The sequence below is a fragment of the Phacochoerus africanus genome, chromosome 7 (genome assembly GCF_016906955.1).
Source record: "Phacochoerus africanus isolate WHEZ1 chromosome 7, ROS_Pafr_v1, whole genome shotgun sequence".
In the NCBI taxonomy this organism is placed as follows: domain Eukaryota; kingdom Metazoa; phylum Chordata; class Mammalia; order Artiodactyla; family Suidae; genus Phacochoerus; species Phacochoerus africanus.
The window spans coordinates 20,467,069-20,534,005 of NC_062550.1; the positions used below are offsets into that span (position 1 = coordinate 20,467,069).

Consider the following 66,937-nt stretch of genomic DNA (forward strand, 5'->3'; position numbering starts at 1 on the left):
GCCCCATAATTAACCTGGAGCCATTCCCACAGGGCCAGCCCTCTGAGCCGGGACAGGCTTTGAGTCTCTGCATCTACCTGTCCTTCCCCTACCCCCCCACCCCCGCCTGGTACCAACCAGAAAAGGTAACTTCCTGCCCCCAAAGCCCCAAAGGAAACAACAACTTCTAAATTCCACCCCATTCACAGAGCCCTCCTGGGGGATTCAAGGAGAACTGACCACTGCCTGACTTCCCTGAGCCTGGGTATGCGCTCTCCATATGAATTCTTCAAGCTCCAGTAGCCGTATTTTTCTTTATTAACTGTCATTTCCCTTCTCCGAAAGAAATTCAGCTTTGGCCCAAGAAAGAAATATTACCTCCCTGGCCTGGCCTGACGAACTATTCCACTCCATCATCCGTGTGTTCTCTGGGTACCCAGGCAGCCACGGGTGGCTGGAGGGGAGCAGCTGCAGCCTCAGAGGCAGTGTGGGGACATGGAGGAGCTCCAGATGGGGGAACTCCAAGGGTGTGCTCCCCGCTCAGCCCCTCAGATGTTCTGTGGCCCTAAGCAGGCCACTCCACCTCTCTGAGTTCATTGTTCTCCTTTGCAAATGAAGTTCTTGGACTCCTTGCCCCTGAGTCCCTTCCAGCCATAACCTTCCATACGGCACTCCCAAGGCCAACGAACCCTTTTGTCAGGGCTTCATGGCGCAGGGCAGATGCTAGGAGCTCCTGCTGCCACAAATGCTCGAGGGCTCAGAGTCCAAGGAGACAGGGCTCAGGAGCAGGACATTTTCTGAGAGGTGGTAATAGTTGTTTACCAGGAAGGGGAGGCCTCTGTGGAAAATTCCAGGTTATAGATAACTAACAGGTATTTTCTCCTGCGAGGCTTCTCCGAACCTCCAATATGTGCTTCAAAGATGGAAGATTTTTTAAAAAGTAAAGAGGGAAGACTTAATGGACATGGAACCCTCTGGGGGGGCAGGGGCAGGGAAGGGGCTTGTGGGCCAGGCTTTGAGACAGATGGCTCTCCGGAAATCCCTGCAGCCCTGGGCTTCTAGCTGCTCCAGAAGCTGCTGGTGCCCCCTGATGCAGGACAAGCTTCCAGGATGTCAGCTGGAGTGGGGGCCAGCTCCAAGGAAAAGATGCTCTGGCCCCAAGCCCTGGAGAACCTCAAGCCTTCTTAGGTTCCCCCAAACGAGAGAAGGCAAGGAGAGGGATGTCTATGTGGTCCTACCTTCCCCCAAGAACTTCCCCCCCACACTCCTGGAGTGTACCCCCACCCTCCCCCAGGGCTCAGAGAATAAATCAACCACCAGATCCTGCCCATTTAGATCCCATATATAATGGACAGCAGGGAGTAACTGCCTGGGTGTCAGAGGACTGGTACCCAACTCTCCTGTGGACCACACAGCCCCAGTGGGACAGGATGAAAGAAGTCAGTCCAGCTGGGAGAAAGGCGCCCAGAGAGACTCAGAGGCCTGATGTGAAACACAATGCATTTTATTGGCGACAGAATGGATGGGCAGAGGGGCCTGGTTGTTATATACATTAAAATCGTGTTGACCATTCCGCCCAGGGAAGGAGCCCCAAGGGCAGCAGAAGGTGGTAGCTGAGGCCACACGTGGACAATCACAGGCACAGGCTGGAGCCACAGCACGAGATTCTCATGGCTGTGCTTGGTCGGGGATTTGGATGGAGGAACAAGAGGTCCTGGTCTTCGGGCCCCAAAGAGCGGGTCCCCGGGGCGGGGGTGGGGAAGGGCGCCAAGGGTGCTGCTGATGTCGGAGTGGAGGAGCAGATGGGGACGGGAGGCGCTGGGCTGGCTGCGGTGGCCCTGCGCGGTATTTATCTGGACGAGCGCTGGGAGGACTGGGAGGAGAACTTGACGCTGCCGCCGCGACTGCTGCTGCCGGAGCTGAAGCCTCCGCCGCTGACCCCGCAGCGCCCAGCGGAGCCAGAGCCGAAGCCGCCGCTGCCACCGAATCCGCTGCCGCCGCCGAAGCCACTACCACCTCCGAAGCCGCTGCCGCCGCCAAGGCCACTGCCGCCGCCGAAACCGCTGCCGCCCCCGAGTCCGCTGCCGCCCGCCCCGCCAAAGCCGCCGCCTGCGCCGCCTCCTACGCCGACGCCACCGCCGAATCCGCCTCCATAACCACCTGCCGAGGCCGACGTCGTGCTGCTGCTGCTGACCACGGCTGCAGGGGAGAGGACAGTACAGCGATCAGCTCCGGGCACCCACCTCCCTCCATGATCGCTAATGATCCCTTGGGGCGCAGGATGATCAGGAGGCCATCAAGGCGGCTTTGGACCTAATGATCTTTGTGATACACTGATGTGTTCACCTCCCACAGTGTTAAGCCACGAATTTTCCAATGGTTCTTTCTACATACGGTCAACTCCTGATGACCCCTTGGAGATTATTCAGGACTTCTCCCATTAACGGGCTCCTATTAGATAGTCCGGATTGGCCATAGAGACCTACTAATAGAGCCCTGAGCCCAGAACGATTACAAAAACATATCTGCTACCCCTTCTAACCCCAGAAGACCCCTCTGACCACTATAGAATTTTTTTTTTTTGTCTTTTTAGGGCCGCACCTGAGACATATGGAGGTTCCCAGGCTAGGGGTCCAGCCATAGCCTCTGGCCTACCCTAAAGCAATGCCAGATCCAAGCCAAGTCTGCAAACTACACCACAGCTCACAGCAATGCCAGATCCTTAACCCACTGAGCGAGGCCAGGGATCAAGCCTGTATCCTCATGGATACTAGTCAGATTCCTTTCCAATGAGCCACAACGGGAACTCCCCAGAAGTATTTTTAAATTGTCTTTTACCACCCTTTATTAGTACAGATATTTCAGAATCAATTCTCACGGTCATGATTTCTTTGGCTACTTACAGATGCTGACAGCACTCTGGCACTCTCCAGACATCCTGTGTGAGAAAGCAAGAGAAAGCTCCATCGCAAAGCAAATTTCCCACAAGTCCTCGGATGAAAGTGACAAATAGCAACTGGAACGGAACTCAGAAGCCTGGCGGGTCAGTACCCTTTCTCCACCCTTCCAGGGGCCATAACACAGCCCCTGCACACCTTGGTTACACATGCACTTGGCCATCTGTGGAGGAAGTGAACTGGCAAAGTCAAGGGCTTCCCTGCAAGGCCTTTGCTAGGTGGGGGCCTCTCTCATACAGCAGAGTCTTCACCCCATTGACTTGGTCACTTATCTGGCCCTCAGCAGGTGACTTGGGTTGGGGGAGGTGAGGGGATGGAAGTGGAGGCCCACCTGCACTCCTCGCCCTCCAGGAGCTTGCGGTAGGTGGCGATCTCCACATCCAGGGCCAGCTTGACGTTCATCAGCTCCTGGTAGTCACGCAGCAGCCGGGCTAGGTCATCCTTGGCCTGCTGTAGGGCAGCCCGCAGCTCTTGGAGCTTGGCATTGGCATCCTTGAGGGCCATCTCCCCACGCTGCTCAGCATCAGCGATGGCAGTCTGCAGTTTAGCGTTCTGGAGCAGGGGGAGGTAGGAGAAGGGATGAGCCCAGGAGGGAGGTCCCAGGCTCTCTGAGTCTTCGAATGGATTACCCCATAGCAAGCCAGGCAACCTCACCCACTCCCTGGCACCTCTGTCTGTCTTTATATGTCCCCTGGGCATCACCAGCCGTCTAGACTGGCTTGGTCTTTGAACTTCCTGGAGCCTAGTGCTCCCTGAGAGGACCCCCAAGAGTCCTCTCCAGACCAGGAGTCCTGAGATCCTAGCCCCCACCCCTCACCCATCAGCCTAGGCACCAGCATCCATGGCCAGCCCACCTGCTTCTTGACATTCTCGATCTCGGCCCGCAGCCTCTGGATCAGCCGGTTGAGCTCCGAGATCTCACTCTTGGTGCTCTTCAGGTCATCCCCGTGCCTGCCGGCCGTGGTCTGCAGCTCACCCAACTGGAGAACAGAAGGGAAGGGAAGGAATTCATGCAGCTTTGCTTGATCTGTTTCTCCATCCTTAACATCACCCACCCAACTCCGAGGTGCTGAGAAAGCACTCGTTTAAATGACATTGAATTCTGCATCTGCAGGCACACCTCAGAGGCAGCATGGAAAAGAACATGTGGGCTGTCATAGAAGATTTTCACCCTGCAGTCCCTGAGCAAGCTGGAGTCAGTTCCATGTGGCTTGGCAGGGGACTGTGGAACCCCCTCCCCCCAGGGGGCACCCCTTTCTGCAGCTGGACAACCATGAGAAGGATGTCTTCAAAGAGGAGAGCCAAGAGGGGCCACCCAGTGACCACCACCCAGCCAACCCATAGGCCACAGCCTCCCCAAGACCCTCGGTGGGTCCTCAGAGAGGTGGCTGACCCCCACCTTGGTCTGGTACAGGGCTTCTGCCTCAGCCTTGCTCCTCTGGGCAATCTCCTCGTACTGGGCCTTGACCTCGGCAATGATGCTGTCCAGGTCCAGGAAGCGATTGTTGTCCATGGAGAGAACCACGGATGTGTCACTGACATGGCTCTGCATCTGGGACAGCTCCTGCCAACACAGAGGGGCCTTTTCAGTCTCGGGGCCTTTGCAACAAGCACACAGAGGCCCGGAGAGACTCCTGATCAAGAGACCCATCCAGTGACTCAGGCTGAATATGCATCTGCCCCGCCTGCCCCCCAGCCCCTCAGAGAACCCCCTTGTTGTAGCCCCTCCCCCAGACCCCAACAAGAGACTTTCTCTCTAGGCTCAGACTTTCTGGGCCCTCCCTATCAAATCCGAAAACATCTCCCCCTCCCTCCTTCCCCCTCTTAATAGGAAACATCCTCACCATTTCGTAGAGAGTGGTCAAGAAATTAATCTCATCCCTTAAGGCATCCACCTTGGCCTGAAGCTCCACCTTGTTCATATAGGCAGCGTCGACGTCCTAAGAAAGAAACATAAAGGCCTTATTCCTCCAAAGAAGGGACAGCAAACTGCAGCTGCAGCAGAGTCAGGAGGACCAGGGCTGTGGCTGATCGGTCCTTCTTCCAAGGTGGGTCTCCACATAAAGGGGAGATTCACCTCCCTGGGATGATGGAAGTTCAGTCCTACTCAAAAACTAAAAATGAATGGACTTCTTTGGGGATCTCTCCAGACTAAGATGCCCCTGGCTTCTGGCATTTTGTTCCAACTGCTTGTACTTGGCAGCTCTGTGGCAGCGAAGGAAGGCGATTTCTTCAACCCAGCTGGAAGCCTGTGCCTCCAAGCCCCAGGAATCTCAGGCACAGCCCTTACCTTCTTCAGGGTCACAAATTCATTCTCAGCAGCCGTGCGCTTATTGATTTCATCCTCATATCTGGAAAAGTGAAAAAGGAACGCTGGGTTTGGGGTATGAGGTAGTCATAAACACCACTGTTCTCTGAAACTCTGAAGGTGCCTCTCTTTCCTCCTCTGTCCTCCTCCCCCGTCTTAGATGAACACCCTCTCACTAGCTCCCTGTTAATTAGGAGGACCAACCATTCCCATTCGTTCAGGCAGACTTCCGGTTTTAGCACCAGACGTCCCAAGTCCTGGGCAGACCGAGATCCCTGGTCACCGTCCCATGAGGTGGTCCAGCATCCTTCAGCTCCTGCAGCCAGATCATCCCCCAACCTGACTTATGAGGAAGGTGCATCCCTAACTCTAACCTCTTAATTCTATCCACAAAGGACTATCCTTCAGGAAGGAGGGGGAAGGGGAACCCAATGAACCAAGCTGTCCTCCATGAAGATAAAGAGAACAGGCTAAGTGGTAGTACTGCCCGGAGGGCTGGGACTCTGAGACAGGATAGCCCGCAGCATCTCCCCCCTTCCCTGTGCCTCTGTCACTCACTTCTTCTTGAAGTCCTCCACCAGGTCTTGCATGTTCCTCAGCTCTGAGTCCAGGCGGCCTTTCTCCCCCAGGATGCTGTCCAGGTAGCTCCTCTGGGAGTTGATGTAGTTCTCAAAAAGGGGCTCGAGGTTGTTGGTGCCTGTGATGGAATTTGTGCCCTGCTGCTGGAGCAGGTTCCACTTGGTCTCTAGGACCTTGTTCTGCTGCTCCAGGAACCGCACCTGCAATGTGTTGTAGGAAGCAACATCAGGCAACGCCTGGATCGGAGGAGCAGAGGGGCCTTGGCTCAGGCAGGACTGGGCTTCTGTGTTGCCCCATCCCCCAGCACAAAGACCGAGGACGCTTCTACTGTAGCTGGAGAAGATACTGTCAGACAGTCACATTAATCAGGCCACTGAAGATGCAGCATGGCTTGGAAAGTTACAGGAGGAGAGACAGGCAGGGAAACTGGAAGTAGCCCCTGCCTAAAAGCAGAAGAATTGTACAAAATGACCCCATGGTATTCCTGGGGACTCCAAGGCTCTACTCCAACTTCCAAAAATACAGTACATGCTGCAAAAAGGTGCTTAAACCTCAACAGCATCGTTTCCATCTAAGGCACCACTGACACTCCAGCCCTTCAAAGGCTGCGAATCCCTGAGAACTGATACTGTTGAAATGCTGTCATCATCGGGACGGGAAAGAGACAGCTTGTCTGGAGGCCACCAAGTGCCCTCCTCTTTCTGAGGAGGTTGATTGGGGTGCAGACTGAGTGGCCGGTGTCTCCGCCGCCCCCTAGGACTCAGGTTCCACGTGAGCCTCTTTAATCCCTTCTCCAGGGCACCCACCTCCTTTGCCTGGCACAATGACAGGGAGGGAACCCACCTCCTGGAAAGTCCCAAAGGACAGCTCATGTTTGAAAAGCCCCCAGTCCTGGGTCAGAACCTTTCCTGCCAGAGATCCTGGCTTTCGCCCCACTCTGCCGGCACGCCCTGCCCAGACTCATAAGGCAGCAGGTGGGAGACTGAAGCCGAGAGTCCCACAAGCAGGACCTGGGGGTGTCCAGGTCCAAATAGGGGAGTGTTGTCTTTCTTGCTCACATGACCACGTGGACAAGCTCCATCTTCACAGACCCCAGAATGCTGCCTTAGCCCTCTCCCTCCAACCTGGCCCACTCGGGGTTGATTCTAGCCACTATATAAACCTCAAACTCAAAGTTCCCAGCCTAGAAACGGAGGCCGGGTCAAAGCTTCCTCACCTTATCAATGAAGGAGGCGAACTTGTTGTTGAGGGTCTTGATCTGCTCCCGCTCCTGGGCCTTCACTTGCCCAATCTGGGGGTCAATCTCCACATTGAGGGGCTGCAGGAGGCTCTGATTGACCGTCACTTCCTGGATTCCCCCAGGGAAGCCACCTGGGCCAAAGCCACCAGGGCCACCAAAGCCACCAGGCCCACCGAAGCCACCAGGCCCGCCAAAGCCACCAGCTCCACCGAAACCACCAGCTCCACCGAAACCACCTACTCCTCCAAAACCACCAGCCCCTCCAAAACCACCTCCCATTCCTCTGCCACCACCAAAGCCACCACCAAAGCCACCTCCATAGCCACCCCCAAAGCCACTGATACAGCTGCTGCGTCCTCCCCCAAAGCCACCAGCCCGGGAGCCTCCAGCCACACTGATGGAGATGCTCTTGTTGCCACCCAGGTTGTAGAGGCTGCGACTGCCGAAGCCACCTGCTCCACTCTGGAACCCGCAGGCCCCTCCACCAGCTCCCCTGGTACGGGCCACACAGCTCATCCTGCTGCTGCCAGAGACCACGGCCGAGTGGCCAGAGAAGCCCTGGCTCCTGCCGCCAGATGTCTTGCAGACTTGTCTGCTCATGGTGAGACGACTCGTTGAAGGGAAAGTGCGAGAGTTAAGCAGGGCCACTGAGAGCCAGAGGAAGAGAGGAGGGAACTGAAGACCGGTGTGGAATAAATCCCTTTATATACATCTAGGAGGCTGCTGGGCTCCAACGAAGGAGTGATAATTAATTTCAAGTAATCATGGGTTGGGTTTGCCTTCAAGGCAATAAGTTTGTTCCAGGCTACTAAACACACCTTAAAAATAATCTGAATTGGTAAAAGTGCTAAGGTGGCAGGCTTACTCGGCAGGGGGTGGTGCCTGGCATGGCCCATGCTTGGGCACGGCCACCTCCTAGCTTTGACTGGCAGGACCCAGGAGGCATGTTCTTCTGTCCACCTGGCTGCTGCCCCCAGACCTGCCAGCGCTGGACTCCGCTCTGGAAAGGATGGAGTGGAGGTGGGTTGGGGAGGTGCTGGTTGCCTGGGTGATGGAGACAGTGAAGGCCACCCCAGGACTCAGGAGAAGTGTCAGTAGGAGGGAACACTCTGTGCCCAGCTCTGTGCCCGGCTCTGTGCTGGGCTTGAGGATGTGATAAGGACCGCTGTCCCTCCCTTCCTGGAAACAACACTCAGAACCATCACAAAGCTGCCTCCTGGGGTCCCCCTCTCTCTCATGCTGTAGTTCTGGAGGCTGCAGCATTTGTGACCATCTTCTGAGAAAAAAGGGGAGTGACCACCAAGGGCTTTGATGAGACGTGGGCGATACTCAACATTCCGGATTGTTTGTTTGTTTTGAAAACTTCCCAGAGAAGCCATGCACTATTCCCTATTATTGAGACATCTCGAAAGCTTCCTTTCTTGCTCCCGACACTTTCGGCCCCTCCCTGCTTTCATCCCAAGTCCCAGGGAACTGGGAATTCAAACACCAATTCTAGCACCAATTCAATAAATATTTACACATCACCTCACTCACGCCAGGCACTGGGAAGCACCGGAGTCGGGCATGAAGCAGACACAGGGGATCCTGTGGGACTGTTCTCCGGTGGGGGCAGGGGCTCCTGGGAGGTCTGTGGCCTCGGTGTCACCCCTCCAGCCTCAGGAGGCCACACCTGGCAGGGCCAGCTGCACCGCCATACGTGTCTGACTCTCAAAGCCTGAGAATCTGCCAGGCTGATGTTTTTCAGAGGCTTAGGGACTGGGCTTGGCTGGTCCAAGAGAAAAGCCTTCCTGCTCAGCTCTGGGGCCTGCCAAGTCAGCCACTTATCTCTTCAGGACAGGGCTTCTCTGTCTGTGGCACTGCAGGCCCTGCCATGGGTATGGCCTGTGTGGCCTGGGCAGGAGCTTCCTCAGAACAGGGGGCAAAGAGGGAAGGGTGGCAGGTTCTTTGGCACACACGGGGCAGGGCTGGGAATGGCCCAAACACAGAGGAAGAGGAGTTTTCTCCAGGGGCCTGGTTCTCCCATTGGGTCCCCTCCTGCCTTTGTGACCCCCCAGGCTCTGCAGCATCATGGCCCCTCCCCAAGAATGAAGCCATAAACTTTCCAAGAGCTTAGAGTGCTGTTGGTATACCGGACCCCTTGGTCTGTAGCACAGTGCTTTGCCAGGAATAGCTGCTCCGAAAAGTGAGTGGGTTTACAAAATGATGAATCAATTGAAAAAAGTAATGAATGAATGAAGCCTTTTTGCTGGATTGCAACCAAATAAAACTAGGCAAATTTCATTGAAATCTCTTTATGTAAGGTAGTCCAAGCTCATTGAGGCTATCTCAGTGTAAGGAATCCAGAGCTCTTATGTTTGCTGTTCAGATTTTTTTTTAATGTACATGCAAAATAAGCACCATCGCCTCTGCAGTGGAAAAAACGTTGCAGAATCACAGCATCAAGAGTCAATCCGAATTCCCATTGTGGTTCAGCGGGTTAAGAACCCAACTAGGATCCATGACGAGGTGGGTTCGATCCCTGGCCTCTCTCAGTGGGTTAAGAATCCAGCAGTGGGGAGCTCCCATCGTGGCGCAGTGGTTAATGAATCTGATTAGGAACCATGAGGTTGCAGGTTCGATCCCTGGCCTTGCTCAGTGGGTTAAGGATCTGGCATTGCCGTGAGCTGTGGTGTGGGCCAGTGGCCACAGCTCCGATTAAACTCCTAGCCTGGGAACCTCCACATGCCTTGGGTGCCGCCCTATAAAAGGCAAAAAGACAAAAAAATAAAATAAAATAGAATCCAGCGGTGCCATGAGCTGGGGTGCGTGGCTCAGACCCCATGTTGCTGTGGCTGTGGTGTAGGCTGGCAGCTACAGCTCCAATTCAACCCCTAGCCTGGGAACCTCCATATGCTGTGGGTGGGGCCCTAAAAAGACAGAAAAAAAAAAATCAATCACAGAGTCAGCTTGAAATGGACTGGGCACTTGAGGTCACATAATCTGCCCAGCTCCACCCCCCAATACAGGGATTCTCCCTCTAGCACGTCTGGCTTAACCCGTGATCTTCCACAACTGCTACCCAAGGATTAATGGCAGGTGGAATTAGCCCAAGGCCAGAGGGTGGCTACATACAGACACCTTCCTCATCTTTGCTCCTGCAGAGTTCAAAAGACAAATTAAATGCAGAGCTGGACCAGCCCCTCCCCATGACTAACCATGACCAAGGCTATTTGATTCCCGGTGTTTCAGCATCATTAACCCTTTAAGGTGGTCCGTCCTCTCTGCCTCTCTGGTTCTCAGAGGAGCATACCTGGAGGAGTGAAATCTCTGTCAAGTGTTTCAAGAAACATACCACAAAAATTAGGCCCTATTTTTTTTCTCTTAGTGTTTAGCTGTATGCACTTGGGAATGAACGAGCTTTTAAATCTCAGCTTTGTCTCTGTGTGGCCAGGAGGAAGTTCTTTAACCTCTCTGTGCCTCTGTTTCCTCATCGGCAATACTAAGTTCCTAAAAGTACCTCTCCTTGGAGTTCCCATCATGGCTCAGTGGTTAATGAATCCTACTAGGGACCATAAGGTTGCGGGTTCGATCCCTGGCCTTGCTCAGTGGGTTAAGGATCTGGCATTGCCATGAGCTGTGGTGTAGGTCGCAGACGCGGCTCGGATCCCGAGTTGCTGTGGCTGTGGTGTAGGCCGGTGACTACAGCTCCAATTAGACCCCTAGCCTGGGAACCTCCATGTGCCACGGGAGTGGCCCTAGGAAAGGCAAAAAGACCAAAAAAAAAAAAAAATACCTCTCCTAGAATCGTTGTCATGCCTCGAACATACACAGCACAGTGTAGCACTCACTACCATTTTTTAACTATTTCTGCTTACAAACCACATAGAGAATTTCAGCTTTCAAACCTGTCAAGAGAAATGAGCCAATCAAGGGATTCCATTAGCAAATTAGCACAGCAAGTGGGGCAAGATAAATGGAAATCATAGCAACTCCATGACTTGGGGTGGGGGGGGAGCAGACCTCGGCTTCAACCCCAACAAAGAGAAATCTATGAGCAAACGAATATGAGAAAACGAATATGAGAAGTGTTTACCGATTGTGGACTCTCTGGGTCGCTGTGCGGTAGAGAATGGTTTTCTTCTTCTCTTTTTACGGCTGCACCTGTGACATATGGACGTTCTCAGGCCAGGGATCGAATCAGAGCTACAGCCACCGGCCTGCACCACAGCCACAGCAGCACTAGATCTGAGCCGTATCTGTGACCTATGCTGTCGCTCACGGCAATGCCAGAGGCTTAACCCACTGAGCGAGGCCAGGGATCAAACCCACCCTCATGGGTACTAGCCGGGTTCTTAACCCACTGAGACACAATGGGAGCTCTGAGAATGGTTTTCAAAGAGCTCACGGTACAGACAAGCCAAACAGTACAAGACTGGGTAAAACTAAGTGCCTTCTTAGAGGTGCTGTGAAAGCTGAGAATCAGAAAGGCAATGAGGAAGGGCAATCATGGAAATTTTCAAGAAGGATAGAATTGATCTAGCCCGCTTGGTGGGCCATGGGCCGAGACTCAGCATGAAAACAGGCCCGGCTGGATCCAGGATGTGGAGACCGGGGTAGGCTGCTGCCATCCATGGCTGCACAACATCTTTGAGCACATTTCCTTCACTCTAGTGGTCTCCCTCATCGTGATCCCCACCTTCCTAGGGTCAAATCCACGTTCCCAGCCTCTTTTACAGTCAGAAGCCAGGACCGTGGCCTAGACTCTTCCAGGGAGCAAGACTCTCGTGAGACCTGATGTCTGAGGGAGACCAAGCAAGGAGACAGCCACCGAGAGACCAATGGCACTTTCTGGAGAGTGCAATGATGGAGACATCTGGGTCTCGACAGGCAGAGGTGGCATTTTGTCATTTTGCCCTCAGCATCACAGGGACAGCAGCAATGGTCACGGTGTGTGCCCCAGAGCAGCCCCTGGGGGTAGCTGGGCATGGTTCCAGGCTGCAGAGCTGCCAGAGATGCCATGAGCAACAGTGCATTTTAATAGTTTATTTTGTTTACATCAGGCAGAATGGACGTTCATATTTGCAAGTATGAGTGCCAATCAATACAGGGGTGGGAAAATCCTGGCTAGAACGGAAGGGGACGGTAGGAGAAGATGCTGGGGACATGAATGAGAACGGGATGGGAGGCCTGCCTTCAGAAGGAGGCTGAAGCATGGCCAGGTGTAGAGCCTGAAGTCCAGGGCCATGGGTCCCTAGGAATTCTTAAACCCACTGTAAAAGTGAGGTACCTTTCTGCCCTGCATTGGAGCAGATTCCAGCCATTGCCAGAGCCCGCAGATCCTGAGCCAAAATGTCATTCCTTTAGAGGGAATTAACTTGGAGAGGAATCTTCGAGAAGCAGAGTTACAACCACTATTATCCTCTGCTAGTCCTAGATCTGGACCTCCCCAGCAGGTGGTGGAAGGAGTGGTGGGAAAAGAACTTAATCTATTCTTAACTCTGCAGCCAGGATTGCAGAGAAGACATTGTCCACTAGGGTACAGGAAGCAAAGTAAGGATTACATTAGCAGAACTAGATGTTGATTCTGATTGGACAGTCCTGAGGTATGCAAATGATGGAAGAGGAGGAAGCAATCAGTGAGCCAAAATTCTTGACGATTGCGCCCAGCCCTCCAGGTTTGGGGACCCAATAAACATTTCGAGGAGTTCCTGTCGTGGCTCAGTCAGTAATGAACCTGACTAATATCCACAAGGATGCGAGTTTGATCCCTGGCCTTGCTCAGTGGGTTAAGGATCCAGCATTGCCATGAGCTGTGGTATAAGTCACAGGCATGTCTCAGATCTGGCATTGCTATGACTGTGGCTTAGGCCACTAAGCTGTAGCTCGGATTTGACCCCTTGCCCGGGAGCCTCCATATGCCATGGGTGTGGCCTTAAATAGACAAAAAAAAAAAAAAAAAAATTTGAGAAAACGGAGTTTGCTTACACTCACTTTCAACACCTGGATTATTTGAAGCTTAACTAGTAACCTTAGAGAAAAGAGTGAGTCACTGTGTTGCAATGTATAAAATCAGAGCCTCATATGGCACTGCAGCCAAGAGGCTAGCCAGTCCACCCCTCTACCTCAAGGCAGTCCTGCACACACAATCACATACATAAACACACGCAGATGAGATATGTGTGGAAGTAACCTAAGGAGATTTACAAACAGCAAATCACAGGCAGGTACTCGGCAAATATTAAAGGAATGACTGTCACGGTGGGGGAGATGATCCTGCCAGGTGACAAAGACAGGAGCACTAAGAACATTTCTTCCCGGTGAAACAAGAACTTCCGGGAAAGGAGGCAGAACCTCGCACAGCTTCGCGTGACAGCCATGTGGAAGCCTTGTGAGGTGCAAGTGTTCCCAGACAGGAATCCAAAGTACATCGTGGGCCTGAGGGCCCCTCCCTGAAGGCAGGTGGCCCAGAGTCCCCTCTCCCTCTCTTTCACACCTGTTGTCTCAGACACACCTCGTTCTGAGCTTGCCTAGTCTTGGAACCCAAAGCCCAAGCCCCACACAGAGCAGATGATGGGCCGACCCCCGGTTCTCCTGCACCTGGCCCGAACTCCCTCGCCAGCCTCCCTCCCACCACTCCCTGTCCTTAACCCAGCATGATGCCAAGCTGTGTGGGTTCCTACACACAGTGCACGGCACCACGCTACCCTGTCTGCTCCGGTATTCTTTTTTTTTCTTTTTATTTTTAAGTATAGTTGATTTACAATGTTCTGCCAGTTGCTGCTGTACAGCAAAGTGACCCAGTCATACATATATACATACATGCCTCTTATATTTTCTTCCCTCTTGGTCTATCCCAAGAGACTGGATTACTCGGGTATTCTTGCTGCCTAGAGCACCCTTCTCCCCTGTGCCCACTGCCCCAACCCCCAGTCCATACCCTTTCACCTGGCTGACTCCTTCTCAGGCTTCAAGCGTTGTCTCAGGGAACACCTCCTTCAGGAAGCCTTCCTTGGATCCTTTGGCAAAAAGGAATGCTTCTCCCCTGTATCTCGGTGTTTACATCTACCATGGCTCTAACCACTCTCCTGAAAGTATGGGAAATCCATATTTAATACGCCTTCCCGACAATCCCCCTAGTCACACACACACACATTCACATGAAACTCTGTCCTCAAAGGAGAGGACCTCGCTGTGACACCTGTCCAGCAGAAGCTCCCAGCCCATGGATGGGCAGGCAGCGGAGCTCCCTGCCCAATGAGGAAAAGGCCACAGCCCCCGGATGGTCGCCATGGAAGAGTGTGATCAGGATGAGGCCCGAGGGGGCCTAGGGGAGACCAGCAGCAGGACGAGCCAGGAGGGTGGAGCCACTCCAGGAGACTTCCTAGAAGAAGAGATTTCCTCTTAGAGGAGATGAGAGCCCTGCCCTCTCTCAGATCCCCAACTTACCCCTCTCCGTCCCCCTCCAGGGGATAAAGAGATGACTATTCAGTCTCCATCTTCCGCACAGCAAAAAGATGGAGCAGGTGCCAAGGCGGCTTCTTCCCTTAGCCTGCCCTTCCCTTTGTCCTGGGCCGGCTGCCCTTATGGTGCTTTGAGAGGTCGCGAAGGGGGGCTCCCTGCTCCCTCAGTTACTTCCCCGAGCAGCTGTCTCACTAAACCTTGACCATCTGCCCAAGACCCAGTAGTGGACGTTCCTGGTTCTGGGGTCCTCTGGCCTTTAAGCCAGAGCCTGGGTCCCAATAGGAAGCGCCACAAACTCCCACAGCAGGACCACCCTAAGTACATCCCTCTTCGCTCTGGCCTTCTGGTTTTCCGAGCAACAAGCGAAGGAGGCTTCAGAAGTGGTAGCAAGAATTTTCTGGAACTGAGAAGGCCAGACCCAGAGCAGAGGGTCTTAAAGGCGGGTGGGGGGGGGGGTGGCTATGCAAATGCGGTCATTGCTCAGGAACCTGGAACCCGACCCAAGGAGGGAGATGTTGCAGCCAGGCTGGACAGTGGGAGCTCCAGGAGTGGGGGCTCAGGGCTGCGGAGCCAAACTGAGCAAAAGCTCTGCCAGCCCACAGCCCGGGCCATTACCATGTGGGAAGTGCTTTCAGTTACCTCAAGGCAAAGCATTTCCGGGAGAAACTGGACCGCCTGGAGCCCTCCAAGGGGCAGGCAATGCAACCTGCATCTCCATAGTCCTCTGAACACAAAGAGCGGCCAGAATCCTATTCTAGGATGTGAGGGAAGGTGGCATCTGTCTCAGAGTGAATTCTCCCCCAGCCACCATGGAGTCCCCTCCGACAGGTCAGCCAGCTCCAGACCCATGGACCACGGCCAGCATCTACTTCCATGGACTGGACTGGAAACAGAAGCCGACATGACAGTTTTTCATCTATGTAAAACAGGAGTCTTCTTACATAAATAAAAAAAACAAGCACCCTGACACAGCCACTTGCCTACAAAGAGGAACAGGTTGATCCTAAGATACACATGCACATATATCATCTACCATCTAACTCTGAGTGTTTGTAAGTCTTTAAATTACTCTGCAGAGGCCCCGAGAGACCTGGCAAGTGACACTCAGGCTGGCCACTCCCGCGCTCCACCTGCTCAGAGGGCACAAGAAAGGCGTTAACCTGCCCAGCCTCTGGGATCCAGCTTCTCAGCATGGTCCATCGTGACCTGCCACCTTCCCGGAGGGTGAACCTGAGAAGCCCCTCCCCTGTTTCCAAACTGGACTTGTCCTCCCCACCCCAGAACCTCAGAAAAGGGCCCGTTCAGCACTCTCCCGGGGGAGGGGTGCAGAGATGAGAAATAGTCAAAACTTCCTGCTTTGCCATGGCTGGGTGAGCCCTGAGCCTGGGGGGACAATGGGGAGATTAGCAGCAGGTTTGTGAAGGACTGCACCTGGCAGGAGGCCCCTGCCCCGGAGTGTAAACCCCTCCCTGCTCTGCCCCCGCTGTCCTGAGCCTGCATGGAGGCTTGTGGGCAGGGACTGGTTTTGGGCAAACCATGTACCCTTCTGTCTGTACACAACACGCTGTAGGGATTGGAGTCTGAGTGCACTTCCTGGCTTCAGGTCAGAGGCACCTGTCGGTGGGGGTGGTGCGGAAGTGAATGTTGCCTACATCCACAGAAGGAGGGAGCCAGGTCCCACGGCACAGGGGGAGCTGTGCAGGCTTCCTTTGAAAAAGGGAAGATTATTTTGCTCCAGGTAGCTTGGAATCAATCCGATATTAAAAAAAAAAAATCAAGATGTCAGAGTTCCTGCTGTGGCTCAGCCGTAAGGAACCCAACTAGTATCCAGGAGGACTGGGGTTCCATCCCTGGCCTCCCTCAGTGGATCAAAGATCTGGCGTTGCTGTGAGCTGTGGTGTAGGTCACAAACTCGGCTTGGATCCCACGTTGCTGTGATTGTGGCATAGGCTGGCAGCTGCAGCTCTGATTCAACCCCTAGCCTGGGAACATGCATATGCTATAGGTGTGGCCCCAAAAAGCAAAAAAAAAAAAAAAAAAATTAGGATGTCCTCCAAGACTTTACCCAGATCCTCACCTCTGCCTGTCCAATCCGAATCCCTAGCGCTGGACCCAATCAGGCAGCTGTACCCTCTACTGCCCCAAAGTTCTGCCTCACTCCCCCTCTCCCACCACTCAGGGGCAGCGACTCAGACGTAACCCCTGGCAGAATCATCTGAGGTCGTGGGCAAATGAGCACAGCCTGGAATCAAGCTCCTCGGGCCAACACACTTTCACTTCTCCATCCAAGGATCCTGACCTTGTTGATTCTACCATCAAGTTCCTGAAAGCCTTGCTGGTCTAGTGAGAAAGCCTGAGCCTGGAGACAAGGAGGCCTTGCTGGACACTGGGTATAAACTCTCCATAAGCTCCATCGCTTCTTCTTCTATACTCAATGCAGACCCCTGACTGTCTCTCCTCATAGCTGCCTTACTCCCCCTCATCTCCAGGCTTGCACCCCTTCCCTCCCTCTAGGTAAGCCGCAGCCTCAGCCCTGAGATGGCCCCGCCCTGATTGCCTGCAACAGCGATCTTGGTAAAATTGTCGGTTGTTTTGAGCCTGTGCTCCTGTGCTCTAAGCTGCCTTCAGGCTCCGCACAAGGCGCTTCTCTCCCAATAATCTGGGCAATTTAGAAGTGGAGACCTGAGAAATTGGTTGATGACCTCCGTCTAGACAGACAGATCCTTCGGAGCCCCAATTCCTTCACTTTCACCTGAATTCTGGAGCCTTCTCCCCAAGGAACAAAGACAATTGCTCAAAGTAAATGACAAAAGCGTTTTATTGAAGAGTCACCCAAAGACGGATAGAGGGAAGGAGAAGAGAGTTGGATGGGGTGCTGAGTGGTTCTTGTCCCAACCTCACAGGGCCACTGTTGCCAAGTGATGGAGAAGGAGTTTGGTCCTGATGCAGAGATATCCGGGATCTGGTAGGCGATGGCATTGGACGAGGAGGGGACATATGTGACCCTGAGAATTCTAGAGAGGAAGCATCTCGTTGTGTTCTCCTCTGTCCATGGGCGGTGAAGAGTCAGCTGATCCCTCTCCCGTTGTTCCAGCTGGGTCACCAAGCCCAAATCAGGAAGATGCGACCAAACTCCAAGAAGGCAGAGTCCATGCCCTGGCACTGAGTTGACACAGGTGAGATGAGGCCCAGGAACGGAGTAGGGAGGGGAGTGAAGGAAGCAGAGACACCAAGGCAGCGCCAGGCTGGCCCCAGGGGGCTGCAGGGACGTCATCTCCTCTATCGCTGGGACCTCTTGGTCAGGGTGGAGGTGGTGGTGGTGGAAATGATCTTGCTGCCAGCACCGCCACAAACCCCGCTACCAAACCCAAAGCCACTTCCGGAACCAGAGCCGAAGCCGGCGCCCAAGCCAAATCCAGAGCAGCTCCCTAACCCTCCGCTGCCGATGCCTCCTGCGCTGGCAGCGCCACCAACCACAGCTGCAGGGGAAAGGCAAAGACAAGGTTATTCCAACCAGGAGTCTCACCCCAAACCTGGGTGAAGGAACAGCCAGAGCGGGGGCAGAGGGTACTTACAGATGCTCACGGCGTTCTGGTACTCTCCAGACATTCTGTGGGGACAGAAAGAGCCATGTGCCTCAGCAAGCTTGGAGCCACGCTGCGTTCAATAAGCAGGGGTCAAGCACCTTCCCCTGCTTAAGCAGCCAAGAGCAAAGTCTGAATGTGAACCTTGTTAGCTACCATGGTCCCCATTCATAACCACCAGCACAGCAAGTGGTCCAGTCGAGCTGCCCTGGACTGGCCATGGCCCCAAACCTCTCTGTTTCTCCTAGTCCCACCCTGCCCTCCCCGCCACCCGCCTCACCGGCACTCCTCGCCCTCCAGCAGCTTGCGGTAGGTGGCGATCTCGATGTCCAAGGCCAGCTTCACGCTCATCAGCTCCTGGTATTCACGCAGCATCCGGGCCAGCTCCTCCTTGGCCTTCTTCAGGGCAGCCTCCAGCTCTGCACGCTTGCTGTAGGCATCCTTTAGGGCCGCCTCCCCACGCTGCTCTGCATCAGCCACAGATCCCTGCAGAGTCTGGCACTGCAGGCAAGGGCGCAGGATAGGCAATCATCAGGGTCCTGCTGTTAAGACCCTGAATCTGTTCCCTCTCCTGTAGCAGCTTTGCTTGGGTTACAATGTCAGCCTTCTGTCTGTCCTTCTCCCCACCTTCCCTGACTCTTACTCATTTCCTTCACTCCGGTTAGGGTCCACCCATGCCCCCACCAGGCTGATCAGATGAAGATAAGCAAAACCAGTGAAAAGAGAAATCTTATTTGCTGGGGGCATCATGTCATGTTAACTAAGATATTGTCAAAAAGATCTGGGTACAGTTTATGTCAGGAGCTACAAATCCTATGCAGACAAGCTCAGCATCTTCTGGCTTGAGACCTGATCTGTTTGTCTACTGTGAAGGCCCCTGGCCCTGGACCCAGGCTGGGCAGAAGTGACACCTACCTGCTTCTTGATGTTTTCAATCTCAGCCCGCAGCCTCTGGATCATCCTGTTGAGCTCTGAAATCTCATTCTTGGTGTTCTTCAGGCTGTCACCATGTTGGTCAACCGAGGTCTGGAGCTGCTGAATCTAATACAGAGGAAACACAGCGACACAAGGGTCAGGGGCATTGGGGTAGGGTCTATTTGCAGGTGAACTCAGTAAGCATAGCCACAGGTGGCAGAGCTAATGCAAAATGTCATGTAATCTCAAGGCAGACCCGGGTCAGTGATGCTTGGAAGAATCTGTTTATCTCTGATTTCTCTTGGGCTCCAGCTGATGATCACCTATGCACAGACATCAAAAGAAGAGCCCAGGGGAGTTCTCCTGTGGCACAGTGGGTTAGGGATCCAGCACTGTCACTGCAGAAGTGCATATTTGATCCCTGGCCTGGGAACTTCCACATGATGTGGGCACAGCCAAAAAAAAAAAAAAAAGCAGAGCCCCAAAAAGGCCACTCCCAACCCCTGAGAGACCCCAAACACACACCTTAATCTGATACAGGGCCTCGGCCTCAGCCTTGCTTCTCTGGGTGATCTCCTCGTACTGGGCGCGGACCTCAGCGATGATGCTGTCCAGGTCCAGGTCCCGGTTGTTGTCCATGGACAGGACCACAGACGTGTCACTGACGTGGGTCTGCATCTGGGACAGCTCCTGCAGGGAAAATATCTCGCATCAGGCCTCCTGGAGGGTCTTCCTTAATCTCTGACGCCAGAAATCTGCCATCACCATGAAAATGACCATGACACAGGCTCCCAGGGCAGCAGACTTGGTGTTCCCAATATGAAGGGAGAAGAGAAGTAAATTTCTATGTAGACATCAAGTGGTTGGTGACATCTCAAGACAGAAAAGCAATGCCTGTGGTCTTAACAGCTCCCTGGGGACCAGAAGCCACCCCAGGTCAGTGGGCACTAGGTATGTTGCATGGAAGGGAAGGAAATGGATCCCTTTCACTAGAGAAAATGCTAGAGAGCAATAAACTCGATTGTATGCAATCTTTAGATCTGATCTTCTAAGACAACTTCTGGTGTTGGGAACCTCTCACTTGAATCTCTTAGGTCAACCCTTTCTATCCATGACCTTGCTGAGAGCCCATGGCCCTGAAGTAAGGCAACTGAGTCTTTTCAAAGAACTCTGTGAATTCCAACCATCTGCCTCTCAAGTGGAAGAGTCCCCTCCTTGAATGAATGGGGGGATGGAGGCCTTACTGCAGCATAGAGGATCCTCAGGAAGTTGATCTCATCATTAAGGCCGTCCACCTTGGCCTCCAACTCCACCTTGTTCATGTAGGCAGCATCCACATCCTGTGGAGGGAGGGGAGGACAAGAGACCAGGTAGAGGCATTATAATAGGACGCAGGGGGAGTTTTGTGACACACTAAGGTAGTGCCGGATGATGTGGTGAGGGACTAATCCATTGGCCTCTTCTGCTCCTAGAGCCACCTGCAGAGATGGAAGTTAATTATCCAAATAGGCTTTACTCACAGCCTTAATTCCTGCTCAGTGAGATCTAGATAAGAGCTAGTTGGATGGAGACGAGGCAGAGATGGACCAAACCCATGATTCAAGCCAAAGACCATGCCCAAGGGAAGAGGTGCCCTCACAGCCCATCCCTATCCTCTGTCAACCCTTACCTTCTTGAGTACCACAAAGTCATTTTCTGCAGCTGTGCGTTTGTTGATTTCTTCTTCATACCTGAGGGTGGGAAGATGGGAAAGAAAAGACAAAAGCCCCACAGTGAGCTAGGGTTTCTCACTGTCTGCTGCTGGTTTTCCAACATCTATTTTGAAAAATCCACCTGGTTGGCCACATTTTCCCATGTTCATACTAGATCTTTGTTCCACTATGTTTCTGGAATAATTACCACATATGAGGTCCCCGGTCTAGACCCTGGCTCATTCAGAGAAGTGAAAGTCAAATTTTAAATAGACTGTTGGCAAGAGAGAAGATGTGAAGAGGAGACCAGCCATGATCTGGGTGATTTTATTTCCATAGACGGGCTGTCCTTTGGCTAGTGCGTGGATTAAGTTCACAGGAATATTGTCAATACTCCAGTTCTCTATCTTTGGTGTGAGAGTGAATGGAGAGAAAGGATTAGTATTTTCTCAGCTCCACCCCATGGTGATCATAATAAGAGATACTATGTATTCAGTGTTCGTTATATGTCCAACACTATGCCACCTACTTTCTCTTATGTCATGTAATTTCATTTAACTCTCACAACCTATAAGGTAGGACTCTTGTCCCCATTTTAAAGATGAAGAACACTAAGTTCAGAGACAGGTTGTCCTTCGGCCAGTGGGTGGATTAAATTCACTCAAGACCATACAGCTAGTACAGGGACCTCTACCCAATAGTCCGTAACGGTCTATTTGGGAAAAGACTCTGAAGAAAGATGGATGTGGGTACATGTATAACTTGTTGTACAGCAGAATCACTTGTTGTACAGCAGAAATTATCACAACATTGTAAATCAACTCGACTTCAACAAAACTTTTTTAAATGGGCGGGGGAAGATCGCACAGCTAGTAAGTGGAGAAATCAGTATCCATCTATCCAGGTCCTTGTATTTGACAACACGTATTCTTCTGACCCTGCTATACTGTTTTTCGTCTGTGTGATTTCTGGTCTTATTCAGGTATGGCAAGCCCAGCTCCCTGAATGCATCACTCATTTCCTGTTTGGGGCAACTTAGGGTTACTAAACTTCATCCCAAGTAACCATGTTGATACAGGGGAACAAATGGAAAGTGGTCCCTGACCCCTTTGGGACTTCTCAGAGGCTGGGACTCTAAATGACTGAAGAGGAACACAGGGAGCCTGGGGCATGGCTGGGCAAACTTGTCAGGTGGCATGTCCTCCCCACATACTTGGCCTTGAAGTCCTCCACGCTGTCCTGCATGATCTTCAGCTCAGACTGCAGGCGTCCCTTGTCATTGGTCAAGGTATCCAACTGCTTCCTCAAGGCACTAATATAGGCCTCAAAGAAGGGCTCGAGGTTTTTGCTGGATGTGGTGGTTTTCTGCTGCTGGAGGAGGTTCCACTTTGTCTCCAGCACCTTATTATGCTGCTCTAAGAACCGCACCTGTGTTTAACAAAGGCACCAACCAACCTGATGAGGGCCTGAAGCTCTGGCAGGAGGGCTGGCCACACCAACTCAGTCAGTCCAAGCCAACCAGGCAGCCCAAGAGCCATTGGAATAGCACCGCCATATTGCAGCTCCAGGCACCATCCACTGGGGTAAACATGGCGGCCCGGCTCCATAGCAGCACGTGTGCCGGGAAGAGCAGAGCACAGCCAGAGCCGTGGGGCCTGACGGTGCAGCAAGAATAACTGCCCAACCACAGGGTCTGGGATTGAGTTACTGAGAAAAACATTGAACTACTATGAAGTAATAAAATAAAACAAAATTAAGAGATATGACCACAGTCTGGGAGCAAGTACATTCAAAGTGATACTGACCCAAAGCCAAAGAATGATAAATTCCCTGAAGACTTTTTTTTTTTGTCTTTTTTAGGGCCACATCTGCAGTATATGGAGATTCCCAGGCTAGGGGTTTCATCAGAGCTGTAGCCGCCAGCCAATGCCACAGCCACAGCAACAGCAGATTTGAGTCTCATCTGTGACCTACACCACAGTTCATGGCAATGCTGGATCCTTAACCCACTGAGCATGGCCAGGGATTGAACTTGTGTCCTCATGGATACTAGTCAGATTCATTTCCACTGAGCCACGACGGGAACTCCTCCCTGAAGATTTTTTAAAAAGCTTACTTATAAATGGACTTCGTGTGTCCCTGTGAACCTGTGTATAACTGAGTATAAATATTTAAGATCAAGGGAGTTCCCGTCGTGGCTCAGTGGTTAATGAATCCGACTAGGAACCAGGAGGTTGCAGTTTCAATCCCTGGCCTTGCTCAGTGGATTAAGGATCCGGCGTTGCTCTGAGCTGTGGTGTAGGTCACAGACGTGGCTCGGATTCCACGTTGCTGCTGTAGGCCGGCAGCTATAGCTCTGATTAGACCCCTAGCCTGGGAACCTCCATATGCCACCGGAATGGCCCTAGAAAAGGAAAAAAAAAATTTTAAATCAAGCCTTAGACATATTCTGAGACTTAGCTAGACTCGCTCCTGCAAGGGGACCTCCCTGAACTCTCCCCCCAGGAAGAGAGTTAGCCAGATAAACCAAGGCTGTAGCTTGGCTTGCCCTTCGCACTTAATGGCTTCATAATTTAAAGAAAAGCAGGCAAGGGAGACTGATCACAGTTTGAACTTAAACTGATGATGGCAGATGAGACAAGGAAGCACCAAACCCTTGATCTTGTTTTTATATCAATAGGTCCTAGAGTCACAAGAAAACACAATAAAGCCCCTTTAAGCTGCTATGAGTCTATTCAAACTAGCAAAAAGGTGAGCTGCAAAAACAAAAGGAGAGACCCATCCCTTCCTTTCTTCAAACAGTCCCAGAAATGAGTCATTGGGCCCAGAGTCAGGAGAAACGCAATGACCATCCAATGTCCTGTTGGAACCTAGAATCTGCCATTGGAATCAGTCCTTTTCTCATTTGGGAAACCAGCCTGGTATTTTTCTGCTCCAGCCACAGAAGTGCCAATAGTTAAATTATTACATTAACTATAATTCTCAGTTAATTATCAAAGTGATAACCATGTTATTTCTGAAACCAAACTCTGAGAAAAAGCAGCGAACCAATGAACCACTTTATAGCTGGGGTGACTGGACCCAGAAAAGTTGAATCATGTGCCCAGTAACACAAAGCATGCCTAGGAAATCCAAATATTGAACCACTTCGAGCGGCCTATTTTCCCACCAGCCCCAGGAAAAAAAAAAGAGAAAGAGCAATGACTTTCCTTAACCAACTGGAAAACAGAGAACCAGAGAAGTTCAGTGGTTTTCCCAAAGCCTCCAACAGGCTCAGGTCTGAGAAGCCAGGACTCAGAAACCCTGGCTTTTTATCACCTTATCTGACCAAAAGGCTGGCTCACCTTGTCGATGAAGGAGGCGAACTTGTCATTGAGGATCTTGATCTGCTCCCGCTCTTGGGTCCGGACCTTCTGGATCTCAGGGTCGATCTCCACGTGGAGTGGAGTGAGCAGGCTCTGGTTGATGGTGACCTGTTGAATCCCTCCGGCAGGGCAGACAAGAGAGCCAGCCCCACCCCATCCACCGAAGGACCCGCCGAGTCCACCACCAAAGCCGCCAGCACCAAATCCTGTGCCAAAGCCGCCAGCCCCAAAACACCCAGCAGCCCCAAAGCCAGCACCTTGCCGGGCCCCAGCCACGCCGATGGAGATGCTCTTGTTCCCTCCAAGGTTGTAGAGGCTTCTGCTGCCGAAACCCCCAGAGGAACAGCGGCCTGCGCCCCCGGACAAGGAGATGGAGCTGAAAGCAGACTTCTTGCCCCCACCTACGATGGCTGAGGCACAGCTAAAGCCCTGGGGCCTGCCTCGGACACACTGCTGTCTGGCAATCATGGCTAGAGAGAGAACAGCAAGCTCAGAGTTGTCAGGGAGAAGCGAGAGGGGCCAGGCCACTGAATGCCACAGCCCTAGCCTGGGTCCCTTATATGTGCTGGAGAGCAGGGCTTGGTTGCAGGGGCATAAAGGGAAAAATCTGAAACATCTCTGGGCTTGGCCTTTGGCACTGGCCCATCCTCCTTGCACCTGCTGAACATGTCACAAACACACCTACTGAAGTCATTCCGAGGGCACACTCTGCTACAGGAGAAGCTGAACCGGTGTCCCAGGGCCTCCTGGTCTCAGGGCCCCACCACCCACACCCTCTGCACTGCCATCTCACTGGCCTCCAGGGGCCTCCCTGCTCCAGAGGAGACGACCCATCACTCTGTCTCTCACTCCACAGAATTTGGAATCCAACGGCCAAGTTTCAAGTGCATAGCCTGCCCTTCCCAGTTCTGCAGAACTGCAGCAAGTCATTCTCTGGGGCTCAGTTGCTTCATCCATAAATTGGAAATAATGCAAATACTTACCTTCACTTCCTCTCAAGATACAGTGAGATTCAATGAATGAGTGCTTTGTTAACCATCAGAGGCCACACAACTATTTGTCACTGTCATTACTATTCCTCCGTGTGCACTTGGCCCCACGTACACATTCAAAAGGGGAAATGCATATTCCTGGCTTCTAGGCTTCCAAACCTAGATCAAGACTCATCTCAATAATTTGACACAGTTATTAAAAACCTACCGTGTGCCTGGAGTTCCCATTGTAGCTCAGCATGCTAAGAACTTGACATAGTGTCCTTGAGGACAAGGGTTCAATCCCTGGCCTCGCTCAGTGGGTTAAGGATCTGGCTCTGCCACAAGCTGCAGCGCGGGTCACAGATGCAGCTCGGATTTGGTGTTGCTGTGACTGTGGCATAGGCCAGCAGATACAGCTCCGATTTGACCCCTGGCGCAGGAACTTCCGTATGCCGTGAGTGCAGCCCTAGAAAGGAAGGAAGAAAGGAAGGTGCAAATTATTGCCTTTGAAGTGGATAAGCAATGAGATCCTGCTGTAGAGCACAGGGAACTATATCTAGTCACTTTTCATGGAACACGATGGAGGATAATGTGAGAAAAAGAATGTGTATATATGTATGACTGGGTCACTTTGCTGTCCAGCAGAAATTGACAGAACATTGTAAATCAACTGTAATAGCATAAATAAAAATCTTTAATAAAAATGTTACAGAATAAATAAAGTTACCCATGGGGGGGAAAAAAAATTCTGAAAGTACCTAAATGTAAATCAATAAATATTAAATGCTGCAAATAGAGCCACGTGGCGGGACCGAGAGATGATCAAGCGGGATGGGGGAGGGATGGACTGAGGATGCAGGACTGGCGTATGTGCACTGAGGCATGTGGAATGACTGCCCAATGGGGACCTGCTGTACAGCAGAGAGAACTCTACCCAGGGCTCTGCGATTGTCTATGGGGAAAAAGCATCTGAACGGACGTGGATGTGTGTGCATATATAACCGGATCACTCTGTTGTGCAGCAGAAATGACCACAACCTTGCAAATCAACTCTACTTCAATAAAGCTTTTAAAAATGAAAAAGAAAGAAAGAGAGAGGGAGAGAGAAAGAGAGTGAGAAGGAGGGAGGGAGGGAGGAAGAAAGAATGAGAATCTACCGTATGCCAAGCATGGAGCTGGGGACCCAATGGAGGGGACTCTACCTCAGGCCCCCAAGACTGACATTCCTTCTTGGGACTCCGTTCGGGTCTGTGTTTGCAGGATCCCAGACCAGCATCATATGCGCCCTTATCCATTTGCGGCCCAGTCGTTTGCTTGGCTCCACGGGGATAGGGTGTGCTCCGTTTTCCCACAGTGGTCTCAGCATTTAGAGCAGAAGCTTGGAAATGTTTGTTGCTGGGGGCACTTTTGGCAGAATGGTGAAAGCTCTGAGCCCTTTCTCAGAGCAAATATAAAATCCTCCTTTTAAGCCCCACTTTCAATTCTTCCCCACTGAGTACAAGGCATCTGTGTTCAAACCTCACCTGTTGCCACTAACTGGCTGTGCCACTTTGGGCAGGTTACCTAACCTCTCTGAACCCATTCAACCCATCCTCTCCTCTATAATATGGGACGCCTGCCTCACAGATCATGAAATGATGTATCCACGGGGCCTGGTACATAGTAGGCCCGTAGGCATTCATTCTTATCTTGCCCAGGCTTTGCCATTGCCACTTTTGAGGGGAAATCAGATGCATCTGCATCCTCCTTCTCCATTCCTAATGAGACTTATGTTCCAAATCTGGCGACCCATTGCGGTGCTGGGGGTCCATACAATTCCCCCAGGTAAAGCCGACCCTGACTGAATGAAAGCTGGCCACAGCGGAGAGGAGCAGCTCGCTCTGTGAGAAGAGAGCGAGCAGGGCGGGGCCCTGGAGTGAGAAAAGGGTGCTTAGTGGATCCAGGCCGTGGGGACATGGCAGCAGGAAAGGCTGGACACTCTCCTCTGGCCAGCTCCTCCCTCCCCACCTCCGCCCTCGTCCCTTCTCCCCGCCCTCTTCTTACCGCTACCTCTGACCCGTACCCCACCCTCTGTTCCCATCTACCTTGGCCTTTGCTGGCTCTCCCTGCCCCTGCCCCTCTAAGTCAATGGAGGGTGGGGGGAGGGCCGTGGCAGGGAGGGCAGGAGCACCCCCACCCCGGCTTCATCAAAGGTCCACGGAGAAAGCCCAAAGGATGGTCCCACCACTTGTAGGAAGTCAGCATCCTAGTGCCCGGACCATTTCCTACCAGGGACAGGGCTGAACATCCTCTCACCTTTTCTATGAGGATTTATCAACTGCCAGCGTCATGCCAGGTGTTGTGCTGGATGTTTTCTATACCTGCGGTCATGTCATCTTCCCAAAAGCTCTGCAGTCAGTATAAGAGTCAGGCTTACAGTGAGTTCCCCTGTGGCTCAGTTCCCCTTGTGGCTCTGTAGTTTAAGAACCTCATAGTATCCATGAGGATGTGGGTTCAATCCCTGCCTCGCTCAGTATGTTAAGGATCGGTGTTACCATGAGCTGTGGTATAGGTCGCAGACCCGGCTCGGACCCAGTATTGCTGTGGCTGTGGCAGAGGCCGGCAGCTCAAGCTCTGATTCCATCCCCAGCCTGGGAACTTCCATATGCTATAGGTGTGGCCCTAAAAAGCAAAAGAAGAAAAAAATCATGCTGACAAATGATGGCTTGGAAACCCAGGGAGGTTAAGTAGCCATCAGGGTCACACCGTAGCGTGAACTGGACCTGGGACCTGAACCTCCATCAATCTGATCCCAAAGACTGCTTTTCCTGGCCTCTCAACCCATCCACCCTGCCTGGCATGAAGTCAGTTTGCCTATCCAGAAATGGGCACCTGAACAAACCTGATCCAACCAATTGTTCAGGTCAAGGGAGCTCTGAGGGTACCAGCATCCCAGATTCCGCCAATGTACACCCTGAGCCCAGGGTTCACACGGCTGGGGCTGCAGCTGCAGGAGCAGAGGACACCTGGAGCCACCCCCTGGGGACCTGAGCCTGTCTGCCTGCTTTCCTACCCTGAGAGGCAGCGGGAGGTTTGCCAGGACCACAGGCTTCGTGGGGCCCAGAGCTCAGACCCCTCGCTACCTCATCTGGTCTCTGCACCTCCCACTCATGGCTCTATCCTCTTGGCTGCCCCAGGGGGTTGATGAGGACTTTTGTGGGCTAGGAGGAGGGTTTGCATCCAGAGAGATGCAGCCCCGAGTTGTCTCATGACGCATTCATTGCGTCTTGCCGTCTGTAGCTGTGACACTGCAATACTAAGAGAAAGCGCTATGGTAGATTTTCCTAGAGTACATCCCTGAGACAAAAAATAAGATGAAAGGGAGTTCCCATTGTGGCACAGGGGAAACGAATCTGACTAGTATCCATGAGGATGAGGGTTTGATCCCTGACCTCAGTCAGTGGGTCGGGGATCCAGCACTGCCACAAGCTGTGGCATAGGTCGCAGGAGCAGCTCGGATCCCGCATGGCTGTGGCTGTGGCGTGGGCCAGCAGCTGTACATCCAATTCGACCCCTAGCCTGGGAACTTCCATATGCCAAGGGTGTGGCCCTAAAAATAAAATAAAATAAAATAAAACAAAATAAAATAAAATAAAATAAGGGAAAGGCTGCCTTGCTTTTCAGGTGGCAGGAACTCTCATGTGATATGCAGGATATTGGATGTTTGGGGGGGGGGGTTCTTCTTTTTTTTTTTTCAGCCAAGCCCAAAGTACATGTAGGTTTCCAGTCCAGGGATAGAATATGCACCATGCACCACAGCAGTGATCCAAACTGATGCAGTGACAACACCGGATCCTTAACCCGCTACACCACAGGCAAACTCCATTGGGTGCCTTTATTAAGAGTTCCCTTCCTCACAACAACCCTGCAAAACTGGGGTTCCTCTGATCAGTCTAGAGCTACAGACACTGAGGCTCAGAGAGGTTATGTAACTTGCCCGAGATCACACCTTTGGGAAGTGGTGGAGATAGGAGGCTAGTCCTCTCCGCCTAATTTCAAGCTCGTGACCTTAACCTCTCCACCACAATGCTCTGTATCTGAATCTGCCGGGGAAAACATCATAGAGCAACTTAGACCTGTGGCTTATGGTCCAGCAGAGCAGTAAGGGGGTCTCAGTCAGCATGTTCTGTCCTTGCTTTTGTCACAAGACTGGTTGTTTGGTTCATGTGGCCTTGTCCTTCCAAGTACCCAATAAGATACTGTCCTGAGGGGCTGATTCTATGTCCTCCAACTAACTAAACACAAATTAACTAAATTACACATCCTATAAGAAATCCAAACCGGGGGCATTCCCATCACGGCTCAGTGGTTAACGAACCCGACTAGTATCCATGAGGACACGGGTTCGATCCATGGCCTCAACCAGTGGGTTAGGGATCCGGCGTTGACATGAGCTGTGGTGTAGGTCGCAGATGTGTCTCAGATTCTGCGTTGCTGTGGCTGTGGCTGTGGTGCAGGCCAGCAGCTCCATCTCCAATTTGACCCCTAGTCTGGGAACCTGCATGAGTGCAGCCAAAGGAAAGAAAGAGAGAGAGAGAAAGAAAGAAAGAAGGAAAGAAAGAAAGAAGGAAGGAAGGAAGGAAAGAAAGAAAGAAAGAAAGAAAGAAAGAAAGAAAGAAAGAAAGAAAGAAAGAAAGAAAGAAAGAAAGAAAGAAAGAAAGAAAGAGAGAAAGAAAGAGAGAGAGAAAGAAAGAGAGAGAGAAAGAAAGGAAGGAGAGGAAGGAAGGAAAGAAACCCAAACCAACTGGGAAGAAAGCACTAAACTAGAGCCGTATTCTGTGGCTCTATTATGAAGTCAGAATTGCCAGAGTTCTCAAAATCCTCAAACTGTAGCTGGAGAAACAAAAGGCAGGCGTGCCCTGTGTGCAAGAGAGCGCTGGCCCTGGAGGGAGAGACGCAAAGAGGAGTTTCCTTCCCTACAAAGAGGAAGGATGCCCCCTTGCAGCCTCTGGACCAGAGGCAGGGATTGGACAAGGTGCCTCTACCCTGCAGCCACAGCTAAAAGCTGGTTCCCGCCCCACCCCGCAGCTTCTGCTCTTGTCTCCGCGCTCTTCTCCGTGACGCTTCCCCAACTGGCAGCTGTTCCCATCTTCTCAAAGAGGGCTGAGCAGCTGACAGGGGTGTGGAGCCGAGCCAAGGGTGTATTCGCTTGGGGCTTTCTCAGGGAGGGCGGCAAGCCCTTGCATTCAGACCTGGGATTATGGGGATCCCAAGCCCTGGATCACTGTCAGCCCCAAACCTGGTGTGTGGTGTGGGAAAGCACTCCCACTCCCGCACCCTGATCAGGTCTGTGCCCTCACCCCTTTCGGCCACTCGACTTCAACCATCCCTGAGTCACTCTCTGGGGAGCCCGAGCCAACTTGGGGATCAGAGACTCTGCAGAAAAGGAACAGTCAGCAGTGAGGACAGAGAGAGGGTGGGGAGCCCTTAGAATCAGGGGTGGGGAGGTCTGTGCACCAGGTCCCTCCTTTCCCAAGGGTAGAGAGAACTCCTGGTCTCCCCCCAAGCGTGTGCCAGCAGGGGTTACCCAACATATTTTGGCAAAGCCATTGTGGTCATCAAAAGCATATATGCCACAGCCCCGTTTGTAAAACAGGTAAAATGAGAGATGCTCTCATTCGATGCCTAGCCTGGGAACATACATGTGCCATAGGAGCAGCCCTAGAAAAGGCAAAAAGACAAATAAATAAATAAATAAATAAAGTATACAGTATAATGACTTGGTATATGTATATATTGCAAAATGACTGCTGTAATAAATTTAGTTAATATCCATCACCTCCTACAGTCACAAAAAAATGTTTTCTTCCTTGTAGTGAGAACTTTTAGGATTTACTCTCTTAGTGACTTTTAATGCCATGCTGCATTTTTAACTATAGCCAGCATGTTGTACATCACATTTCTAGAACATATTTATCTTGTAACTGGTAGTTTGTACCTTTTGACGAACTTCACCCAGTTTCCCTACCCTTGACTCCCTAACTCTGGTAAGCACAAATCTGATCTCTTTTTTCTATGATTTTTTTTTTAGATTCCACTTATAAGTGAAATCATATAATATTTGTCTTTCTCTGACTTATTTCATTTAGCATAATGGCCTCAAGGTCCATCTATGTTGTAGCAATGGCAAGATATCCTTCTTTTTTTTTTTAGGGCTGCACCTACAGCATATGGAGGTTCCCAGGCTAGGGGTTGAATTGGAACTGCAGCTGCAGACCTACGCCACAGCCACAGCCACACCAGATCTGAGCTGAGTCTGCAACATACACCACGGTTCGTGGCAACATCAGATTCTTAACCCACTGAGCGAGGCCAAGGATCAAACCTGCATCCTCATGGATACTAGTCAGATTGGTTTCGGCTGAGCTGCAATGGGAACTCCTCCTTTTTTATAGCTTTTTTTTAATATTCCATTGTATCTATAGACCACATCTTCTTTACCTGCCATTGGGCACTTAGGTTGGTTTGGCATCTTAACTATTATACCTAAAGCTGCAGTGAAGATGGAGGTGCAGCTCTTCAACACAGTGATTTTGTTTCCTTTACATAAATACTCAGAAGTGAAATTGCTGGGACTTTTGGTAGCTCTACTTTTAATTTTTAGAGGAACCTCCACCCTGTTTTCCATAGCTGCTGCATTAATTTCCATTCCCACCAATGGTGCAGAAGGGTTCACTTTCTCCACATCCTCAGCAGCATATGCTACCTCTTGTCTTTTTGGTGATAGCTATTCTAACAGGCATGAGGTGATATTATGTTTTAATTTGCATTTCCCTGATGATTAGTGATACTGAGCATCTTTTCATGTGCCTGTTAGCAATTTGAATATCTTCTTTGGGAAAATGTTTCTTTAGTCCTCTGCCTATTTTTAATTGGATTATTTGGAGGTTTTTACTACAAAATTATGTGAATTCTTTATATTTTTTGGATATTAACCCCCTATCAGATATGTGGTTCGCAAAAGTTTTCTCCCATTCCGTAGGTGGGCTTTTTATTTTGTTGATTGTTTCCTTTGCTTTGCAGAAGTTTTTTAGTTGGATACAGTCCACTTGTTTATTTTTTATTTTCTTTATCATGCTTTAGGTGTCAAATCAAAAAAATTATTGCCAATTCCCCTATCAAGAAGCTTTTTCCTATATCTTCATCTTGGAGTTTTATGGTTTCAGGTCTTACATTAAGTCTTCAATTCATTTTAAGTTAATTGTGTGAGTGGTGTAAGACAGAGTTCTAGTTTCCTTCTTTTACATGTGAATGTCTAATTTTCCCAGCACAATTAATTGAAAAGAGTGTCTTTTCTACATGGAGTATTCTTGGCTCCCTTGTCAAATATTAGTTGACTGTTCTGGGCTCTCAATTCTATTCCATTCATCTATGTGTCTGTTTTTATGCTGGGACCATACTGTTTTGATTACCACAGCTTTGCAATATAGTTTGAAATCAGGAATTGTAGTGCCTCCTGATTTGCTCTTCTTTCTAAGGATTTCTTTGGCTCTTTGTGTTCTTTTGTGGTTGCACATGAGTTTTGGGAGTGTTTTTTCTACTTCTGTAAATAATGTCCTTGGAATCTTGATAGGTATTGCACTGAATCTATAAATAGTTTGGAAGAGTATGGATATTTTAACAATATTAATTCTTCCAGTCCATGAGCACAAGTTGTCTTTCCATTTATTTGTGTCTTCTTCAATTTCTTTCATGAATGTCTTATAGTTTTCAATGAAGAGATCTTTCATCTCCTTGGTTAAATTTATTAAGCATTTTATTGTTTTGATGCTATTGTAAATGGGATGTTTTCTTTATTTCTTTTGTTTTTAATGTATAAAAAAACTATGTATTTTTGTATGCTTTCACTTTACTGAATTAATTGATTAGACCTAACAGTTTTTTGGTGAAGTCTTTAGGACTTTCTATATATAAAATCATGTCATCTGGGGTTCCCTTATGGTGGAGTGGGTTTAAGGGTCACTGCTTGCATTTTCACTGCTGTGGTTTGAGTCACTGCTGTGGCAAAGATTCAATCTCCAGCCCATAAACTTGTCCATGCTGCAGGCATGGCAAAAAAAGAAGAAAAAAATGGCATATGTAAATAGAGACAGTTTTATTTCTTCCTTTCTAATTCTAATGCCTTTTATTTATTTATATCACCTGATTACTCTGGCTAGTTGAATAGGAGTTGTGAGAGTGGATATCCTTGTCTTATTCTTGATTTTGGAGGAAAAGCTTGTGATCTTTTGTCAATGCTTATTTTGTGGTCTAACATAAGATCTATCCTGGAAAATGTTCCATGTGCCCTTGAGAGAATAAATATTCAGTTATTATAGGAAAATGTGGATTCTTGTTGATAACTGGATGTGAGGGCTGAGAGAGAAATCATCTGACTCCAAGATGATGACCTAGGAAACAAAAATATAGGGGGAAGGGAAATTATTCCTGTTAAGGCCCTCTTGAGCCATATGCTTTATACATGCTCTCATCACACCCTGCTTTTACAGTGGAGGAAACTGAGACTTAAGAACAGTTAGGTAATTTGCCTTACTACTCACACACAACTATTAAGGAGCAGAGATGGGATTTAAACTCAGGTCTACCCACTTTTGAAGCTCAAGATTCTCTGCTGAACACTCATGCTGCCTTCCTCACAGAGTTGACAGAAGGCTCAATAACATCTGGGGATGGGCTGGGTAATAGGCAGCTGCTCAGTAGCTGGGTCCTGCCATGAGCAGCTTACATATTCCTTCCAGCCTTCGCTTATGAACTCCGAAAGGGGGAGAGTAATAGCCAAGGCACATAGTGATGGTATTGAGCTAATGTGTTTTGAGCACAATTGAAGCATGTGAGCCCGACTGCTGCTGCCTTAACCATCAGGGAGTCAATCAGTTGAGAGTTTCAGTTCCCTGAGTGGGACAGATTGGAGCCACAGATTGATAGTGCAGTTGCCTTTTATTGAGACACATCACAGGCACAGACAGGGGAGGGAGGTACAGGTAGATTCAGGGAGAGGGTGGGTCTAGATGGAGACTGGGAAAGTTGAAGGGCCTTTGGGGACCTTCTGACTTCCCTCCATCCTCCCTCAACCTGAACTGAGTTCAGAGATGAGGAGCAGAAAAGGTGAGAAAAGCCGGGATGGCCTAGGAAATCCAGCCTCTTCTCAGCAGTCAAAAAAATCACCCCAAATCACCCACACAGATCACTCGAGCTGGTGGCCTTAACCTCCCTTCCCATCCCATTGCAGAACCAAGGAGAAAACATGGATAGATTTGAGCCCTTCTGAACATGCAGATCACACGCAAATACACTGGGTCTGGGGTCCTGGGGCTATTCCTCCTCCTAAGGAGGTGTGTGGGGAGGGCAGCAGAGGTGGGATGAGGGAGTAGTGAGAAGAATGCAGGGGCCCCAGCTTGCAGACAGCAGCTAATACCTCCTGCTGGATGTCTTCACCGTGGTGGTCTTCCGAAGGATGGAGGTGCTCCCAGAAGCAGGCCCTCCTTTGACAGTGCTGTAGCCCACATTGGTGCTAAATCCACCTTTGCTTGCCCCCCCACTCCCACCCAGGGAGATGCCACCTCCAAAGCCTGCTGCACCGCCTCCGTACACAGTGGTGGAGTTGCCTGTCACCGCTGTAAGGCAAAGGGTCTGAGTGAGGCCGGGCAGCCATGCCGGGAGAGGGCCAGGGGCTTCTAGAAATCAGTGAGGAATGGGAACAAAGTCAGACAGTGGGTCCCTGGGAAACCAGGGGCAGGGAACTCATTCTCTTGGAACCCATCTCCGTGGCTCAAGTGGAGGGAATACGTGCTTTTGGCCAAAGACAGATTGAGTGGACTGAGCAGAGGACTGGGGCTGGGCCCAGGATGACAAAATACTCACAGATGCTCACAGCACTGGGACATTCTCCAGACATCCTGAGGAACCAGAAAGCCCAAGAGAAGTGTCATTGGTCCCAGGAGCTCAACTGAAAACCCTCTCCCTCCCTCACTTTGCCTTTACAGTAGATCAACTCAATGGGCCTTGAGACCATCAGGAGCCAGGGTCCACATGACAAGACCAGGAGACATGAGAAGTGTGGCATGTGGCCGCCCTGGGCCAGGAACCCTTCTACCATCCAGGAGCCCTTCCACCAGGTCCTAAAGCCAGTGCAGCAAAGAAAGCAGAGCTGCAGCAGACAGGCAGCCCCATCCACTCCCTGCCCACCCTCCAACTCCACACATGGGCCAGAGACAGCATCCCAGCTCCAATAGGATGGGAAACAAAGCCAAACCACAACAGCTGCCTGGTTTCTAGCTAACATGACTATCGCTACACCTCATATCTTCCCCGAGCAGAGAGGCCATGAGGTTTTTTTTCAAAGCTTCTGCTAGTGATGGAATCTGGTATTGGAAGAGAAAGCCTTGATCCTGTTGGTCAGCCAGACACCATCAGGATTCCCGATGGTTGTGCCAACCAAGGAGACATGCAGCAGGGACAGTGAACACAAGTGGGAGAGCCTCCCTCCGGTGATGAGTTAGGAGTCCAGCTCCCCGACTCCTTCCTTATCTCCCTGCTGCTACACCAGAGCCAGCTACACGGAGTCTCCCACAGGCAGGGTGGAGAGACCATTGAATTAGGGCAGGAGAGGCGCCTACCTGCTCTCCTCACTCTCCAGCAGCTTTCGGTAGGTGGCGATCTCCACGTCCAGGGCCAGCTTGACGTTCATGAGGGCCTGGTAGTCACGCAGCAGCCGGGCCAGGTCCTCCTTGGCCTGGTGCAGGGCTATGTCCAGGTCCCCAAGCTTCTTCTGAGCATCCTTTAATGCCAGGTCCCCGCGCTGCTCCGCTTCCTCGATGGCAGACTGCAGGTGCTGGCACTGCCCAGGGCATGAGAGGTGTTGGGAACACCCTCCAGGATCATTGCCTCCGTCTCTCTACCCTTAAGCCAGGCATTCCCATCCCCATCTCCCCACACAATGCCCCAAACAATTGAGAAAGAAGGAAAAGAGAAACATTCATCTGGGGGGAGGAGGTGATACTTCACAAACAAGATCAAATAGCACCACTGGGAAAGTTCTTACTGAAGTCTAATCTTAGTCCCTCCTGCTGCAGCTCAGCCCAGTGACCCCCAAAGAGATAAAATAGATACTACAATCTCCCCATTAACCAAATTCCTCACTCTGATCTGGAGAGGAATCCATGTCTTTTTTTTTTTTTTTTTAGAGCCACACCCAGAGCATATGGGAGTTCCCAGTCTAGGGGTCCAATCAGAGCTGTGGCTGCCGGTCTATGCCAGATCAAAGCCACATCTGCAGCCTACACCACAGTTCACAGCAACGCTGGATCCTTAACCCACTGAGCAAGGCCAGGAATCAAACCCAAATCCTCAAGGATATTAGTCAGGTTTGTCACCCCTGAGCCACACCGGGAAATCTCGTGGAGTTCCCAGTGTGGTTCAGTGGGTTAAGAATCCTGTATAGTGTATATGAGGATGTGGGTTCAATCCCTGGCCTCGCTCAGTGGGTTAAGGATCCGGGGTTTTCACAAGCTGTGGTGTAGCGCTCGGATGTGGCTCTGATCTGGTGTTGCCGTGGCTGTGGTGTAGGGTGGCAGCTGCAAGCTCCAATTCAACCCTTAGCCTAGGAATTTCCATATGCCACACTTGTGGCTCTAAAACAAAGAAGAAGAAAAAAGGGAACTCCCATATCCACGCTTGTTAGCATGCTCTAGACAAAGAACAGTGACCTGAACCCTTGAACCCTCAGCCTCCTACTCTGACCTCTTGGAGAAGAGATCGACTTCTTGGAGGCGGTCACCCCACCTGTTTTACCATTGATACGCTGTGTGATCTTGGGCAAGGCCCCTCCCCTCTCTGGGCCTCAGTTTCCTCTCCTATAAGATGAGTGTGGTGATCTTGATGGTCCAGCATTTGAGAGCGTTCTGTCCACGAGAAGAACAGGCCTCACCCCTCAGCACTCCTCTGCCAACACGGAGGCCTGACCCTCAGGCCCCCCAGCCAAAGGCTCACCTGCTTCTTGGCTGCATCCACCTCCCCCTGCAGCCTCTGGACAGTGCGGGTGAGCTCAGAGATCTCATTCTTGGTGTCCCGCAGGTTGTCCCCATGCTTTCCAGCTGTCACCTGCAGCTCCTCATACTGGAGGCCAAAGAAATGGCAGAGAGCTGTCAGATGGTTCCAGGTCCACACGGGTAACCACCGGCCCTGGCCCACGCTCACAGCTGGAGGTCCCTATGCCGGCTGGATATGTCTGGCCCTGGGCCTCCAGGGAGCCTAGAGGCCCAGGCCTCTCACGATGAGAGGAAGGTCCACCTGCAGCCCCAGCTCGCATCCCTGAGCCAGCCACCTTCTCACCTTGCTCTGGTACCAGGCCTCAGCCTCAGCCCTGCTTCTCTGGGCAATCTGCTCATACTGGGCCTTAACCTCAGCGATGATGCTGTCCAGGTCAAGGTTGCGGTTGTTGTCCATGGAGAGGATGACATTGGTGTCAGACACATGTGTCTGCATTTGGCTCAACTCCTGCAGAAGCAGAAAGAGCTGTCATCAGTGCCCCTGCCCCAGACCCCTGAAAGGCGACAGAAGGATGAAGGACCAGGGTCCCCAGGAGGCATCAGGAGGCCTGTGCTCTTCCCCAGGCTCCACCCCAGAAGGAAGCTACAACTGCCAGGAAAGGCCTCAGTCTCTCCCGCTGGAAATGGGGTTCCAGTTTTGGGGCGGGGGGGGGGGGGTTTAAGGGCCGCTCCCACAGCATATGGAATTTCCCAGGCTGGGGATCGAATGGGAACTGCAGCTGCCGGCCTACACCACAGCCACAGCAATGTGGGATCCAAGCTGTGGCTGCAACCTACGCTGCAGCTTGTGGCAATGCTGGATCCTTAACCCACTGAGAGGGGCCAGAGATCAAACCTGCATCCTCACAGATGCTAGTCAGCCTCATCACCGCTGAGCCACAGTGGGAACTCCAGGGTACCAGTTTTGTAGACATCTTGCTTTGTGTGGATTTGAAGGCGTCCAGAAATTAAAGATGGCAAAAGGGAAGGAGTACTTACTGCACCGCAGCTGTGCTGGGCCCTGAGCCAGCACTTTCACTAGTCCCTTCACTCCACAGAACATCCTATGAGGCAGGCAGGGCCACAGCTGGCCCACAGGGAGCTTCTGTGCAAAATGGGAAACTCTCCTCTGGACAGAGGCCACAGTAAGGCCTGGAGAGTGGAGCATGGACCTGGCTCAAACCCCACTACCCTGCCAGTTAACAGCCTGCACCCCATTCACAGTGGTCCTGACATAGGCAGGAGAGGAACGAGCCTTGGAGAAGGGAAAGGACACATCCAAGGTCACTAGATCCAAGGTCATCCAGACTGACTGAGCAGGGGACCCAGACTGGGACCAGTCTGCTGAGCACTCAAAACCCAAGTGTTTTCCTCTAGAATACCCTGACATTTACAGACCCTCCCTGTGTTTCCAGGGCCATCAGCTTTCACATTTAAATAAGCACTTAAAGATGCTGAGATCTTGGAGTTCCTGCTGAGCCCAGTGGGTAAAGAATCCGATTGCAGCAACACAGGTTTCTGCAGAGGTGCAGGTTAGATCCTGGCCTGGCACAATGTGTTAAAGAATCTGGTGTTGGAGTTCCCGTCATGGTTCAGGGGTTAATGAAGCCTACTAGCATCCATGAGGACGTGGGTTCGATCCCTGGCCTCGCTCAGTGGGTTAAGGATCCAACGTTGCCATGAGCTGTGGTGTAGGTGGCTGGCGCGGCTTGGATCCCACATTGCTGTGGCTGTGGTGTAGGCCAGCAGCTACAGCTCCAATTCGACCCCTAGCCTGGGAACCTCCATATGCTATGGGTGCAGCCCTAAAAAGACAAAAAAAAATGATTTACACTGTTATCAAATAATTAACTGAAGTTTTATCAGGTCTGCACAGAACCCAAAGCTGGGCATCACTAATATATCCACTTATCCAGTTGGACATCTTCAATATAAGAATAGGAGAATCAAGTTTCAAAGCACCCACAATGACCTAAATTGATGGGATGAAACACAATAACAATGAAAAAGGGAATCCTTAACTTTTAGGTTAGGTTTCAAAAACTCACCTGCCCAGGAGTTCCCATTATGGTCAGCGGTAACAAACCTGACTAGAATCTATGAGGATGTGGGTTTGATCCCTGGCCTCTCTCAGCGGCTGAGGATACAGCGTTGCCTCAAGCTGCAGTGTAGGTCTCGAGACGGGGCTCCGATCCCTTGTTGCTGTGGCTATGGTGTAAGACTGCAGCTGCAGCTCTGATTCAACCCCTAGCCTGGGAACCTCCATATGCTGCGGGCACTGAGGAACTAAAAGGGCCAGTGGCCGTTGGGGGCCTCCTTCGCGCCCTCGGGGGCCCCCTAAAAAGGGGAAAAAAAAAATAAGATAGAAAACCAAAAACCACGGAAAGATAACCACGAGAAAGAAAGAAAGAAAGAAAGAAAAAGAAAGAAAGAAAGAAAGAAAGAAAGAAAGAGAAGAAAAGAAAGAAAGAAGAAAGACAAGAAAGAAAGGAAAGGAAGGATAGGAGGAAGGAAGGAAGGAAGGGAAGGAAGGAAGGAAGGAAGGGGAAGCGAAAGGCTAAAGAAAAGAAAGAAAGAAAGAAAAGAAAGAAAGAAGAAAGAAAGAAAGATGAAGCACGAAAGAGAAAGAAGGAAAGGAAGGAGGAAGGAAGGAAGGAATAGGAAGGAAGTGACAGGAAGGAGGAAGGAAAAGGAACGAAAGAAAAGAAAAGAAAAAGGGAAAAAGGAAAAAAGAAAAAAGAAGAAAGAAAGAAAAGACAAGAAAAGAAGAAAGGAAAGAAAGAAAGAAAGATATGAAAGAGGCGAGGAAAGAGGGGAGGGCAGGGTGACCGAAGGGAAGGGAAGGAGGGGGGGGGGGGGAAAGGGGAGAGGGGGAGGGCGGAGCAAGGGAGGCGGGGAGAGAAGGAGAGGAAGTATAGGGAGAGAAGAAGAAGGGGGGGATCCTACTTGCTGGTCTTTGCAGTCCCCATAGGGGGGGAGAGAAAACAGAGGGCAAAACAAAAGGGGGGAAAAAACGAACCGAAAGGGGAGGGAAGGGGAAGGAGAGAAAAAGGAGAAGGAAAAAGCAAAAAGACAAAGGAAAGAAAGGAAGAAAGGAGGAACAAAGGAGGAAAGACATAGGAAGAACAGAAAAAGAGCAAAGATAAGGGGGGAAAAACAAAAAGAAGAGGGAAAGAAGGAGAAGGGAAGAAAACTAGGGGGGGAGGGAAAAAAAGAATGGGGGGGAGAAGGAAAGAGAGGAAAAAGAGGGAAGCGAAAATAGGTGGAAAGAAAAAAAGGAAAAGAGATAGGGAGAGGAAGGGGGGGGGGGGGGAAAAAAGGAAAAAAGAGAAAGGGGAGAAAAGGAAAAAAAAAAAAATGGGGGGGAGAGGGAGGGGGGAAGGAAAAAAGAGAAAAGGGGGGAGAGGATAAGAAAAGGAGAGCGGGGAGGAAGAAGGGGAAGAGGAGGAAAAGGGAGGGGAAGGGGAACAAAGAAAGAAAGAAAGAAAGAAAGAACGAAAAGAAAGAAAGAAAAGAAAGAGAAGAAAGAAAAAGAAGATAAAGAAAGAAAGAAGAGAAAGAAAGAAAGAAAACCATAGGTCACATGGAAGACAATTGGCTATGTGTGGCCAAAAGCAGAACGAGGGCCAATCAAGAGCAGAATTCATGGGAAGAAGATTCAAGTCAGCTTTCCAATAAAGTTATGCAACAATGGAAGTGCCTGCCCTAAAAAACTGTGAGCTCCCTGCCACCAGAAGTGTTCTAGTAGAGGCTTCCTGCTCCCTGTCAATCTGTTAGAGAGAGGGGCTCTTATACGGAGCAAAAGTTTGGCCTTGGGATCCCTATGCCTCTTGAGTCTAAGAGTCTATGATCAACTCATGTCAAGTTCAACCCTCTCATCCTAGTCTTTAAAGCCCTCTTGTTTCCTGGGACCCCCTCCTAGATTCTCTGATCTACCCACTACCCACACCTGGTCTCCTGCTCTAACAAGGACTCTCAGTGCCCTCTCTCTGTCCTTCTCTGCTCCTCCATCTCATGCTCCATTACAACCTTGGCAAAGAGGGGCAACAGCATAGAACAGTAGTAAGAGTCAGGCTTTGACATCCAAGAACCAGGTTTTAATCCCGGCACTTCCTCTAACTAGCTGTGTGACCAGGGCAAGTCACTTAGAGCCTGTGTCCCTGACTATAAAATGGAGACCATAATAGTACCTATATTATGGAGTTGTTAAGAGGGTTATGTAAAAAGCTTAGCCCAGTGCCTGGCCCATCCTAAGCATGTAATACACGGAAGATAGGATTGATTTAAGGCCCAGGGACCATGTTCTATCAATGAAGTTGCACTGGTGAATTTTTTTATGGCTGCACCTGTGGCATGAGCCAGGGACTGAATCCAAGCTGCAGCTGCCACCTAAACTGTAGCTGTGGCAGCACCAGATCCTTTAACTCACTGTGCCAGGCCGGGGATCCAACCCGCACCTCCACAGAAACCCGAGCCACTGCAGTCAGGTTCTTAACCCACTGCACCACAGCGGGAACTCCACACCGGTGAATTCTGGTCAGACTTCCAGGGAGAGTCCCCCAAGCTATATGAGAATGAAAGGATCCCTGTCTGTTGGCTATCTCACCTCTTCATAGAGATGCCTCAGGAAGTTGATCTCATCTGTCAGCCCGTCTACCTTGCCATGCAGATCCATTCGGCCCATAAACGCAGCATCCACGTCCTGAGAGCGAGCAGAGGTTGGGGGGGGCGGGGCAGTTGGCTCAGCCCCCAGGGCTCTCGACTCTCTCCAAGTCAGCCCAACCCTGGCAGCCAAAGGACCACCTGTCCCCGCTCCCTGCCACCCCACTCACCTTTTTGAGCACCACGAACTCATTCTCTGCGGCAGTCCGCTTGTTGATTTCATCCTCGTACCTGATACACAGGGAAGACTGAGCCCAGTTCTGCCATTCGAGACAGTGAACCCTGATGGGTCCCACAATGGCCAAGAACACCTTTGTGAAGCAACTCTTCAAAGCAGCCAACCAAAGAAGAAACTTGGGGTAGAGTCTGTAATTATTTTCCTGCCCCCTTTGAAGAAATAAGTACAATGTTCGTGCAAAAATATGACAAGTGAGAGCAGTCATCGTGTTGGATCAGAGCCCTTAGGAGGCTTTAGAGGAACAGGTGAAGATGTGTCAACAGTGCTTAACCTTTGCCTTCACTTTCAACAGCAGGATGTTGTTGAGAGGAGCTAACCTCTCCCCAACTGCAGTTGCGGAGACTTGAAGATTTAGAAACTATCAGTGTCAAGCATTTAGAAAAGTTACGAAAGTCTGAACCTTAAACTCATATATATCACCTGATCATAATATGTGAACCTTATTTGCATCTTGATTCAGTTAAACTGTATTTTTTTTTTTTTTGGTCTCTTTGTCTTTTAGGGCTGCACCCACAGCATATGGAGATTCCCAGGCTAGGGATCCAATCAGAGCTGTTGCTGCCGACCCACTCCACAGCAACAGCAAAGCCAGATCTGAGCCATGTCTGTGACCTACATCACAGCTCATGGCAATGCCGCATCCTTAACCCACTGAGCAAGGCCAGGGATCAAACCTGCGTCCTCATGGATGCTAGTCAGGTTTGCTAATCACTGAGCCATGATGGGAATTCCTAAACTGTATTTTTTTAAATGTATGACATTTGTGGAGCAATTGGCAATTCAGTTGTTGATTGGATAGTTGATGCTATTGAGGATTATTGTTTTAAGAGTTCCTGCTATAGCACAACAAAATCGACAGTGTCTTGGGAGCGCCAGGACGCAGGTTCAATCTCCAGACCAGCACTGTGTGTTAAGGAACCCGCATTGCTGCAACTGCGGCTTAGGTCACCACTGCACCTTGGAAATGATTCCTGGCCCTAGAACTCCATATGCGGCAGGGTGGCCAAAAAAAAATTTTTTTTTAAGATTTAGGTGTTCTTATGTCATTGTGTTTATGTGCTTTTAAGTTATGCAGAGGAACTATATGCATATATCCAGCAAAATATTTGTGAGTGGAATGACGTAAAGTCTGAGATTTGCTTTGAGACAATAAGGAAAGAGGGAAAGAGAGTGGACAGAAAAAAACAAGATTGGTTGATAATTATTAAAGCTGGGCAACGAGGGAGTTCCCATTGTGGCTCAGTGGTTAACGAATCCGACAAGGAACCATGAGGTCGCAGGTTCAATCCCTGGCCTTGCTCAGCAGGTTAAGGATCCAGCATTGCCGTGAGCTGTAGTGTAGGTTGCAGACATGGCTTGGATCCCGCGTTGCTGTGGCTCTGGCGTAGGCTGGCAGCTACAGCTCTGATTCGACCTCTAGCCTGGGAATCTCCATATGCTGCGGGAGCGGCTCTAGAAAAGGCAAAAAATAAAAGACAAAAAAAGCTGGGCAATGAGAATATAAAGGTTCGTTACACTCATCTCCCTACCTTATAATAGTATTTTAAATTGCAACACCATTGCTGTGTGACAATCCTCCAGGATTCCATGGGTCCAGGGCCTGAGCCCCGGAGGGAAGCAGCTCCGTCTGGGCCTTCCCCCAGCTGGACCCAGAAGTGGGGTGGCCCTCTTTGGGGAGATGACCCACGCTGTCCCCTCCCCATCCCCCTCATGCTCCCATCCTCTCCAGCCCTCCTCACTTGTTCTTGAAGTCCTCAACGAGGTCCTGCATGTTCCTCAGTTCAGAGTCCAGCCTCCCCCGCTCACTCTGGAGGCTGTCCAGCTGCATGCGCAGGTTGCTGATGTAGTTCTCGAAGAGGGGCTCCAGATTTTTCCTAGTGACACCAGAGTTCTGGCCCTGCTCCTGCAGCAGCGCCCACTTGGTCTCCAGCACCTTATTCTGCTGCTCCAGGAACCGCACCTGAGCCAGAGCAGGAAGTGTGGGTGGTGTTATCCCCTAGCCCCAGGAGGGACCAAGGACCAGGCCCATTGTCACCAACCAGGATGTCACAGGACAACACAGGGGCTGCACCTTGCTGTAGAGAGGAGCTCCCGAGGAAACAATCTCTGCCAGAAATGACAGTCTAATCCAATGGCAAGGACTCTAAAGAGTTAATAAGCCTAAAAGCCCCAGCTCAGTCATTTACTGGTTGGTGACTCTCAAGTCACCTCTTCCTGGGTCTCCCTTTCCCACTTGTCTTGGGTAAAGCAGATTGGGTCAATGTTTCTGTATCGAAATCAACTTTTAAAAATGCAAATACATATATAGTATATGTGTATATATATGTACATATGGAGATATACAAATATACATACGGAGAGATAGAAAGATAGAATACGTGACAAAAATGCTAAAAATTGTTGAATCTGGATGAAAGGATATATAGGCATGTGTTGTACTATTATTGCAACTTTTCTGTAAAATTGACTTTTAAGTTTTAAAATATCCAGCCCTACCTCCAGACTCAGAAGGGGGTTCAGGGCATGAGTTTAATAGGCCCCCAGAGAGGTTCTCCACCCAGGCAGGTTTCCAAGAAACCAGACATGGACAACGTGTCAGGCCTCCAGCTCCAAGGCAGTGATTCTGAGAGCCTGAGAGGGGGTTTTGCTTGTCTGACCTCTGGGACAGTCCCACAGCAAAAGTAGAAGTCACTAGGGGAGAAGGTGACAAAGTGGGTGGAACAGCTTGCTTCACCCTCTGCCATCCAGCCTCCCACCTGGCACAGCAGCCCAGCACACACCTGGTCCCAGGCACCAGGCAACATCTGCACCTGCCACAAGCAGCCAACCAGACCGCTTCACGCCACCTGAGTCCCAGGCCCACCTCTGCCTCCAAGTGCTTGTCTGATCCTGGGTAAATCACTCAACGTCTCCAGACCTCAACTTCCTTCACAGTAAGCACGCTATCACCTCCACTGATTTTTCCTGGGGCCCTGGGGGTATTAGATCAGAGAGGCGACATGAATGTCCTTTGGGAACACACAAATGACAGCGCCGAGGTTGATCATCCACCAGGATTTTCCTCATCTCCGTCACCCCCACTGTCAGGGGGCTGAGGATAGAGGCAGACAGTGCAACAAACTGGACCTGGAGATGTCAGAGATCAGGCCAAGAGCTGCCCTGGTTGGTCTGGGGGCCAGAGAAGAAGTCAATCTGGGACAGATCAAATGGCAAAGCATAGGCATGGTGACCTGGTGACCACCGCCCTCCCTGTCCACCCCAAGCTGAGCTTCTTGGCTGGAACAGGGAGGAAGAATTGGAGGAATGAGAAGGAGGCCTCCCCTAGGACTCCCACCCCCACCCCCAAGGGTGTCCTGTTCACATTTTCATCTTTAGGCCTCCTCCAAAACTAAGAGACCAGGGAGCAAATGCGGCTCCTTGGGGACATGACCCTTGAGCCAGAGTCCCCAGCGATGAAATGAAAAGAGGCAGTAAGGGCCACGCCACAAAGAGTAGCAATGAAGACAGTCCACTATTTCATTGCGAGATCAGGCTCCTGTGGAGCCAGGTGTGTGCTGGGCTGCTGTGCCAGGTGGGAGGCTGGATGGCAGAGGGTGAAGCAAGCTGTTCCACTAAGGGGTTACCCATTAGTGATGGTGTTACGAAAGGCTGCAACATGGTCAGGCTGGGCTAGGCCAACGGGCCTCTGAGCAGACTTGAGATGCACCATCAATGACAATAAAGACGGTCCAGCTGTGCAGGTCCAGGCATCCCAGGCTCAGGCTAGAAGTGCTCCCAAAGTCATTCCATCAATGCCCACCCCAGGGCACATGGGCTGTGACAGCCCAGCCCAGCCCGCCCTCTCTTAGGGGCCCAGCGGGTACTGCACGGCTCCTTCCTGCCTCCTCCCACCCCGGCCCACCTTGTCGATGAAGGAGGCGAACTTGTCGTTGAGGGTCTTGATCTGCTCCCGCTCCTGCGTGCGCACCTGCCGGATCTCCGGGTCAATCTCCACGTTGAGGGGGGTCAGCAGGCTCTGGTTGACTGTGACCTGCTGGATGCCGCCAGGAGGACAGGCCGGCCCGAACATCTGCCTGCCAGCCCCCAGGCCCACGTAGGCCCCCCCGCCAAGGCCAAAGCCCCCCAGGTTCCGCCCGGACGAGGCCCCTCCAGCCACACTGACAGAGATGCTCTTGCTGCCTCCCAAGTTATAAAGGCTCCGGCTGCCCAAGCCGCCTGCACTGGGGCCACAAGGGGCCCCCCTGCTGCTGCCACTGCTCCGGGACACGGTCACTGAGCTGAAGCTAGTGTGGGCCCGGGACCCGCCCCCTCCACTGGCAGAGTTGGAGCTGAAGCCCCCTTTGGTGGAATACGTCTGCTGAGACACGGAGGACCTCATGGCTGCAGAGGGGCTGGAGCGCAGGCTGCGAGAGCTGGGAGGGAGCAAAGTGAGCTGCTGGGCCACTGATGGGCTTTTTATCTTTTCCTAACTGGGCTGGCTCCTGTGCGCCAGACACTCCTGCCCCATCGCCCCAGGAAGAGAGGGAGGAGCCCTGCGGGCTGGGGGTGTCCCTCTCCCGCAGTGGGAGGGGGGGGCCGCTCCCAGTTATGGCCTGGGCTTCAGAGCTGTAGCTCAGCCAAGACCATCGGGGGCAGGATGCCACCTCCTTCTCCCTGCCCCGGGGTGCTTCTGACTTGGAACAGGATGATACGGGCTCCCCTGGCCACCCCCACCACCCCACCAATGGCTGGCTGGTCTCCTCCCACTCAGCCATGGTGGCCGCCGTCAATGGGGCTCTGTTCTGGGTTTTGTCCCAGGCCCTGTGGTAAGCCAAGGCCCGGGGCCCGGGGCTGTGCAGGTGGCGAGGGAGGGAGCATTGGGCAATGGGCTGTGGCAAGGGTGCCCAGGTCTGCTCCCATCCCAGCCTCCCAGCCCACGGCCTCCAGATCCCAGGGAGGGGGGCACAGGCGACAGAGTGGGGTAGGGGCAATCTGTTCTTCTCTCTTACGCTGGCAGACTGTCTGCTCAGTGGGGATCCTGTTCTGGGCAAAATGGATACAAGAACAGAAAGAGGGTCCCCGCCCAACCCTGGGGCCTGGGCGCTTGAGGAGGCAGTAGAAGGGCCTGGGCGCCTCAGGCATGGACCTTCTGCCTGAAGTTAGGGGGGCAAAGCACACTCTTTGAGGGGCTGAGGAGAGACGGGGGACTTCGACCATGGCCTGAGCCCCCCACCCGCCCCCTGGCAGGGCCTCCCTGGAAGGGCCAGGGCATTTTGAAGGGACCCGGAAGTGGGCAGAGGACACGCCCCATCCTGACTGGACATAGGTACAGATCCAAGAAGTAAGTGTCCAACAAAAGCCCCAAGAGGCCTGTGGGCACCCCAACACTCCCATCTTCCCAGCCTGCAGAGCCCCAGTGCTCGATCCAGAAAGGTCTGAGAGAGGCTCCTCCAATCACCGCACAGGGTCTCCTCCGCACTCACCCACCTCGGGCTGCTGGGACCAAACCCATCCTCAAGGGACATCAATGTTAGCCAAGTGTTAGGACAAAGGAGTGTAGAGGAGGTGACTTTAGAGGTTGGCCCTCCTCCCCACTTGAGCTTTCAGCAAGGAAGTGCCCCCTCCCAGGAGAGAGACCTGCCTGAGGGCAGGAGCAGAGGCAACACTTGCCATGGTGCTGGGTGCAGCTGCCAGGGCTAGAGAGAAGATTCTCGCTGACTGTATCCCCAGGATCCCAAAGGAGAGGACATGGGACCAGGCCCACAGCTCACGGAAGGCAGGCAGAGACGCCACTCCGCACCCAGAGGAGGCTGTGGGGTTCTTTCAAGGGCTCTGGGAGGCTGTAAATGGCTCCCAGGTGCCTGAAAGAGTTGAACCCAGCCTCCTGTGCAGGGTGGGGCTGAAGGCGTTCACAGAACTAGGCCTTTAATGCCCAGAAGGGATTTTTCTCCAAATACCCAGAGTTATGAAGTTCCTGTTGTGACTCAGCAGAAACAAATCTGAGGAGGATCCATGAGGACGAAGCTTCGATCCCTTGCCTCGCTCAATGGGTTAAGGATCCGGCATTGCCGTGAGCTGTGGTGTAGGTTGCAGACTCATCTCAGATCTAGCATTGCTGTGACTATGGCGTAGGCCTGCAGCAATTCAACCCCTATCCTGGGAACTTCCAGATGCCACAGGTGCAGCCCTAAAAAGACAAAAAGACAAAAAAAAAAAAGCCTGGAGTTAGGACACCAGGCATTTGGGGCAGCTAGGCTGGGACATGAATCCCCACTAAGCTGTGTGTCCTCAGGCAACACTCAGCCTCTCTGGTCCTCCTCACCTCAAACTATAAGCAGGGCCTGCCAGGGAAGTCCTTTAAAAAAGCACTGGCCTCACCATCCCAGGACTGAGCCATCACTTCCCACTGACCTTTGTCTCCTGTCCCTGAGGCTGTAATCACTTCCTCAGCCTCCCTTATCTCTTCCCATGGGGTGTGGGAGGGGGAAATGGGGTCGCCTTGGCCCCCACCCACACCCCAGGGGCAGGGGAGTGATGTCAGCCATCTGAATCAGACCCCACCAAGGTGGTAGGAGTAGAGTCGGCTGCAAACACACCTTCCACCCCTCCCCAGAGACTGACACCCTCCTGTATTTACCTGGCACTCTGTGCCAGGCTTTGTGCCAGGAGATGGGGACAGCCACGCAGGCAGCCCAGGGCCTGCTCTCACAGTTACTGCTTGGAGACAGCCTTAGTTCTACCCAAGCCGGATGGCTCAGCAGTCCCAGCCCAGCCAGCACGGGCGTCCCTATGCCCCCTCCAGCCAACTCTCCACTCTGCCTTCCTGCCTGATGCCCAACCTTGGACCATCTTTCTGCAGCCAAGGAACTATACTTCCCTCCCCTCTCTGCTGCTTGGACCAAGGGCCTCCATCTCTGAAGACTTTCCCTTGTCCCAGGATCCCTCCCTGCACAGGACAAACAGCAGAGGAGACAGAGTGCTCCTGCTGCTATAGAAGGGATGACGGCGAGACACCCAGTGGCAACAATGGGACACCCAACATGGGCAGGGCTGGGTGCTGAGCAATAGGAAAGATGCCTCAGTGAAAAAAAACAGCCACTGCCCCTTGAGGAGCCCCATCCAGGGCAGGGCTTTCTCACCCAATAGGATTGATTGTTACAGTCGGCATTTATTGAGCACTTCCTATAAGGCAGACACTTCCACAAAATCACGCATCCAGGCTCCATTGAATCCTTCCCACCCCAGATCCATGCACGGACCTCTTGACCCCTGTGGGCAGCTCCCTGGCTCTCTGCATTCCAGAGGCGGAGGTTGGTCAAGGTGGGGACACTCGCAGGAGCTCTGGGAGAGAGGGTTATTTTTTTCCCGGGCCCCTCCCTGCTCATGGGATGGCTGCCTTCCTTCATGATTACAGCTTCTTCCAATCCCTGCACTTCCATCACCCAGTCAGTCATCCTCTCTTCCTCTTGCCTCTTCAGCTCTACTCCCTGCCCACACCTCATCCTGATATTCCTGGAAATGTCCCGCTTTAGCACTGAAAGTCCTACACCCCAGAAAAACCCTCGTACCCAGACTAACCAGAGGTTGGCCACTGCTGCCACCGCTGCCTGCCTCTGGCCTCTTTGTCCCATGTGTGTGCCCTTAGCCACGCCCACACCTCCCGTAAGGACTCTTTTCACTGAAATCCATTTCCCTGAATGATCTTGGGTAAACTGGTTTCCTCTGGAACCCGGAATGGTCCCATCCCCACACGGCCCTGTGAGGTAGGCGTTATGACAAACGTCTTTTCACAGGTGGGGAAACCAAAGCATGGAGAGGTCAAGTACTTGGTCAAAGTCATGGCACCAGTAAATCCAGTAAATGGCAGAGCCAGGATTCAGCCCAGGGAGTCTAGCTCCAGGGCCATGTGCTCACCATTCACGTCTCCCTCACCGAAGGCGCAGGCTGAAAAACGTATTGGGTACTTTTGAGGGAGTTGGTCTGAGAAAAGGGCTGGCCTCTCCCTAAAGCAGGGGGCAATGGTGTGAACTCCAGCAAGTCAGGCCATGGCATTGGGAGTTGACCTGGTGGAGAGGGAGAAGAGGGGAGGAAGGGGGCCAGGTGCTAGGAGACGGAGAAGAGGGAAGGAGGGCCGATGAGCTGCTGGGGGAGGGGGGAGTGACCCTCCCCATCTCCTAGCACCTGGCCCTGATGCCCACACTCCTGACTTCCTGCAAAACTTCCTGCTGAAGAGGGAAGGAGAAGTTTCCAGTGTCATTGTTCAGGCAGGCCCAGCGATAAGAGGAGAGCCAAGGGGCTGGAGGGTGGGGCATGGTTCCAATCCCAAGTCCCCATCAAGTCCCCAGGCACAGGCTGAGGTGCTGATCCCCATTCTGGGAGCCAGAGAAGAACCTGCCCAGAGGTCCCAGGCTAATAGGGAAGCTGGCTTCCAGACCAAAACTAGATAGAAACAGAGCCAAGGACAGCAATATGTGTGGTCAGGCCATGCTGGGGACAAGAAGGGCCTGGCATATTCTAACAAGGGGAATTGGGAAAGGCCTCCAGGGAAAGGGAAACTGGAAAGAAGAAGGAACCAGGATGAAGGGGCCTGTCCTGGGTCAGGAATCGAGCCTGTTGTGGGCAGTTAACCAGAGAGCAAGCTATAAGACATGTTAAAACATCAGTGAGATGGAGGAGATGGGCGACATCCCAGGGAGCATAGTGAAGCCAGAAGGAATCCCCTGATGAGCTGATTGGGGTGCAGATTGAGATGCCCACAGGGCCCATGTAAACAACCATAGATTTTCCACAAATTGCCTCCCCAAGGAGAGTGAAATGGACAGCGAACTGGACAGCTGCATAGCTCTGGTTTTGCTGGGTGAGCTGTGCAAGCCTGGGGCAGAGTGGAATTGCTGGAGGAGTGGCAGAGAAGCTGCACGTTGCCAAAGGGAACCTTCATCTCTGCCCTTCAGCCTGTCCTCTAAATGCCCTTTGAACTCATATTTAAGGCTATGGCTTAGCATTAATGCTGAATTATTAACCTGCCCAGGGGCACCCCTGTCCAGAAGTCCAGATTAAAGCTCAGAGGTGAGAGCTGGGGGTGAGGTGACAAGACCTAGGCTTGCCATCCTGGATAGAGCTGGAGCCAGGGCATCACTGGAAGGGGACTGGAAAAAGGGATGGGACACAAGGATCTCACCACGAATCCCCATCTCCCAACCCAGGGTGTCTGAACTAGCTGCAGGAGGCCAGCCTCTGGCCCTGGAAACCAAGGGCTCCGAGAAGGAAGATCTGGCTCTCAAGATGGGAAGTGTTATGCCCAAGACACCAGAAAGAAGGGGTGAGAGACACAGGAGAAGGGCACACCTGGCTTGATCTTATTTGCCAGAGTAGCCCCAGTCCTGGCACCATGTCTCGAGAATGACTTGCACTCAATAAAATTGATGAGCAGGAGGGAGTGGAGGATGGGGCAGGGGAGCAGAGAGAAAAGAAGACCCACCTCAGGGACAACTGGGTGCTGCTTTATTTCACAGGAAATATGTGCACAGAAATACAGACATGGAAGCCCGGAGGCAGGTGACGAGGACAAGGGTGATTCCAGCCCCTAGGCTCTGGTCAGTGGCCTCAGGCCTCTCCCTTGGGATGGGCCTGCAGTCTGGCCAAGCCCACCCCGGAGAGGAACAACGAGGCTGACTGGCTGGAGGATGGGGCTGTGCTACAGACAAATGACAAATCAGGACGCAGAGCAAGGCCAGACGGGGCACGCGTTCAGGACAGCAGGCAGGCACAACCTGACAGACTTCTGCAGAGTCGCCTGTGGCCTGGCTCGGGCTGCGGGCTGTGGGCAGCAGACACAGAGCCGGCCATGCAGAGCTGGGGGTGATGAGGTTGGGAGCAGAGCTGAGAGGACCCAGGAAGGTAGGGGTGGGGGAGCGAGTGGCCTCTGGGTCACTCAGTATGTGATGGACGTTTTCAGGCTTGACTCCACTGTCTTCTTCAGGATGGTGCGAGAGGTGAAGCTGGAGGTGGAGCTGGAGCTGGAGCCAGAGCCAGGCACAGAGGTGGAGCCCAAAGCAGGACTCTGCCCGGAGACCAGGATGACATTGGAGCCCTTGGTCACCATGCTGGAGCCCCCGGTCACAACGCTGGAGCCTCCGGTCACGATGCTGGAACATCTGGACCCAACGCTGCCCTTCTCGCCTCCGAGGCCACAAGTGCCCACCAGACCACCATCTGCTCCTCCAGACACAATGGCATTGCTCCCTCCAACGGCTGCCAAGAAAGGCACCAGGGTCACAGCAGAGTCCTCAGTTCTCCATGGGCACCCCTCTCCCAAAGTCCCCTGATACTCACAGATAGTGACCTGACTGGCACATTCCCCAGACATCCTGGGGGAGAAAGGACAAGAGGAAGAAATGTTAAAAAGGGCAGCAGAGAATGTGTCCCTGGGTGCTTTTAAGCCTCTTCAAGCAGCTCACCACCCTCTGAACAGATAAAATCCCCAGCCCCAATTTTAAGTCCCTCCCAGCAGAATGAGTGGCCCTCAGTGGCTCAGAGTGTCAGGACACCTCTCAGCATCATCCAGGACAAAGAGAGGGCTGTGCTGGCCTTGCATCCTCCTTCCCAACCTTGGTCCCACACCCCAGGGCCCTCTGACTGGTCCCCACCTGCTTTCCTCGCCCTCCAGCAGCCTGCGGTAGGTGGCGATCTCCACGTCCAAGGCCAGCTTCAAGCTCATCAGCTCCTGGTACTCGCGCAGCAGCCGTGCCAAGTCCTGCTTGGCGGTTCTCAGAGCGGCCTCCAGCTCGACCAGCTTGGCCTGAGCGTCCTTGAGGGCCAGCTCACCACGATGCTCGGCATCGGCCACAGCGGCCTGCAAGTTGGCATTCTAGAGGGGCATAGGAAGGAGGGAGGAAGTAAACCCACCACAGGTTCCCAAAGCACCTGTTATGGATATAACTTAAAGCGGCATCATAATCTCATGAGCCCAACTTGATTCCTGGCCACGCCGAACTCCTCTCATTCTAAGGGCAGGCACTGCCTCTTCCGCTTGTTAGTTCCCAGAGTGGGTTAAATCATGTCCCCCAAAATGTCATGTCCACCAACTTTAGAACATAATGTTATTTGGAAACAGAGTCTTTGCAGATGTGATTCGTTAAGGATCTCAAGATGACAGCAAACTGTATTTAGGGTGAGCCCTAAATCCAGTGACTGGTTGCCTAAGAAAATGATGAGGCCGCAGAGATGAGGCCATGTGGAGATGGAGGCAGAGAATGGAATGAGGCCATCACCAGACAAGGAACGCCAAGCAATTCCCGGAGCTGCCAGAGCGAGCACAGCTGCCGTCACCCGAGCTCAGACTTCTCCAGAACTACTGACAGAATAGATTGCTGTTGTTTCAAGCCAGCAAGTTTGTGACACTCCATGATGGCAGCCACAGGAAACCAGTCTCCTGTGCCACTTCCTCCAGTGACCTTCCCCTATTTCTTCCCACCCCCAACCCTCAGCACGTTCCCTCAGGGGCTTTATCTCTCCCAGGTTCTTAAAACTCTTCCTGTCCCCTATGGGTCAGTAGCTACAAGGCTCATTTCAAGTGCCATCCTAGCCCTTGATGTTTTGGGGACAGCTCCACTCCAAAGACTTGGTCTCGACGTGGTCAGAGTATATCAAAGCATGGACCACAATGTTTGGTTTGAAAACCACATTCTCCGTGCTCTCCTCTGCGATCCGATAGAAGACACCTAAACGAAGGACAACATCCCTGTCTAATCAGGCGTCTTGTTGATTTACCCTCATGTTTGGTTCAAGAAAGAAAGCTTTGCTTGGAGGCTCTCCTGTTACACTTCCCTCGCCAGCACCTCATGGATGGGGAAAACATCGTCCCCATTCCACAGACAGAGAAACTGAGGCTCAGAAAGGACGTGAGTGGCAGAGCTGGGACACTAAACCCAGGACAGCTGAGGTCCGGTCCACTGCTCTGACTGTAGCCCCAGCGCTTCAGGCTTATGCTTGAAAAGGGGGAGTGGGAGGGGGCTGTGTCCCCAGCTGGATTCTCCCAGGAAATGCGGGGGGATAGGGAGGGCACCTGTGGTTCCCAGATGTGGGGACATAGTGACTCTCCTAAGTGCTGGCCGCTGGGCTCTGAGACTCCACGTGCTTCACCGTCACCTGATTGAACTTAGTTGAGAAAGCAAGTTTCTGGGCTCCACCCTTAGAGACTCTAAATTCCCTCCTTTTGTTTCTTTTTTTTTTTTTGTCTTTTTGTCTTTTTTGTCTTTTCAGAGCCATACCTGTGGCATATGGAGGTTCCCAGGCTAGGGGTCTAGTCAGAGCTGTAGCCGCCGGCCTACACCACAGCCACAGCAATGCAGGATCCGAGCCGAGTCTGCGACCTATACCACAGCTCACGGCAACACCAGATCCTTAACCCACTGAGCGAGGCCAGGGATCTAACCCACAGCCTCATGGTTCCTAGTCAGATTCGTTTCCACTGTCCCACAACGGGAACTCCTAAATTCCCCCCTTTTGGCGGGAAGCTTAGGAATCTGCAGCTTATCCGCCACCCCAAGGAATCCCAAAGCTTCCAAAGCAAAACGTCCCCACTTCTGGGCAAAACATTGGGGCAGCAAATTGAATAGTAGGACCTGGTCACTTTCATCTCGTGTCCTGCCTCACACTCCAAAACAGAGCAGGTCAGGGTGGTTGGAGACCGAGTCTGGCCTTTGAATGATCTGTGCTCCAAGGACTCCTCCCAGAGGTCCCTGCTTACAAGTAGACAGGCCCCGGGTGACCTGAGAGTCAAACTGAAGTGCTTGAGGAAGCCGCCTGACTCTGTGGTCTCAGCTCTCAACCCTCTGTTGATCCTCAAAAACGATTCTTTTTTTGGGGGGGGGGGGGTTGGTGAGCATAAAGACACTTGAAAACTGTGGAACTGGAATCCTCACATCTAGAAGTGAGGTTTCCAGGAGGAGCAAGAAACCACCCCCTGCCCTTCTGTCCCTCCCCCTCTCCCTGTTCCTCCCACGCAGGCACCTACAGCATCCATGGACCCAAAGGGAGCCGGCCCATGTCCCCTGCTCCCTGGGCTCCTGGCTCTCTCCCTCCCCTACAGGGGACCAGGACATCCAGCGCATGGCCTCAGAGTCCCTGCTGGACTTGAGTAAGTGTCAAAAGAAGGGATAAAGAAAGAGATGAGGCCTTTCCACTGTGAAGCAACAGGATCAGCGGCATCTTGGGAGCGCTGGGATGCAGGTTTGATTCCGAGCCCAGCAGAGTGGGTTAAGGATCTGGTGTTGCGGAGTTCCCGTCGTGGCGCAGTGGTTAACGAATCCAACTAGAAACCATGAGGTTGCGGGTCTGATCCCTGGCCTTGCTCAGTGGGTTAAGGATCCGGCGTTGCCGTGAGCTGTGGTGTAGGTTGCAGACGCGGCTCGGAACCTGCGTTGCTGTGGCTCTGGCGTAGGCCGGTGGCTACGGCTCCGATTCGATCCCTAGCCTGGGAATCTCCATATGCCATGGGAGCAGCCTAAGAAATAGCAAAAAGACAAAAAAAAAAAAAGGATCTGGTGTTGTGGCAGCTGCAGGTTAGGTTGCAGCTATGGCTGGGATCTGATCCCTGCCCTGGGAACTCCATATGCCGCTGGGCAAGAAAGAAAGAGAGAGAGAAAGGAAGGGAGGAAGGGAGGGAGGGAGGGGGAGGAAGGAAGGAGGAAGAAATAGAAGAAAGAAGAATTAATCTCCTCCCCAAGGGGCCAAAAGCAGCAAGATGTGCACACGTACGTACGTACGTAGAACGCAGGGTGAGGGCCAGGGCCAGGGTTAGCAGTGCAGAGTCCCTGTAGCTAGAACCCCCAGGAGGAGGACTGACCTCCTCTGAAATGGGGGCTTGAAGTTCTCTCCACCCCAAATTAGCCAACGCTCCAGCCAAACCCAGCAGCGGCCTCAGCTCAAAGGCAGTGAGACACAGGGCTTGGGGGCTCCGGGACCCTTACCTGCTTCTTGAGGTTCTCAATCTGACTCAGCAGCTTCTGAATTGCCTGCTGCAGCTGAGTGATCTGCACTTTGGTTTCCTTCATGCAGTCCCCGTGAAGCTGGGCAGACACCTGAAGCTCCTGGTACTGAGGGAGGGACAGAAGGGACACCATCAGTGGAAAGGACCTCACCTCTGACCTCAAGTCCATGAGGAAGCCCATGGCCCTGGTCCTGGACCTCTCCCCCCATCCTCACTCGGGCCGCAAGTTAAACATCGAGACCAGGATGCGGTGGGGTGAGGTTGCAGAAGTCTGGACTTGTCTCCCACAGCTGCTCTGCATGGCCCCCCTCTGGAGAGGGCAAGTGGTACCCACCCAGCCCTGGGGCTTCAAGGATGCTATCAGAACGGCCCCAATGGGGCCGAGGTGGACCACCACCGTGGGGGTGGGGAGGGAGCCCCAGCCTTTTCCAGCGCAGTGCTAGCCCCCCCCACCCCCACTCCACTCCCGCCCCCGCCCCCGGCACCTTGGTCTGGTACAGCATCTCTGCCTCGGCTTTGCTGGTCCGGGTGATCTCCTCATACCGGGCGCGGACCTCAGCGATGATGTCTCTGAAGTCCAGGCAGCGGTTATTGTCCATGGACAGCACCACGGACAGGTCGCCAGCCTGGGTCTGCAGCTGGCCCAGCTCCTGCGGGGACACCGACTCAGAGTCTGCCGCCCCACCCCCACCCGGCTCCCTCGCCCCTTGGGGCGCCAGGCAGGAAGAAAGAGTGCCTGACTTCCTGTCCCCCTCCTTGGGTGGCCGGCCCTCATTTGCGTCCCAGATGACACGGAACCTGCCGTGCCCTCTGCAGGGCTGCGTCCTTAGCTGGAAGTGAGGGCTGTCCAATGACCCCTGCACATTAAAAGAAAATGTCCTGCAGGACCCCAAGTCACCTGGTCCCCATCACTGCCCTGACCTCCCATCACAGTCCCTTCCCTCCTGCTCCCACCTCTCCAGGGACAGTGGCCTCCTTGCACTTGCCCGCAGATACCAGCTCCCTCTGCCTGGGATCTCAGACTCCCCGCTGTGTGGCTAGCTTCCTCGCCTCCTTCAGATCTTTGCTTAACTCTTACCTTCTAAATAAGGTCACCCCGACCACCCTATTTGAAATTGCCACCTGCCCTCCCCACCCCCACATTCCCAATCCTCCTTTCCCTGTTCCAATTTTCCTTTCTTCCATAACACCTTCTAACATACCACATAATTTGCATATTTCCTAGGTCTATTGCTTATTGTCTGTCCCCCCAGGAGAAAGCAAGCTTCATGATGTGTGTCTGGTTATTCACTGCTGCCTCCCCAATATCTAGCGATTCAAGTGGTCAATGCTCAGCAATTGTTTGTCCAGTGACTGAAAGACCAGCATCTGAGTCCGGTCTCACCCGGCTTCCCCTCCCTGCCCCCCCAACCATAGCCTCAGGGAGCTCGCCCACCCTGCCCGCTTCCCCGACTCCCAAGGAGGCACTTGGCAAACCCTCACTTCTTCATAGAGACGCCTCAAGAAGCAGATGTACTCTTTCAGAGCTTCCAGCTTGCCTTCCAACTCCATCTTGCTCAGGAAAACCCTGTCCACATCCTAGGGGCAGGAAGATAGAAACCATGTACCCTCCCGCTCCCTCTTTGTGGGTCCCACGGTGGCTCAGAAGTTCTGTTCACACAATGCAACACCTTCCCCCCAAACAGCCATCTCCAGAGACCCATTCCTTCCTTCTCCAGCCCTGCCCTACTCTCTCTTTTGCCTGAGAGTGGCCCACACCACCGTCAGGAAGCCTTCCCTGATTCATCCCAACCAGTTCTGCTTCTTCCACTCTCTCCCCACCCTCTCCCGCAGCGACACCCAGAACTCATCACATAGTCCTTGAGTCGGATGTTGTCTGGGGTCCCTGTGTCTGCAGAGACATCCCATTTCCCCAGAGGGTCCCTGCAGGCCGCGTGATAGCACGGGACACGAGGAGCTCCTGCCCTCTACCCTCTCAGCCCAGGACTGGGCTCTGTGCACGATGGATGCTCAGGATCCGGGTAGAGCGGCTGATTCCCACCCTCACCTTTTTGAGGACCACAAAGTCATTCTCCAGCGTGGCGTGCCTGAGGGCTTCCCGCTCATACCTGCCAAGTAAGCACAGAAGGATGCTGCCTGGGGTGCTCAACTCCGAGCCCATGGCCCCTCTCCAAGCGCAACCTCCCTGAAAAGGCCACTCTGTCTTTAGATCCTCCAAAGCAGGACGCACCACCAGCCTGCGTCTCTGCTCTTCCACCAGGAAGTCTTATCATGTCCTACGTCCCACTTCACTCTTTCAGCCCAGGCCCACTTAATGACACAGGCCCCTTGGCTTCACATGTGTAAGGCACGTTCACACCATTCTTCTCACTTACCACTCACAATCATCAACTGAAGCAGGCATTTTATCAAAGAGATTTTGGATTTTTTTTTTTTTTCCTCTTTAGGGCCATACTCACGACATATGGAGGTTCCCAGGCTAGGGGTCACATCAGAGCTACAGCTGCCAACCTGCACCACAGCTACAGCAGTGCCAGATCCTTAACCCAATGAGCAAGGCCAGGGATCGAACCTGCACCCTCACGGATACTAGTTGGGTTCTTAACCCACTGAGCCACAACAGGAACTCTCGAGATTTTGGATTTTATCAAAGAGATCACTTGATGCACCTAAGACATAGATAATTAGGTGGCCCAAACAGACCTAAAGCCAGGTCCCCTATCCCCAGTCCTGGGCTCCTGCTCCACCTGGCAGCCCATCCCCGCAATGGCGCTGGGAGGTGAGAAAGGCAGGTGGCATTCTCCCAGTCTAAGATAGGGAAACTAAGGCTCGCCCAGGGCTGCATGCTCTTCCTTGCTCACAGTCGCCAAAAACCCTGTGGTCCAGGGTTTCCTCCACACCAACAGGTGACCTGAAGGGGAACCCAGAATGGCGGCCTCACTGTGAATCATGCCACAGGCCTGGGGGTGACCCCGTTAAACGGATTCCCTTCCACCTCGGAGACCAGAGAATATCTGAGTCACTTTAGCCCACAGCCTGCTCAACAGGAATTTCTTGAGAAAAAACCCACAGAGATATTGTTTAAAGAAGCCCTTCCCACCCTTGACCAGAAACATGGCCATCGCAGCTGGGTTAGAAGCGAGGCTCTTCAAGCCTGGGCATCGGGAGCTGCAAGGCCTCTTACCAGCAGTGGGCGAGGCACCCTGAGAATCAGAGGGAATGGGGTGCAAGGGGGAGGCCAGTCGTGTGACTCTGGGAGCTCAGCAGTGAGAGACCCTCCCGCTGACAGCCTGATCCAAGCCCTCCCCGTCCCCACCCAGGCCCCATGGGGATGCTGCCATTTGCCTACTTGGCCTTATACTCTTCCTCCTGGTCCTGGCAGGACTTCAGCTCAGCGTCCAGAGCCCCTCGTTCTCTCTGCAGCTGCTCCAGCTGTTTCCTGAGGTGGGCCACGTACGCCTCGAAGAAAGACTCCAGGCCCTGGGGGCTGTCCCTCACCCCCTGCTGCTGCAGCAAATGCCACTTGGTCTCCAGGACTTGGTTCTGCTGCTCCAGGAACCGAACCTGCAGCCCAAGCAGAGGGTCCCTGAGGCTCCCGCCCGACTCTGTGGGCACAGCCCCTAGGGAGTAAAGCCTCAGCCACCCTCCAGCCAGCCTGGAGCGTTTTAGGCTTTTAATAAATATTTGCCAATACACTCATTGAATTATAGTAACAGTCTTATAAAGGGGATTTCAAAATACTAATTAAACAGGCCCTCATAAGCAGAGAGACCCCCGTGAGACCACTTCCTGGCCACAGAAGCAATCAGAAAAATGGGAAACCAGACATCCCCCTTCCCACGTCGATCAAAACAGTTCCTCCCAGGGAGGCACAGAGACAGGGGCTGGGCGGAGTGGACCCTCACCTTGTCAATGAAAGATGCAAACTGGTTGTTGAGGGTTCTGATCTGCTGGGTCTCCCGAGTCCGAACCACCTGGAACTGGGGGTCCATCTCGATCTTCAGTGGGGTCAGCAGATTCTGGTTGATGGTCACTTGCCGGATGCCTCCCGGAGGGCACAGGGAAAGCCCAGGCCCGCCGCTCCCCTCCCCAAACCGCACCCCTAGCCTTCCCCCCAACCCCCAGGCCCTCCCACGAGAGCTTCCTCGGCAGCCCCTGAAGGAACTGAGGCTCCTGCTGCTGAAGCTACACCTGCCTTGGCCCCTGCCACGAGCTGAACAGGCTGAGCGAGCACTGAAGCCCCTCTGGGCACGGCAGGGAGAGAGAGACATGGCAGATACAGACGGTGGCACAGCTGCGGAAGAGCTACAGAGGATCACCAAGGTGTGTGAGTTCCTGCCCCGAGGCCCCGGCACGAGACTTTTATCCCCTCCCATGCTGGGGCTGGGCCTTGGAGAGCAAGATGCTCTCAGCCTGACTGTGTCTGTCACTGGCTCCAGCTGACCTCTTCTGACACACCTGGGGAAGAGGTGCCTGGCACGTGCAGAGCCCAAGGAAGAACCCCAGAGCCTGCCCTCGGAGGACCCAGGCTGCGGGAGGGATGGGCACGTCCCAAAGACCAGGAAGCACCCAAAGACCCAGGTGTCAATGCTGGAGGATGGGGAGGGATGGCCCCAGGTAGAGTCAGTGAGGGTCAATCAAGGAAGGCTTCCTGGAGGAGGAGATGGGGACGAAGGAAGGCACATTCAAGAGAAGAAGATGGAGGGGGGTTCCAGTGGGGCACTTGAGCACCCTGCAGGTGCTGGACAGAGGAGTGAAGCTTCTCAAGGGAGGATTGACACCCAAGAGCAGGAGGAGGAAGGCACTTTGCAGCACTGGAGAAGCCAGGAGGTTAATAGAGGTGGTGCTGTCCTCATTGGCTAAAAGACACTCCAGCATTTGGAAATGAAACAGAAAAATAGGGTATCCAAGTCCCTCCTCTTGCCCAACCCAGCAATCATCCATGAGGTGCCACCCCACTCAAACCAGGCACCTCCACCCTGGATTGCAGCGAATGGAGCATTTCTAAGCCTAGCCTGTGTCCCTTCCACAAACACACAGTGCCAGGCCCATCCGCTTGTGTCCAGCACTTGCGTCTGTCAGGTTGCACATCAGAGGCTCCAGGGCTCTGAAATACAATGTGCATTTAGAAACATACTACCAGAGTTCCCGTAGTGGCTCAGCAGTAATGACCCCAACTAGTATCCATGAGGACGTGGGTTCCATTCCTGGCCTCGCTCAGTGGGTTAAGGATCCAGCATTGCCAAGAGCTGTGGTGTAGGTCACAGACTCGGCTTGCACCCAACATCACCATGGCTGTGCAGCTCCGATTCGACCCCTAGCCCAGGAATTTCAATATGCCACAGGTGTGGCCCGCAAAGAAAAAATGAAAGAAACATACTCCCCACCAGGGAACTGGAAGCAGAAACAGGAGCTTTGGGGTCCTCACAGGATAGATTCTGTCTCTGTGCTGAGAGTCTGCTCATTGGAGGAGCCCCAGGGCCCATCACTCAGTGAGACGCCCACCCAGTGGGGGACCCCTGGTGGGAGACAGCCGGCCGCTTCCCCTGAGGCTCTCTGGCTGCTGTCAAGGAGGATTGGCAGCTCTGATTGTTAGAAATTTCCAAAATTTCTTCTTTACGTGGCGGGAGAGCTATTTCTCCCTGCCCTCCCCCCACTTCCTTCCAGTGCGATGCATCCAGAAGCTGGGATACCGGGGCCTTTGATAATACAACACAAAACCAAGACAAACAGACTCAGCACAATAAACACGCAAGAGGTGAGCCATGAGGAAGTCAGACCCAGCAATGCCAACCACCCCGTGGATGCTCCGCCCCCAGACAACCATAAGCGTGTCTCCCCTCCCTCCAGAGGATTAGAAGCCCCTTCCTCCTTCCCCAAACCCCATCTGGCAGCACCCCGGAATGAAAGAAAAAGACAGATGACGTCCAGGGGAAGAAGAAGCCAGGTCTTCTGTGGGGAGAACAAAGAAGATCAAGGGAACCGAGGGCCCGGGTGAGGAGGGGGAGAGGTGTGAAAACATCCAAGCAGAAATTCGGGGACCCCAAGGAGAGAGGAGGCAGCCAGCGTGCAGCAGCCCCGGACTCTAGAAAGAGAATCGGGGAAATGGGTCAAATCCCATTGAGGACCCACCTCCCAACCCTACCCCCTGGGGACTGCTTTGCAGAGACAAGGAGGGCTGGGTGCCTTGCTCCCACTAATGTTCATTCAGGAGAAAGGTCTCCATGGGCTGGACTCCACCACCCCTCCCCATCGGTACTGAGCAGGGAGGGCAGAGGTCACACTTGCAATGGAGCCTAATCTACCTTGATGGAACTTCCCCATATTTGGAATGTTGTAGAATATTAGAACCAAAGAGTGCCAAGGTCCTCTGGTCCAATGCCCTCATGGTACACTTAACAACTGAGGCCCCAAAAGGTGTAGGGCAGGGTGTAGAGACTGTACACCCTTGAGTAACCCAAGAGGTTGCATCAGATGACCTCTAAGCCTGCTTTGACCCGTCATTCGTAGTTCGAGTGACTTGCTCAAGGCCACCTACACAGCAGAACAGGCTGGAGCCAGGGCTCCTACTCAGCTCAGACTTCTGCCCCACGGAGCAGCCCACCAACCAAAGCTCACATCCTGACTGTGCAACGTCTGACTGGTCCACCCTCCATCCAGCTCAGGATCTGGCTTACACGAGGCATCCAAAAGTGCTTGTTGAAGAAATGCGTATTCTTACCCAGGACCGTTACACGCAAGGGACTTCTTGAATCTCCGAGTTCTCAAAAAGTACTGTAACATACGTTTTCCTCTATTAAAAAAAAGGAGGGGGGGTTCCTGTTGTTGCTCAGAGGAAACGAACCCAGCTAGTATTCATGAGGATGCGGGTTTGATTCTTGGCCTCGCTCAGTGGATTAAGGATCCAGCGTTGCTGTGAGCTGCAGTGTAGTTCACAGACACGGCTGGGATCCCACATTGCTGTGGCTGTGGCGTAGGCCAGCAGCTGCAGCTCCAATCTGACCCCTCACCTGGGAACTTCCATATGCGGCAGGTGCGACCCTAAAAAAATTAGGGAATTCCCGGGTGGCTCAGTGGGTTGAGGATCCAGCGTTGTCACTGCTGTTGTTTGGGTTACTGCCACGGTGTGTGTTCACTCCCTGGCCCAAGAACTTCCAACATGCCCCCCGCAAAAAAAATCATGCAGTGATGGAGAGAATACCAAAATGGTTTGGAGATTTGAATGCTAGGCCCCCCAGAGGCTGAGCGAGTTGTTCCTGCACACAAAGGTACACGAAGCGATGCCAGTCACGCAGCAGCAAAACCACAAATGGCTTGATTTATGGACTTAATGTTAAACACAGCATGTGAAGGTTTGAATGGGTTCCATCTAACAGGTCATATCCTTTGCTCCAGGTCAGTGGTCCTCAACCACACTCATGCTGTATTATCCCTGCCTATCCTGGTCCCACCTTCGAGAATGCTCCTGGCCAGCACAGCTTCTTTTTTTTTTTTTTTTTTTTGGTCTTTTTGAGGGCCCCACCTGCGGCATATGGAGGTTCCCAGGCTAGGGGTCAAATCAGAGCTGCAGCTGCCGGCCTACGCCACAGCCACAGCAACGCAGGATCCGAGCTGCATCTGAAACATACACTGCAGCTTGTGGCAATGCCAGATCTTTAACCCACTGAGTGGGGCCAGGGATCGAACCCGAATCCTCATGGATATTAGTTGGGTTCTTAACCTGCCAAGCCACAATAGGAATTCCTTCAACCTCTTTCTCATTGTTCTCAAGCCTATTCTGTTTGTGCAGTCAATTTTTTTACCCCAAAGCCATGTATTTACTTGTATTCATTTACTCAATAAAATATGATCAAGCTCCTCCTCTGTACCAGGGCCTGTGCTGAGAGGAATTTAGCAGCAAGGCCCAGCCTCTGCACCAAGTAAGCTTAGAGATGAACGGAAAAACAAACAGCCAAAAGGTAATGAGGCAGGTATTTAATTGCAATTATGATAAGGAGAGAAAAGCACAGGGCATGAAAGAGGCCTAAACTCGTTTATCACCCAATTTATTCTCCAATGTGCCAGGAACACTCCTGCCCCAGGGCCTTTGTACTCACTGTTCCTTCTTCCTGGAATACTCCTTCCCGGATGCCTACATAGCTAAAAGTCACCTTCCCCAGCTGCTCTAAACCAAAATTGCAGCACTGGGACCACCTCTCTGACACTTTTTCTCCCCTTCCCTGCTTTATCTCTTCCCGCTTAGCACTTGGCACTTCCTAGCATACCGCATATTTTCATTTTGTTTGTCAACCTCCCTGCACTAAAATGTAAGCTCCATGAAGGCAGGGATCTGGTCTCTTTGCTGGCTTCTGTACCCTTTGCATGTAGAACACTGCCTGAGATACAGTAGATGCTCAATAAATACTTGTTAAATAAATGATTCCCCATTCAATTTCATCTTGTTGATTTCCTTCCATGTTTTTACTTCTGAAGATCCCGTCACTCCCAATTCTGTTCTCCAAAGCATTGATCACTCCCCACCCTATTCCTGTAAGCTTGGGAACATGCAAACATGATTTTGTTATTGCCTCTGTGTGTGTGTGTGTGTGTGTGTTATTGAGCTTCTGCTATGGGCTGATCACTGGGCTAAATGATACAGGAGACATAAGATGGATAAGGTCCCACTGCATCTTGAAAGATTACCTGGTGCCATGAAGAACACACATATGAACACAGAATGGTGGGGAGATCTGAGAGAGACTGACCTGCGTTGCAAGGAGCCACGGTGGTATAATAGCAGGGGATTCTCAGAGTTCCCTGGTGGCTCAGTGGGTTAAGGATCCAGCATTGTCACTGCTGTGGCTCAAGTCACTGCTGTGGCATGGGTTTGATCCCTGGCACAGGAACTTCTGCATGCTGTGAGTGCAGCCAAAAAAAAAATAGTAGGGGATATCTTTTTTTCACCTTGACCTATTGTCTTGGAGGCAAACAAGGACAGAGGCTTGCGGCATGCCACTAGAAATCCTCCCTCGGAAGATTCACCTCCTCACAGTATGTAAGTCCTTTGGATGCTACGTTCAGCTGTTTAGGAATCTACCCAGCTATGCTTTCCTCTAACAACTTTATACATGTAAGACCTTGATCCTAACAACCCTATAAAAGAAATACTACTAATACCACCACCTTACAGAGGGAGACACAGAGGGAACAAATAATTTTCCCAAGGTCACACACAGCAAGTAAGTGGCAGAGCCAGGATGTGGACAGAGGTAGTTGGGGTCCAGAGTCTTTGTTCGTAAGCACCTCACTGTGCTCCTCTCAGAGACCTGGGAATGTCAGTGTTGAAGGACCCTTTAACCAACAGAAGCCCAGAGAGGTAGAATGACTGGCCCAAGGTCACACAGCAGATCCCAAAGTGAAACTCATTCCTCAACATCCATTCATGATCAACATTAATTAAGCACTACCAGGTGCCAGACACCACGCCACCCAGGTGAACCAGAATGTAAAGAGAGCCCCTGCCTTCTAGGCATTTGCAATCTGGAAGGGGAGAGGAGAGAAAGCTCAATCGAGTGTTGGAGGGGGTTCCCGTTGTGGTGCTGCGGAAGGGAGCCTGACTAGAAACCATGAGGTTGCGGGTTCGATCCCTGGCCTCGATCATTGGGTTAAGGATCTGGCATTGCCGTGAGCTATGGTTTAGGTCGCAGACTCAGCTCAGATCCTGCGTTGCTGTGGCTGTGGTGTAGGCTGAGGCTGGAGTCTGTAGCTGGGAACCTAGCCTGGGAACCTCCCTATGCTGCAGGTGTGGCCTAAAAGAGAAAAAAAAAAGTGTTGGAGGCACCACTGTAGATGCATGTACAGGTCTTGAGGATCTGGGCATCGTCTTGAAGCAGCAGCAGGTATGCCTATTGTGGGACATCCAGGAAGAACAGAAGTCATCTCCTGGGGTCAAGGTGAGGCGGGGCTACCCACACCCATTTGGGTCCTCCTGGCTTTTGCAGGGCAATGAAGGGGTTGGTTCCTGTCCTGCTGTTTGAGGGGAAATGGACAAAAAGGCTCAAGTGTGAGCACCCGCCTTCGCCTCCCCCTCTACAAACAGCCCTGATCTGGGCCCCATGGAACCTTCCCTCAGCCCTTGGCCTTGGCAGCTGAGAAACACATGTCAAATTCTGACCCAGAATCTCCCGAATATCCCAATCATCAGCCATTCACATTCAACCTCCACCATCGCACATCCTCGGATGTACCTCATATTTTTCTTTAAATCGAATCGAAATCAATTCCCTTTTTTCTTATCCTGACCCTAAGCAATAATATCCTTGAAAATGTAGCTTTTGTGTGCTAGGTCTAATTTTTTCTAATTCACGTTCAAATAAAACATAACTTTTTTTTTTTTTTTTGTCTTTGCCATTTCTTGGGCCGCTGCTGGGAGGTTCCCAGGCTAGGGGTCCGATCGGAGCTGTAGCCACCAGCCTACACCAGAGCCACAGCAACGCGGGATCCGAGCCGCATCTGCGACCCACACCACAGCTCACGGCAACGCCAGATCCTTAACCCACTGAGCGAGGCCAGGGACCGAACCCGCAACCTCATGGTTTCTAGTTGGATTCGTTAACCACTGTGCCACAACGGGAACTCCAAAAACATAACTATTAAAATGTCAAACATTCCTCTGTGTGCTGATGGCTTACACAGAACACAGATTAACTGTGACCCTGTTGGAAGCTCCCCAAAACCAGTGAGGGCAAGGAGGGAGCAGCCCCCATCGGATGTGGTCAGTTTCTATCACGCCTGTAATTACACGTCTCTTGGCCTCTTGGGGCAGGAGGGGACGGAGGACGTGAAAGGCCTGCCCTGACTCTGGCCCAGGCCAGACAGAGCACACTCGCTCCAGCCTGCACTGCCCTAGCACCCTCCTCCTACCCGCCCCCAGCCCTCCTCACTGCCCTGGCAATGAAGGCGGGGGGGTTGCCCATCTAGAGAATGGGC

General features: G+C 52.3%; 4 protein-coding genes across 4 annotated transcripts; all 4 read right to left on the reverse strand.

Moving 5' to 3' along the window:
* Window positions 1-1,467: 1,467 nt before the first annotated feature.
* Window positions 1,468-7,748, reverse strand: KRT3 (keratin 3). Its single transcript, XM_047786701.1, has 9 exons — window positions 7,040-7,748; window positions 5,803-6,023; window positions 5,227-5,287; window positions 4,781-4,876; window positions 4,336-4,500; window positions 3,791-3,916; window positions 3,268-3,488; window positions 2,883-2,917; window positions 1,468-2,178 (listed from the first exon to the last, which is right to left on the reverse strand). Exons 1-9 carry the CDS (start codon window positions 7,661-7,663, stop codon window positions 1,829-1,831), a joined length of 1,899 nt encoding a protein of 632 aa, XP_047642657.1. The 5' UTR covers window positions 7,664-7,748; the 3' UTR covers window positions 1,468-1,828.
* Window positions 7,749-17,306: 9,558 nt separating this feature from the next.
* KRT4 (keratin 4) lies at window positions 17,307-24,609 on the reverse strand. Its single transcript, XM_047786704.1, has 9 exons — window positions 24,041-24,609; window positions 21,910-22,124; window positions 20,675-20,735; window positions 20,250-20,345; window positions 19,531-19,695; window positions 19,006-19,131; window positions 18,371-18,591; window positions 18,082-18,116; window positions 17,307-17,985 (listed from the first exon to the last, which is right to left on the reverse strand). The coding sequence occupies exons 1-9, from the start codon at window positions 24,527-24,529 to the stop codon at window positions 17,786-17,788; spliced, it is 1,608 nt and encodes a 535-aa protein (XP_047642660.1). The 5' UTR covers window positions 24,530-24,609; the 3' UTR covers window positions 17,307-17,785.
* A 9,383-nt stretch (window positions 24,610-33,992) lies between these two features.
* KRT79 (keratin 79) lies at window positions 33,993-46,409 on the reverse strand. Its single transcript, XM_047786705.1, has 9 exons — window positions 45,902-46,409; window positions 43,740-43,960; window positions 41,933-41,993; window positions 41,707-41,802; window positions 37,405-37,569; window positions 37,063-37,188; window positions 35,691-35,911; window positions 34,936-34,970; window positions 33,993-34,688 (listed from the first exon to the last, which is right to left on the reverse strand). The coding sequence occupies exons 1-9, from the start codon at window positions 46,376-46,378 to the stop codon at window positions 34,483-34,485; spliced, it is 1,608 nt and encodes a 535-aa protein (XP_047642661.1). The 5' UTR covers window positions 46,379-46,409; the 3' UTR covers window positions 33,993-34,482.
* A 5,049-nt stretch (window positions 46,410-51,458) lies between these two features.
* On the reverse strand, window positions 51,459-60,322 carry KRT78 (keratin 78). The gene is made up of 9 exons (XM_047786706.1): window positions 59,875-60,322; window positions 59,319-59,533; window positions 58,017-58,077; window positions 57,452-57,547; window positions 56,455-56,619; window positions 55,950-56,075; window positions 52,626-52,846; window positions 52,312-52,346; window positions 51,459-52,230 (listed from the first exon to the last, which is right to left on the reverse strand). The coding sequence occupies exons 1-9, from the start codon at window positions 60,238-60,240 to the stop codon at window positions 51,911-51,913; spliced, it is 1,605 nt and encodes a 534-aa protein (XP_047642662.1). The 5' UTR covers window positions 60,241-60,322; the 3' UTR covers window positions 51,459-51,910.
* Between the last annotated feature and the right edge of the window lie 6,615 nt (window positions 60,323-66,937).

Bases quoted from the DNA above. Each gene is read 5' to 3' on its own strand.
- KRT79 (XM_047786705.1), bottom strand. From the start codon at position 46,378: ATGAGGTCCTCCGTGTCTCAGCAGACGTATTCCACCAAAGGGGGCTTC. The intron at 43,961-45,901 runs GTGGGCCGGGGT...GCTCTGGCTCAG, and splicing joins TCGCCTCCTTCATCGACAAG to GTGCGGTTCCTGGAGCAGCA. The intron at 41,994-43,739 runs GTGAGGAGGGCT...CCTGTGTATCAG, and splicing joins GTTGAGGACTTCAAGAACAA to GTACGAGGATGAAATCAACA.
- KRT4 (XM_047786704.1), bottom strand. From the start codon at position 24,529: ATGATTGCCAGACAGCAGTGTGTCCGAGGCAGGCCCCAGGGCTTTAGC. The intron at 20,736-21,909 runs GTATGTGGGGAG...TCCCACCCTCAG, and splicing joins GTGGAGGACTTCAAGGCCAA to GTATGAAGAAGAAATCAACA. The intron at 19,696-20,249 runs GTAAGGCCTCCA...TTTTCCCTGCAG, and splicing joins TGAGGATCCTCTATGCTGCA to GAGCTGTCCCAGATGCAGAC.
- KRT78 (XM_047786706.1), bottom strand. From the start codon at position 60,240: ATGTCTCTCTCTCCCTGCCGTGCCCAGAGGGGCTTCAGTGCTCGCTCA. The intron at 59,534-59,874 runs GTGAGGGTCCAC...CTTGGGCTGCAG, and splicing joins TTGCATCTTTCATTGACAAG to GTTCGGTTCCTGGAGCAGCA. The intron at 52,347-52,625 runs GTGGGGACCAGT...TTTCTCCCCCAG, and splicing joins CTGGAGGGCGAGGAAAGCAG to GATGTCTGGGGAATGTGCCA.
- KRT3 (XM_047786701.1), bottom strand. From the start codon at position 7,663: ATGAGCAGACAAGTCTGCAAGACATCTGGCGGCAGGAGCCAGGGCTTC. The intron at 4,877-5,226 runs GTAAGGGCTGTG...TTTCTTTCTTAG, and splicing joins AATTTGTGACCCTGAAGAAG to GACGTCGACGCTGCCTATAT. The intron at 2,179-2,882 runs GTAAGTAGCCAA...TCTCCCCTGCAG, and splicing joins CCAGAGTGCTGTCAGCATCT to CCGTGGTCAGCAGCAGCAGC.